This window comes from Cajanus cajan, chromosome 2 (genome assembly GCF_000230855.2).
Source record: "Cajanus cajan strain Asha chromosome 2, NIPB_CcT2T_4, whole genome shotgun sequence".
Lineage (NCBI taxonomy): Eukaryota > Viridiplantae > Streptophyta > Magnoliopsida > Fabales > Fabaceae > Cajanus > Cajanus cajan.
Window position 1 is genome coordinate 66,218,670 of NC_138518.1, and position 55,276 is coordinate 66,273,945.

Consider the following 55,276-nt stretch of genomic DNA (forward strand, 5'->3'; position numbering starts at 1 on the left):
TTATGAGTTGACTTCACTTGTCTTTGATTCAGTTATCCAAAAACCAACTTACTCTCAAGGTTCCTTGACTCAAAATTTTCAATGACAACTGACATCTAAACAATCAAAAATTATAATTAATAAAACACTCACAAAATTAATAATATTACATAATTTATCTACCAATTATTTTAAAATATAATAAATATAATTTATTCTGAATCATATGTCTATTCATGCAAATTTTATAGTTCATATTGTGTTAAATAAATATTTGTTTTAGTTTCAATTCAACTTGAAGTAAATCAAGTATTCACATTGATTTAATTAGATTAAATAAAATGATTAGACATTTATTAGATTGTATTGATTAAATAAGTACCCCTAATTTATTTACATGTTTTTTTACCAACCTATATTTATTTACGTGTTTTTAACTTGTGACAATAATTGTATAAAAAAAACTCTTGACAATATTACATGTAGAAACAAAAATATAAAATTATAACTCAATATTTTTTTATGTGTGCAATGAAAAAAAAAGAAACTTAAAATTATGACTTCATAATTCGTACAAAATAATCAGACCTTTTAGATTTAATATCGATCTATTAATTTCTTTTATTCAAAGTTTTTGAACCTATTGAAAAACACAGTAATTATAAAAAATGATAAAATAGACAAATTAAGAGAAACTCAAATAACTATAGAGAGATAGCCATAACCACTAAGAAATAATTTAGAAGAAAAAATGATTAATAAAAGTTTATTTTTAACCAAATAAAGTTCCAAGATCCAAATTCTAAGTAGAGAAAGACAAGTCTATCTTTAACATTTTCCTTTTTCCTGTGTGTGGAAAAGACTATCTGTATAAAAATGGTTATATTGTCTAAGTTGATAAGGAAATATTTATGTTTTGAAATAATATAAAGCGGGAAAGCTAAAAGTCCTTGGAACAAATATTTCCTTTTCCATAGATATAGAGATTGAAATTGAAGTGAAGGAAGTAAATAGTTGAAATGAGTTGGTTGCAGTGTGTCAAATTGAAGGAGAAGATTTTGTTAATTCTTGGTAATTAATAGAATCGGCGCATTAATGTATAGTTCTAGAAACGAATGGGAGATAGTGGTCCAATCAAATATCATATCATTTTCAAACATTGTGCAAGCTGTTGAAATGGACGGCCTAAGTTACAACCACTTTCACACACTCTCCCCTAACTTCCTTTTATTCTTCATCTCTTACCCTTATCTTCGCTACAAAACAAATTCAAAAAATAACTAGCTCAAATTTATTATTTTCATTGTGTTTAAGTATTCACATTCGATTATATTGTTAAACCAAAATAAATGACTGTTCCGATACCCCACAATTATAGTGAGTACCGTAGAATTTCTCTTGTGCAAGATACACAAATATAAAAAATTAAAGATAATTGCTATATCCTTTATATATCAATATTGAAAAAATTCAAATCTCACATTGACTAGAGATTAGACAATTAAATAATATATAAGTGAAAAATAACTCTCATTTTACAAGCTGGTTTTGTAGGGTTGAGTTAAGTTTAAATCTCCTACTCTAAAAAATATAGAGAATATAAATTAATACTAGTTTAATAATTATTTAATATCAAATGAATTTCTCTAATTTAATGACCGACTCAAATTTAAAAATATTTATTCATCATTTAGTACTTGCTTTCCTCTTGCGTCTATTTTTAGTCTACCAAAAACAACATGCTTTATTTTCTCATTTTTTCTTGTATTTTTTTTAACACATATATTCTATATAATAAAAAAAAACAAAGAATCAATTCTATTTTCAAATAGAATCACAAGTAATAAAGTTCTCAATCGATCCAAATATTTATAACTTGAATTTGATGATCATTATTTATTTAAGTTAAAATAAATCCAGGACACTCGATTTACGCTCTCAATATTTCTCCTTTTCATTTTTCTACTTTCAACAAGGTAAATAACAAGAGAAAAAAAAAATAAAAGAAAATCAGAAATCTAGAAACTAGAAAGAAAAAAAAATGGTATCTTTTTCTTGTGCCGCACGAAGAACGTGTCAAACAGGCAGTTCTTGTTTTTCTTATTTTGACTTTTTGGGCCTCAACTTGTGGTCCCACACCAGGGAGCCGTGTACCGCCGGCGCTCCGCCAGCATCCCCTGGCGGAACACCACCGAGCACTCCGGCAGCTCTCCTAGGTCGGCGAACAGCGACTCGTCCTCTTCCCTCATCGGCAACAGTGCCACGTCAGCATGAAAGCCCGTGGTCATTATAGGGCTTTCGAGAACCGTGGACGACGTCGTTTCCATCTCCCCAAACCACCCCATCTCATCCGCTGTGCTGATCATGGAATCGTCCCTTCCCAGATCCGCGAACTTCTCCTCCGGTTCGACCGGGTCCAGAACCGGTTCAGGCTCTGGTTCTGGTTCTGGTTCTGGTTCTGGTTCTGGTTCGGGCTTCTTTGTGGGCCTTGTATGGTTCCTAGAAAGCGGCCAGGGATGGTTGTGGTCGGAAGAGTAAGTGACGACTAACATTGTGGGGTCCACACAGCTCCTTTCCACTTGTTTCCGTGCCGGACACCCCTTCGAACTGCTACACCTGTAGTACCCTCTGTGTCATAACAACATCAACAACACCCATTTCACTATCCAATTCCAACATACACTTACACTACTTATCTTTCTTCTCCTCAATTATTATCTTCACAAAACAAGCTCCTACAATTGCAACAAACCTTAAAAAGCCCAAACATGAATAGCATGTTCTTGGAATGGAATTCAATTAACCTGGGATAAGGGGAACCTTTGATGGGTTTCTGCCCATACTTTCTCCATGCCCATGAATCCGAGGGTGGGGTGTTGCTTTCTCCTTTTAGCCTACACCCTTCTGTCTCCTTGATTGGGATTTGCACTACCCTTTTCTGTATTGCCCTCCTGCTCAATTCAACATAACCAATTCCCATTTTCACCCAATCACATAATTAATCAGTTGCTCTTTCAACAACCATACCTATACTAAGGATGTCTTTGCTTTTCCATTCAAATTCAAACTCTTTTGTCTAATTCTTAGCTGAGTCTCATCGTAAATTAAATTTATAAACTATAATTCAAATATGTACTAAGAGATAAAAAGTGATGTAAATTAAGGGTGATGTTACATACATAGAAATATCATTGTTAATTGATTCCTAGTAAAGTTTCAATTTTAAACGAAAGGTATATAGTTATTTTAGGTACGAACCTTCTCTTTGATGAAGAAGTGGGGGAGGTGACTAAGCCATCGATGTTGAGCACAGTGGAAGAGGGAGGGGAGTCTGCAATATTGTTTTCTTGAGATGCATCAGTGTCTTCTTGTTCGTTGATGGTATAGGATGGTTTGCGGTTGTTGCTGAACTTACTATCCATTTCTTGGGATTTGGAGGTAGCTAGTAACTGTGCTGTGTGTGATTTGATATTGACCCTTGATACCACCTAGAAGGTGGCGACGGTGGAAAATGGAAAAGGGTTAGCTAGATTACCAGAATTGAAGGGAATTAAGATAATTAAGAAAGAGGGAAGGAAGAGAGAGAAGGGGGAATGCCCTTTAAAAACGAGGCATCGTGTTTTGACAGATTGGCTTGGTCTTTGTTTATTAGAGGACGTGAGAGCAAATACTTCATCATATCCGAACAAACGTTAATATATATGAATATGAATATGTCATTTGAAAGCAACCCCTGGTTTCTTTACTCCTTATTTTATGTGAAATTTCCTTAAGGATAAGCCCATTGATTAATTTAATGAAACTAAGTCTCCCCTTTTTGTCATATCTGGGGCACCCTTTCAAAGATAACTTAGTCCATTTTTGCTTACATAATGCATCTATTAACTCCTAAATTTAATTAGCTGGGTTGTTATGGATCGAATGCTGCATACAATTTCCTCATTGATTACTGTATTATGGAGATGATAATTGAAGCGTTTTACGTCCACACTTGTTACAAAGTTTTTTTTTTTTTTTTTTGGGTTGGTGGCATTTGTTTAAAAATAAGGTGGAAAAAAACATTGTTCCGTACTCCAAGAGCGTAGGTTATATTAAGAATTTACTGTTTGAAATATAGGATTTCTTTGTTTGTAATATTAAATTAAACAAAATAATGTAATTTTGGTTTCTCGTGAGATTAAAATCATTTTTTTATATAATTTTTAGTGGTTTAAATATAATTAAAAATTGTAATTATGATCTGAATTATATATATATATATATAATGCCACATTTTGTATGGATTAAACTTATACATAAAATAAAATAAAAAAGGTTCTAAATTATAATAATAGTGTTAGAAAAGGTGCCAAACTTTCACCAAACATAAAACAGTTGGAGAGGTAGGGGGCAAAATCAGGAATAGAACTGGCTTTCCTTTCCAATGAAAATTAATAGCCTACTTTGAAATTGTTCTCACGTTAAGATTCCTTAAAGTCTGTTTAAAGAAAAGGAGGGAAAATATTTAATGGCCAATATGGGAGAAATTAAAAAAAAATTGATTAAGAAAAGAAGAAGGGAACAAATTTAGTTCTTTTTTTTTTGTTTAATTTATAAGATAAGGGGAATGATTTTAAAAATTTATTTATTTTGGTTTCCTTAGAATTTTAAATTTAAAAATATAAATAAGAATGTATTCAACACATTATACTAAAAATGCATTTAAAATCTCTCACCTCTCCTTCAAAATTTTCCAAATATCAAAGAGGAACTAAAATTAGATGAGGAGATTTTGCTCATCACCTCTCTTAAAAATTGAATCAAACAATAAATAACTTATAAAATCTTCTCCATTCCTCTCAATTTATCTCCAACCAAACATTATATAAGACAAACAAATAGGAATTTTTTTCTTAGCAAAAGTTATACTAATTAAATCAATTAAATACTCTCATCTATATCCATTTTTTTTATAAAGAATTTTGTTTCTATTTATTTATTGTTGTCCAAATTTTAAAACAAAATTAATTATTATTATTTATTAATTATATCCTTATTTTATATTTAAATTTTAATTAGTTGAAATATTATAGTTAACATATATTTATCGTAAAGTAAAATAATAAAGAAATGTAATAGAAAATTACACATCTATTTGATTAAAAATATTATTGTGTATAAAAATTTAAACTACAGCACTATTTAAAAACAAGGGAAGTAGTATTGTGTATTGCTTATTTTTGTTTTCTATAATGCATGACTAATAATAATATCTATATAAATTTTACCAATTATTACATTACTTAATAATTTTATGTTAAATGTAAATTTTATCAATCCAGTTATTGAATTATAACTTCATATTACCTTGTACCTTTTATATTAAATTTTGTTAAAATTGAACAACAATTTGAAAATAGTAAAAATGTTCATATTTTAGTATATTTTGAAATGTATATATTACTTCAATTTTATTTTATAAAAATGAGATATCAAATCATCTTTGATTAATATAAAACTTTGCATATATGATTAGAACTAAGGATCTTTCAATCTAACGATAAATTTTGAAAGATTTACATTTAGTTGAAAATTATTGAGCGGTGTAATAGTTGGTAAAAGTTATACCAATATCGTTTGAACTTTCCTTATATATGCATGTGTGTGTGTAAATTATCGCTAAGAGAGTTAATTTCATTATATAATATATGTTTAACTTAGAACTCTCAAAGTGAATCACCTAATATCCAATCTATCCCAACATGGTTTGATTCGTTTAAAATAAAATAAAAAAACTTAAAAAAACAATATCAACTTTACAATGAATATGTGTAAAATTCAGTTGGTGGTATAAATATTTAATCAAATAAACTAGCATATGAAATTTAGAAGAAGAAAAAAATTAACTAATTAGGGCAATCTAGCTCACTGTGAGTCAATCATGATGTGCCATGTTGAAAATGGGTTAGGACATTTTTTTCTTATAATCAAAGGAAAAGAAATTCAACTCAACATGATTCAAACTCATGATGGGCTAAGTTGATTTAGAGAGTTTTGATTATTTAAAATGCTTTCACTTAATTTAATAGAATAAGATTTTGTCCCATAAATATAGTTTCTCTTAAATTTAACTGGAATTTAAAGAAAAATTTGCTTAAAAAGACATTGATTTTAAAGAATATTTTTTTATTTATATTTCCTAAAAAAATTATTCGTATGAAAAGATTAGAAACCAATATTTCTAAATAAGAAGGAAAATTGAAATAATATGAAAATGTCACAATATCCGTATTAGCTTAATTACTAAATATAATACATAAAGTTTTAATTTTTTTTAATTAAATACAATAAATAATTTAAATTTATGAATAAAAAATACTAATAAATATTCTCATTTACTTATTATACGTTTTTTAAAAATATATGGATTTAATTTTTAATTCTTTGTAAATCATCAAATAACTAATTAAAATTTTGTTTAAGAATGTTATTTTTGCAACAACTAATAACAAAATAAGTTGAAACTTGTGAATTAGCTCACTGTAGGTTTGAGTTGGGCTAAGCAAATTTTTTTTGACCCATTTCAATTATAACAAAATTTTGGCTTGACCATCTTACATTCTAACACTCCACAGGTCAACTCATGGTAAGTCAGATTAGCTCACGAATTATCCACCTAATTTACTTTTATTTATTTATTAGTTCCTAAATATTAGTTTATGTGATTATCATATTTATATTATTAACTAAATTTTATACATATTAGTTATGAATTATAATTATTAATGTCAATTTGATATTATTTGTTAACATTTTATACAACTACTTTGATATTATAAGTTGATCGTGGTTGATGTCTACTTTTTTTTTGACATTTTTTTGCCTTATTATTAACATAGTTATATAATTCTAAAATATAAGATTCTATCTTTCTTATAAAATTCAATTAATTTTTTATTTTTTTTTTAATTTAAGTGAACCAACCTATCTAATCCACAAACTCATGATAGATCGAATCAAATTGATTTTTCTTAAGCTCACTAAAAGGCGAGTCAGGTTGATTGACTCGCCTATTGTCTAACCCATGGTAAACCAGGCTAGATTAAGCCAAATGACTCATATTGAAAGCTATAGTAACAAAATAGTTGAAAGTTGAAGAATTTTTGTTATTGAGAGTAAAAAGAAAAATGATAATGAGATAAAAAAGTAGAGCACACCTCGAATGCAATAATAACAAAATATTATTTGTGTCAACTTGGTCAACTCTAATTTGTGTTGATATATAATTGACTTAGCTATTTTTAATAAGACATGACTAACTAATCTAATTAATACAAACAAATTTGTGTAAATTTTTTTATGACAACTTCATAATTGTAGTTTAATAATGGTTAACGTTGATTTTTATTAGTTAATTGAAACTAATTTGTACAGTTTAATAATGGTTAACGTTAATTTTTATTAGTTAATTGAAACTAATTTATACTTTTCTTTTAGTGTATTTGTACTAAGTAAAATAAAATTAAATCACTAGTGAAAAACGAGGCTTTTACGTCATCTCTTTCTCATCAAACTTAAATAAAAATTGACCTAAAAAAGATGCAGTGACATTTTTGTAATTTTTGTAAACTTTCTTACGTCGGACCTGAATATACAACCGACGTAGATTTTATATTTTACGTTGGACTCTACCATGTCCGATGTAAAAAAAGTAGCGAAAGGGAATAAAAAGAGTGCATGAGAGACACACGCACGCACTCACTCGGATCTCATCACTTTTCTATATTCTTCTCTGTATAAACCCTCTCTCTCTCTTTTGTTGCTAAATCGTTTTTTCTATCTTTTGCAGAGTGTGGTGAACTCTTCGTTACTCGTTCTCACATTGTTGCAACTCAGGTATGAATCACTAATACTTTTTTTGCTTCGCATTGCTATTGTGGCTATTTGTTCTATCCGGTCTTTATGTTGTTCTATTTGTTTGGGTTGTTGGTTGGTCTCTTCTTCTGGGTTGTTCTATCAAGCAGAACGACCCATTTTCCAAGCAGAACGGGCCATTCTGCTTGTACTCGTTATGTTTTTTTTTGTTTACAACTTTTTTACGTCGGATCTTGGCAATATCTGACGTAAATTTACGTCAGATTTCACAACCGACGTAAATTTACGTCTCCCGCTTTAACGTCAGACTTTTTTCTGAAGTAAAAAACTTAAAATAACCAACGTAAATTACCTCTTTTGTACTAGTGAATGAGAATCGTATATGTTAGTATTTTTTTTTAATAAATGGTAATCTTTCTTTCCATCTTGATAAAAAAAAAAAAAAAAAAAAAGGCGCATAATGGGAATTATGAATGGGTTGTAGATAAATTACGGGGATCTTCCGAGTTAAAATCCACTTTTCATATCGTAAGTGTATATAACTAATTAATGATTTGTTAATTTAATAGGAAATGGGAGAAAAGAAGCAAAACAACAAAGTGAGCTAAACAACGGTCACCAGCCCAAAATTGTTTTATATAGCTTAAAATATTGATGACTATATGATGACATTAATTTAGGATCTGATGGGTAGCTATCGAAAAGTTTAAGTAACATTTTCATTTTTGTCATGACGTATCATTTAATATTCAGATCTCATTAGTTTTGACTGAGTCACTTATGGCTGGATCTGTCCCTCTCTAATGTGAAAGGGATTGGAAGTGCCTATTGGCCAATATGTTACATCAAAAATATCAAAGACCACAAAACAAATCAATTTTCTAAGGTGCCTAAAAGCGTGAAGCAATGCGACAACTATTTTTATATTATTGATCTTTTATTATTTCCAGCAACCCAAATTTTTTAATGTAAAACTCGTTCAATCCAATTTTTTTCTACATTTTGTCAGAAAAATAATATCTATATCAATCTACAAATGAACCGGGGAAAGAAAGAAAACAACGTATTTGATAGGTTTCTTGTTCCACAAATTTTGACTTCCTTCCCTTACGGCATTAGTGATGCACATTATTCTCCATCTTAAATTTCTTTTTTATCATAGTACCATATCTCTGAATATCTTATACATTTTCGCTTTTGTTTATTTTACGAAAGATTGTTAAAGAATCTAAATCTTCTCTTACCAAAATAATTGAATGCATGCATATGACTCATAATTAATATAATAGATGCTTAATATTTGATATTTATACAACAACTACCCTTAAATTCATGTAAATTTCTAACCTTTTTTTTAATGGTTTAGCATCACTCTATTATTTTGAGGTTTTTGCCCGTCAAAAGGGTTCTTGAGGTCACCGCCACCTTTCAATTCCTAATTGAGTTGAATAAATCCATTTGAAAAGATAAAAACCTCTTTGACATTTCTCCGTATATTTTAATTCCGAATCATTACTTCTTTTTGTATCTTAATTCTATATATTTGTACATTTGATGAGATTTATATGTATTTTTTTTATTAGAGATAAAAAAACAATGTTTCTTGAGTCAGAGACAACATGAATATAGGTCATATAGTTCTATTTTATTAGTATTTAATGTGGTTATATATTTAAAACTTTATTATAAGATTATTGGTCAAATTAAAATAATTGTACACATTTGATATACACGCTCAATGATAATTAATATTAATCCATAGAATACATAATTTGGAAAGCAAGACTCTACTTATCATAATTATACATTCTCATTTTTTTCCTTCGCTCTTATATGTCTATTTCACACATTACCCCCACAACTACAATTTTATTTTATTTTATTTTTTTAAGTTATCTCAAATCATTCTTCTCTTATCCTTAACTGTATATTTGATCTTTTTATAATCTTTCTTTTATTCGATATCTCTACAATTTTTATTTATATTTTTAAATTAATTATAAATATTCTTTAAAAATATCAATAATTAAAATAATTTTGTACTTATTACGCACTACAAAAAAATTATCATGTAGTGACATACCTTAAAACTATTTTTACCTATACTATAGATATAATATATATTAATATATTATTAAAAAATGTAGGTATAAATTATAGTGACATACAATATATGTAGTTGGATATCTCATTCAAAATTAATCCTAAAATTATGTGTAACTAAATGTCAAAATATATTTATACCTACATATATTGATCTATAATGTCAACTTTTGTATGTCACCATATATAATATTTTTTATAATAACAAAATAATTACTTACCATAAACTTAAAATATAATTTATTATAAGTTTAATTATGTTTTGGTATGGAACCTCCTTTAGAAAGACCTAACAATTGTTCTGATCTAGAACATTCCGTGAGTGTTAAAATAAATCTTCCTTTAGACTTAAGAGTCCTTATATATTCATTGGGGGGCAACATTAAGGATGTGAATCCCTTATTTCTCGTTATGATCTTGCAAATCATGTTGTATCATTATTGACATTAATAACTTTATAAATCTTGACATTTATGATCGTTACCATGCCTATTTTGTAAGTTATGACGCTTTGTCCCAACTACTCATGGGAGAAATGGTTCGAAAACCAATTAAGTCTTTTTATGAGACGTATTTGACAATTCAGTAAACTATCAATTGAAGGGTATACTTGATTCATGTAATCGATGAGAGACCAGTACGATACATAGCCTTGAGTGTCAAAGGCTTGAAGAGTCAAAATGATCAGACTAATTGGTCGTTAGGGGACTAATGTAGTACATAATCCTCTAGGCTTGAGCATGAAAGTGTGAAGAGCCTATGTGCTTGATTTACTCGATCAGCAGGAGACCATACGAAATACAACCCTTAAGGCTCAAGTGCTAAAGATGTGATGAAATGATCAATTGAATGACATGTTATCTTGTCTTTTAGCTTTTAATAGTTTTGACTTGTTATTTGCCCTTGCATTTTGTTAATTGTGCATTTTGGTTGTTTGAAGTGTTTTTGGTTGCTCAATTGTATACCAACTTAAATATTTTCGATTGGTTGTTATTTGATTGCGTGTAGGCTATTATACCTACTTAGTTACTATCCAATGTGTGTATTTACCAAGTGTGTGTATTTACCGAGTGTGTGTATATCAATACGATTATGCTTATTGAATAAATTACTAATAGGAAGTTAGTGTCGATAATCAATCTACTTCTAGGTTTATGTCAGTGTCGTTTGAGTTGAGCTTTCATCGTGTGCTTTATTTGACATTTATCATAACATGTTTTAGAAAATGTATTTAACTAAGAGTCGGTATTCGACCATGTTTCATTTTTGTGAATTGAGGTTTAGATGGTATAGTATCTTTTTGAATAAGTATCACTTAAGAGTTGAGAATTGTGTGATTTGACCATTTGTACTTCATATAAGGTTTAGTAAATGAATGACAATGTGTTAGTGTGCTTTATCAATTGCTTCATATTTTATCGAGTTATCTTTAATAGTTGCTCAATTGTATTCTTGAAATAGTGTATGTTGATTTCTTATTGTGATTGATTTCAACCGTGTCTTTTTGTATCATTTTATTTAGTACAGACCTCAAAACATTTTTTATGCCAATGTATCAATTTTTTCGTTGACCTTAAAACGCATATAGAGCACTAAGGGTGTATGCTAATAAAGAATTTAAAACACTCTTCACGCCAATGATTTTTTTAGCTTTTGTTGACCTTAAAATGTTTTTCACACCAAAGATTTTTTTTTCTTTTATGTCGACCTTAAAATGCTCTTCATGCCATGAGTTTTTCTTTTTCATCAACCTTAAAACACTCTTCATACTTAAGAAATTTAGCCTTAAAGCACTCTTCATGTCAAGGATTTTTGTTGTAGTCATCGACCTTAAGACGCTCTTTATGTTAAGAATTTTTCTTGTAGTCTTCCACCTTAAAACGCTCTTCGTGTCAAGAATTTTTCTTGTAGTCCTGAACCTTAAAATGCTTTTCATGTCATGGGTTTTTCTTTTCGTCAACTTGAAAATGCTTTTCATGTCAAGTTTTTTTTTTTTGTCACCAACCTTAATGCATTTTTCACGTCAATAATTTTTCTTCTTGTTGCTTACCTTAAGATATTTTTCACATTAAGAGTTTTTTTCTTGTCATCAACCTTAGAACGATTTTTATGTTAAAAATTTTTCTTCTTGTCATCAACCTTAAAATGCTCTTCACATTAAGGATTTTTCTTTTTATCATTGACTTTAAAATGTTATTCATATTAAGGATTTTTTTTCTTATCACCGACCTTAAAATGCTCTTAATGTTGAGTCAACCTTATAGGATGCTCTTAATGTCAATGATTTTTCTTTTTATCGTCAACCTTAAAATATTCTACACGTCAAAGGTTTTTCTTTTTGTTACAGAACTTAAAACACTCTTCACGTAAAACAAAAAATTGTCTTCTTATTAATATTCTTAAAATATTTTTCACGTCAATGATTTTTTTTTTATAGTTAACATTTTTCATACCAAAAGTTTTTATTATTATTATTATAATTTAAATAAATAATATAATAACTGATCATTATTATATTAAATATAATGATTTAAAAATGAAAAAAGTAATTGACTTGAAAATTTTAACAAAATCATATAATTTCACTTTGAAACAAGACAATAACACAGTACCAAAATTTTAAATTATGCATATCTGTTTTTTCTAATGATGACTTTTTTTTTTAACTGATTGAATCATTGTATTATATATAAAAATAATAATTAAAATTTTAGAGATCAAATATATATTCTTTCCATTTTTAATGACGCGCGCATATGGTTATGATCCATATTAATTTTAATGCAGCATAAAAACACAATAGTAACAAGGGATATCATATATTTATTTATTAATAATTAAGACAAAATAATTACTAATCAATCATGATTAATTAACAACATTCAAAACAATTCATAAACAGATAACCACAATTATGGTGCAAATAAAAAAGGTAATATTATGTCATCCATCATTACACATTTATTATTAATTAACAACTTATAAAACAATTCCTAAACTAATAATCATAATTACGAGTTACAAAAAATGTAATAGACCATTGATATTTAAATAAAAACTAAAATTAAAACCAAACATCAGTAACTAGTTCTCTTTCTCAAGATTAATTACTCGGAATAATACACGTGAAATAAAATAAAATAAAAATCTCTATTATTATTATTATTATTATTATTATTTTCTTATGTGAATGCATATTATTTAAAAGTACAAGAAAATATTTACTATAGAAAAAGAAAGTTAAACCACTCTTTTTTATAAATATATCTTTAGTATCTCGGTGAACTAACGTTTTATTATATATCATCGACGAATAAGAGTCACTTGTCTAAACACTTTTTTAGTTGTCAAAGAGCTTATCTCAAGTCATATATTTCAAGTTTTGTAATTAATGAATTTGTTATTGAATTCATTCATCAAAGCAAATCGTAAAAAAAAATACTTAAATCAAATACCGGTGTTGATAAAATGAATTATTTTATTTTATTTTTTAAAAGAGAAAAAAAAAAGGTTTTTAACATTTTTTTTAAGAACAGATCCTAGAGTGTAGTTACAGGGAAATGTGTAGTATAGTATTACTCGGTAATACGTGCAACAGGTATCACGAAAAGATAAAGAATGTACAGGCAATAAAAATTACAAGCAAATGAGTGATTACTACATCCAATAATTGTCAAAATTGATAATTAACAGGTTGATAAAATAAAATATGACATTAAGAAGATGAGAGACAAATTTGAATCACTTAGTTGTGTTTTTTGTTTGGGAACTTTCACCGACTCCAGCAGTGATCATTATAAATGAAGATCGTCAAAGTGGTTGTACAAATTTGTTGTTCCATTTCAAGTTCGTATTTTAATGCAAACTTGTCTTCAAACAAAAGAGAGGGATATTAATTAGAAACATTTCATTAAGTCGTAGACACCAAAATGGTTTGGTGATCTTGGAAGAAGCCCCTATGGAGATGGAAGAGCTTCTCAGGAAGGATACTACAGGGACATGTGTGCTTCGTAGATAGTTTGGCTAGACATAACTAACCCAGGAGAATTATGTTTTTGTTTTCTATTTTTTCTGGCTTTTGTTTCTTTTTGCTTTGACTCTTATGTAATAAAAAAAAAAAAGTCGTAGACACCAAAATGGTTTGGTATGGAACTTCCTTTAAAAAAATCTAGAAGTTATTATGATTTAAAATATTCGATGAGTGTCAAAATTGATTTTCTCCTAGGTTTAGGAGTCCCTATATAAACATTAGGACAATATTATGAATGTAAATTTCTTATTTCTTATCATAATCCCATAAATCATGTAGTATCATTATTATCATTAATAGCATATAAATCTTGTAATTTATGATTATTATCATACTTATTTTGTAAATTATGATATCTTATCTCAGTTACTCGTGGAAAATGGTTCGAAAACCAACCAAGTCCTTTTATGAGATGTATTTAACAAATTGGTCAACCATCAATTGAAAGGCCCGCTCAATTCACTCGATCGGTGAGAGACTACTATAGTATACAACCCTGTATGCTCAAGTGCCAAAGAAGCAAAAAATTAAAGTGATCAAACTACTTGATCGCAAGAACACCATTACAATACAAATTATAATATAATATGTATAGGTAAATATATTTATTTACTATAAACTTAAGTTATATAAAACTAAATATTTGATAAGTGTATTAGAAGTCTAAATACTAGACTTTGTTCATAAGAATTCAATCCATTATATTTAATTAAAATGAAATTTTTTTTATAACTTAATCCAGAAGGTATTACTATTTTTTAGTTTACTTTGAATTCATAGTACTCAACACAATTTAGCTTTCCTATGCAATAATCTCTTCTAAAATAATTAAAATAATTTTTTTCAATAAAAGCTTGTTTTTGGAATTTTTTCTTATCTTTTCATATTTTACAATATATAATTTTCATCTTTATTTTCAAAATAAATTCTAAATATATTTTTTTTTAAATTATCAATACTTGAATTACAATATAATTATTTATCATAAATTTAAAATATATTTTATACATTAAAAATATTTATTTACTATGAATTTTAATTATATAAATTATATCATGTATTACAAAAACTAAAATACTACTTATTTATATGCAACAAAGATGTTATGAACGATATGTTATGTGCTAAATTTAGAAAAATGGAATACACTTCAATTAATTTTTATTAATTTAATTACTTTCAATATAATTTATTATTTATTCTTTCATGTTTTATAATTTATGAGTCCAATACATTGTTTAGTTATACATTAAAAAAATAAAAAGGGTTTTGTATAATGTTTAAAAAATAAAAGGGAATTTATGCAATGAGACAAAATCTATAATAAAGATATCTGTATTAATTCAAAATAATTATATATATATATATATATATATATATATATATATATATATATATAAATCTAGAGAGATGCACGTGTCACTTTATATAGCTTTAATATACAAGGATATATGTTTCATTGATCATATATATTATATTTGCAGGAATTTTTTTTAAAAATATTTTAACTGAAATCTTGTTTTTAAGTATATTTAGGAAACGTGTTTCATTACTTTATAATATATATATATATATATATATATATATTAAAAAAATTATAATAGTTTAATAAAATAATTAGAAAAAGAAATTATTTAAATAATTTTTTTACACTTGAATATTAAACTTCTTTTGTACATACAAACAAAAAATAAATACGTTAATTCAACATTTGAACTGTAATTTTTTTTATTGAATTTATGTCCATATTTGTATGTATCGGATAATATTTTATAAATTCTAAAATTAGCTCGCATGGTATGATTTCCCTGTAATACCACATTTCTATGAATTAGTTAAACTATTTTGGTTCACCCCTTTATTTCTTCATTTATCAAATGAATTTTATTAATAATTTTAATATGGATGAAAAGTATTTGTTATCTTTAAATAAATTACTATTTGAATAAAATTAACAAATAGTAATGAATAAGATTAAGATGGGGGATGAAAACATCTCAGTTCCACACGGTGAGCATTTTTGTCCTTTTCCTTATAGTTATATAAACTTTGACAAAGTTTGTTTGATTGTTTTCTAATTTCCGTGGGAGAATTATTTCTTTTTTCTTTTTATTGAAGGACCAGTATTATTTAATAGTAATAAATGATATCCTCCAAATTTTTAAAGAATAATGGCAATTTGATGATCCCAATGCCCACTATGTGTTGACAAACCAATGGAATGTATTTCACATGCTCTGTTGAATCACACATACATGTAATCTGTAAGTCGCATTAAATTCGAAGATTTTTTCCTCTCTATTATTAATTAGTTTGATTTCAGTTTTTCAATAAACACGTTAACGTGGATATTAATCTAACCTCACAACCTGTAAACGAAAATTCAAATAAATTATTTTTAAATTGAAATGTTCTATCTTAAGTATTTTTTTTACTCAATTATAAACAAATTTTACTAACTTGTACATTAATTAAAAAAAAATTTATTGACTACACTGTCCTAAAGATACTGTTTAAACAATTAATATATATATATATATATATTATTAAATTACAATAAAGTCACACGAGAAAATGCGATACATTTTTGGATACAAACTTTATACTTTGAATTTCTTAATCAATACCCTAAGAATACCGATTGATATATATATTTATTAATAAATTAGTTAATATTCATTAATTTTGTTAAACTTAGTTAAAAGTGAATTTTTTCATACGACTCTTCATTAAAACTTAATATTAAAACGAAAAATAATCTCAATTAATTTAATTTTTGGAGATAGTAACATTAAATAGAATAAAATTAATTAAAATTTATCTATTTTTAGATCCAAAATTTATGATTTTTTCCTTATGTTTGAGTTACGAGGGAGTGTGTGCATATATATATATATATAATTTTTATTTTTTTTCTTGTTTACAAATATTATAAGAAACATATTTTCTACTTAATTTGGTGATAAATATAACGTACTAAGTTTTAATCCTAGGAAATCAGGTCTTAATCAAGTAACTTGTACTGTAAATCAGGTATATACAGATACTAGTTAATAATGTTTCAGCTTGTACTTTCACAAGCAACTTTCTAGGTATTTTTGCATGATTTTAAAATAAATTATACATGTATATATGTATAGGAGTTCACTTATATTTTAAAGAATTGAAAAGTATATTATTTTTTAAAATGCATGAAGGAATCTATAAGTATTTAAAAAGGATATAAAATATTTTTTTATGTAGGTCGGATTTTTTTTTAAATCAAACCTATTGCTTATAGCAATTATTTTATTTCACTAAGAGAGTATGATATGATTATATTTATGAAATTATCAATATTTTAACTATTTAATATTAATATTAATTATTTTTATTTATAATAAATAAAAATAAAATATAAGTTTGCAATCACTCATTTTTTTTTCGTTAATAAAATATCGCAAATCAAAGGCTAAATTAAGCATATTTTTATTTTGGTATTTTATTAAGATAGTAAATTATAATTTTGATAGATAAAAAAAGTTATTAATTGTTGTGGTGTAAAAAAAGTTATTAATTATTGTAATTAATTACATTAAATAATTTATCACTAATTCTTTTCACTAAGAGTTTTATAAAAAATAATTTAATTAAAATAAAATTCATGTAATTTTTTTTAGTTGATTAAACACTTTTAAATTAAGTTGTTATTCAAAGTTACAATATTTTGCAAGGATATACAAGGACTAAGATAGATTAGTGATGAACATATTTAGCGAATTAAATTAATAACTAACAGTAAACATAACTTAAAACACTTTACAACTCGTTCAGGACCAAAGTGGTCAAATTCAAATAGCAAAATTATATTCTTCTAATTATCTCAACTTGGAAAGTGCCTTTATGTTTGAAACTCTAATCTCTTGAATTACAAATACTAGTTAGTTGTTATATTGTTAAATTGTTTTTAGGTGTTTGCAATGCATGACAACCCGGGTTTAAAGAGATTATTATGGGGTCTAATTCTAACATTTCCATCCGTTGACAAAGGGTTGTGTTGTTACTCATCTGAGTAGTGCTTTGGTACATAATATTATATTTTTAAGAGAATTAATGGTAGTTAATTTTGTATGGATTCACACAAAAGAGTAATCAAGTTGCTGATGAATTAATTAAATTTGGACAATCCTTATATAGACAATTAAAGATTTTTTATTTTGTTCATTTCTTTTTGTATATTATGTTGCTTTGGCAGACAACAATTATACTGTGTTTCCTAATAAGTTTATATATATATATATATATATATATATATATATATATATATATATATATATTTTATAGTGTTTTTAGGTTTTTCCTCTTATGTTCACACACAAACAAAATTATTAACGTATAGCTATCTTAATTGTCCTTGTTGTTGTCTAAAATAATTATATTGAGGTCCCAATGTTTCGAATGCATTTTCTTGAATGATCTATGGATACCCATTATTTTTCTCATGTCCTAAACTTGTTAAAAATATACGTATAAAATTTTATTAAAATTTCGTAATATTTCTTAAAGTTCTTTGTAACTTCAAAACTTGCTCAAACTTTTTTCTTGAATCTTACAAGTACTAAATATTCCTAACCTTTTGATACTGAAAATTGTCTCCCTTTGCACATATTTTAACATACCCTCATTTAATTTCATTATTAACCTCACTTTGATTCTTTTCTTTTGTTCTCGGTGGCTTACACCACAAAACACTTCTACAATTCACTTCTCAATCTTGTTCCCTCTCATAATCTTCTCATCAACGCGGCCACCCACCATCATACTTACTCATCACGCACACACGCTCACCAGATACCACTAAACCAAATCAACAATCCATGCTTCTCAAATTGGCACCAAACCTCTCTCCTTTTTATTTTTTTCTCACTAATCAAAAAAAAAATTTGGCTCCAAAACTCTCGGCCAATATACAAACCCAAGCTTTATGTTATTCATTCTCATCACATACACGTTATGTGTGATCAAGACCAAGTCTCAAGTTACTTACTTTCAACTAGGTAAATTCAAATCCTTACATACCCTTGAGTTTCAATTTGTCGTTTAGTTTTGTCTTCTGGAAAAGAAAGTCAAATGGTTGTCGTTTTACACATTCAAGCATGCATTCTTACTTTTTGCGACCTCGTGATCATAATGGTCGGAGCAGTTTTCAAAACCAACGTCAATTCTATTTTCTGTCTCTAGCAAGATTTGTATAATGTCATGCATGTGGAGTTTTACACTCCGAAACCCACATGCAAAGTAGTTTCCTAGCAGTACTTATCGCCTTCTTCGATTTGATAGATGCTGATCATAATTCCAACCACCGATGAGGAAACAACGACTTCCTGAAGTTTGGGATCAAAAAGGAATGATGTTACAAAATGAGCTTGTAACAACTTTAGGCTTTAGCAAAGCCCTCGCCAATTTAAGGTAACTGGTGTGTGAGAAAACCTACATTAGCCAGGTGTTTAGAGTCAATTAGGAGTACCTCCCTCCTAACAACTTATAACTCTGTTAAATTGTTTATTGTTTGAAATTTTCTTTAATATTGATAATTAAATTATTTGGGATGAACTAACTTCTTATGATTGGTTGTGATTCATATGTTTGTGTATAGTGCAGGGGATTCAAAGTAAACTCCCAAAGGACAACAAGTAACGTTATGAGCTTTACCATTGATCATGTACTGAGTTTTCTTCTAGCACATGAGCCACCAATTAAGTAGTAAATCCTAAACTCTACACACATCACTTTGATCATCCAGTAGGGTTTAAGGTAAAGTAAACCCATAGACCACTTTGGATATAAAGTTTTTTTTTTAATCGTGATATTAATAAAACATTATTATTAAAAACAGTAATTAACTTCTATAGAAAATAATAAAAGTATATGAAGTGAATATTCTTATCTTATTATAACTAATTTTATATTTAAAGTCAAGAATTTAAAATTAGATAACTTAAGTAAAAAACACAAATTATTATTACTTGTTTGGTCTAGAAAAGAATATTATTTATTAGTTAAAAGATAAATAAATAACTTTATATTTTAAAACTGAAACTATTTTTTTTATAAATTAAAATAAATATTTATTATTATTCTTATTAGTGACTATTTATTTTCAATTTTAAAAGTTTTTTCAGTGGCATTTAAAAATTATTAGTGAGTCGAATTATTGTCACAAGTGGGGAGAATTTGAAATATCGTCACAACTCATATTATAGTGACGATTTTTAATACTTATTATGACATCTATTATCTTCCAAAGAAGCAGCAATTTCTTACAGTTAAAATAGGTTCATGATCAACTTGGCATGTGGATATACAGAAACCAATTTAATGTGTCACCTTTGAATTCAGAAGCAAATATTCTAAACAAGTGGATGTTACATATGAGTTCTGACTTATGACTCCTTTGCCAAGAGGCAATTAATTTTTGTAAGAGAAAATATATAGTGCATATATTTAAAAAGAGATTTGAAATTGATAATATAAAGCTTTAACACCAATAATGCATAATTTTTTCTTGAAATAGAATTAATGATTATATATATATATATATATATATATATATATTTTATTTTTTTTTTTTCCTCGAACTCCTTTACACACACTATCTCACATAAGGTATTAGGTAGCTTTTTTTCCTTCTTTTTCTTTCATTGTATGATATTTTTAAAATGGTTTTGGCAAGTCTTAGAGTTTGTAATAATAAAAACTACACAAATATTACTATTTTGTTTCAGAGTTCTGTGTCAAGAATGGATTACGACACGAACTCAAAGTCCACGACTAACATATTATAAGGGCAAATTTTCCGCTCACCTAAGTCGTATAAAAACTTTTAAATTTGTAATTTTTCATCTAGACATCTGCCCACCAACTCAAATATTCAAAGACTAAAACAAACAAAAACTATTAAATAATTTGCCCATAAATTGAAACGTACAAAATCACATTACTTCGTCAAAATGCATTTGTAGTATTAATAAAGGTAAAACATGTTTTTGTTGTTCTATAACTCTCAATTCTAGAGAGTAAACTAGAATAAAAATAAACATGTACGATTCTTTCTAACCTTACGCTTTTTTATTTATTTATTTTTATTTTAATATCTTATGAACTTTTATTGATTTGAGTTGTTGATATAAATCAATCCATATTAGCACACTGATTTATATATATATATATATATATATATATATATATATATATATATATTATTACTAGTAAAAAAAAAGAGATATTTTATACTTTTATATATTTTATTCGAATAAAAAGTAAAATAAAAAGAGAAAAGAGATGTTGTGTGAGTAATGAGTGAATGTAAAAATAACCGAGGATAAGAAATTGTGTAAAAGTGAGATAAAAAAGTAAAAAATAATTAATAAGGACATTGAAGATAAAATGATTTTGATATTAAAGTAGTGAACAAAAAATTGTTGAACCTATTGGCTATTGTTATAAATCATCATATTGAATTATTATTATTATTATTATTATTATTATTATTATTATTATTATTATTATTATTATTATTATTATTATTATCTTTGTAAATATCTAATTTTGTGTAATGAAAACGAAAAATCTTAAAAACTCATTGATTTGATGTTTTATTTATAGATACACATACACCTAATTCTATGCAAACTATCTTAGTTCTTGCCTACGTTCCAACAGTCGTGCAAGCTGAAGATCGATATCTATATAACTATAGAAATTTAAATAAAACATAAGAAAACGGATTGAACCACATAACATAAAAATTAAATCAAATGAAAAAAAAAATCAACAAAACTACATAGAGATGCAATTCAAGTTCATCAACCTTATCCTATGGGACTTTTGTTACACATGAAGAACAAATAAAATAAGAAGAAATTAAGTGGAGATGAAACTCATATGGTTGCCTGCTTCTCCTTCATTTAAATCTTTTTAAGAAAATGGATAATAACTTAATTCAATCATACAAAATTGACTTCTAAAGTGATGATTATTTCTTACTTATATGTACTATATTATAACTTTATTCCTAGTTAATATGAGATATCTAACATACTTTCCTCATGTTAAGGATTGAACATTTCAATCATGAAGTTTATATGGTCTTATTTCTAGATGATGTAAAATCTCTAACACACCTCTCACATCAAGGATTGAACATCTTAAACGTGAAATTTTTTTACAGTACTAGAGATCCGCAAATGGTTCGATAACGGTTTGATAGCAAATTATCAAATAAACCCACTAACAAATCGCTAGAATGTAGGTTTTAATGCCACCTTAAAAAGTAGATTAAGAGTTTAACTTAAGGAAGCACTAGTGGAAAATCAGCATATTACGTCACCCATTTTACGTCAGAAATACGAAAATCCGACGTAAAAAAAATGCGGTGACATTTTTGTAATTTTCGCAAACTTTTTTACGTCGGACCTGGTAGGGTCTGACGTAAAAAGTCCAATCTACGTCGGACACAACACATCTCCGACGTAGATTGGACTTTTTACGTCGGACCCTACCAGGTCCAACGTAAAAAAGGACGTAAATTTGAATAAGAGTGCGCGAGGCACACCGCGCGCATTCACTTTTCATCACTTTTCATTTTTTTCTCTCTAAACCTTCTCCCTCTCCTTTGTTACTGAATCGTTTTTTTGTCTTTTGCAGAGGGATGAACTCTTTGTTACTCATTTGCACATTGTTGCTGCTCCTCAGGTATGAATCAAGGTTTCGTTAGCACTTTTCTACTTTGCATTACTACTCTAGCTATCTGTTTTATTTGATTTTTTGGTTGTTCTATTTGTATAGGTAGTGAGCGTTTTCTTTTGGGTTGTTATACGAAGCGTTTTCTTTTGGGTAGCACTTTTTTTATATTTTTTTCCTACTTTTTTACGTCGGATGTCATAATGTCCAACGTAAATTTACGTCGATTTTGCATATCCGACATAAAATTTACGTCTCCCACATATGTTTTCTGACGTAAAAAACTCAAAATATTCGATGTAGTACACCTCTTTTGTACTAGTGAAGATAAATTCGAATATCATTGATGTTTGTAGATTAAAAATTTAAATTAATTTTACAAAACTAATATTGTAAAATGAAAATTTCTTCCTAATTATATTAATTTCAAAACACTTAAGAGAACTCTCTGTCAAAGTTACGGGAACAAAAATATGGCAAGAGCCTTGTAAAACTTCCTGAATCCGTTTCCATTGACATCTAAATAACTTCTAGCTCACCACCTAATGTCTGACGCGAAGCGGTAGAATTATCCAAATTTGTATTCAACACTTCAATTTGGCCATCACAGGAGCCCAAGTTTTGGTGTCTAGCATTGATTCCAAATTATTGAATACCAGTAAAAATTTAATAAAAAAATTAAAGGTATTTTTAAAATTTTTTAAATTTGATTACCATCCTTGCAAATATGATTATTTTCGTCTTTAGTCCTTATAGGTTTTAAACCCTTTTTTGTCTAACCCCATTACAAAAACCCTAACATGTGAAGTATTTTACTTTTTATTTATTTATCAATATATGTAATTTTTTACATTACATATTTAATAACAATTTTTTTTATTGATTTGCTTAAAACTAAAGCTTTATTAATGTTATTCTTGAGCACGTCGTATAGGCAGGAGGAAAGATAAAAAAAAAAAAAAAAAAAAAATTAAGCTAAAGAAAAAACTTTAAAGATCTTTCTGAAATGAGTACTTATTTCATGCATGGTTGTGAGAAAGTAAACTTAACCCGTGACTATCAATATAAAAACTCTTTCCCACTTTCTGCCGTACACAAGCCAAACCGAAAAAAAAAGAGAAAAGATATTAATGTTATTTTGGGTTTTCTACGCATATGGAGAAACACTCAAATGTACAAAGTCATTTTATATTTCATTTAAGTGGTGATGATTTATATTGAGGAGAATGAGATTCATTTTGGTGACAAAAAAGCAACCAAAAAGTGAGAAGAGAAGAAGAAAAGCTAAGGCATAGTCACCTAACAGTGGCAGTATTCTTTTACTGTAGCCTGTAGGATTGGGCTAAAATTTGAGCAACAGATTTTACAAGCATGATTATTGGTTTTCAATAGTGGGATTAGGGATTTGAGGTCTAAAGCGTGTTTGTATAGTAGCTCTGTTTTGGCGTTATTTTTTGTTAGTAATGGTTTGTATTTAGTTATTTAGGCCTGTTATAAACACAATTTGTGCACCAATTTTGAGACATATTTGTCAATTTTTTTTTTATTCAAATGACTTATGCTTTTACCCTTACTTTTAAGAGTTTTTCATCCTAAAAATCTTGTGTATCTCTTATGTATTTGTGTCGTTATTTATTTATTATTGCTCCTCACAAATTCTTGTGAATTGGGAGAAATTAATTTCTCTGCATATTGGGCTATTTTAGTTATGCCAAGGTGTTGTTATTCTGCCTATCAAATAATATTTCTGTTTAATTTTTAAACCCAAAATCAATCTAACTAAACACTATTAACCTTGTGTATATGAAGGAAAATTTTAGTCTAATATCTGTGTTCAAAAGGAATTTATAACGGCAAAATATCTCCTCTAAATGGGTCCCCTCAGTTTACCTCATCTAGACGAGATACAATACGAACCATTTTCTAGATATTTACTGTTTAAGATTAAGAGAGAGAGAGCAAAATTCACAACGGAAGTTAACAAATATCACATTATCCTACATGTTAGTATATTAAATGGGAATTACGAATACGAATTCATGATCCGATTGTTAAGAAATTTCTTGTGCTGATCAATGAGCCGATTCCTCATTTGGCTTTAAATCATCATTTTAAAGTAGGAAAATGATTATGTATTTTTTGATAGCAGAAAGAGAATACAGGAAATTGGTATAATTCATTATAAAAGATGAAAGTGAAATTAGTATTAACTAGTTTGAGATACACAGACGAAGACATGCATTGAACGCATTAGAGTACTCAAAAAAGTCACAAATCACAGCATTGGTCAAACTTGTGCGAGTCCTTTTCACCACTTCCAATAGCTTTTAGAAGCGCTTCAGTAATATCTCTTACATTCAGAGTTTGGTTCTCAGCCACAGCAATGGCTTCCATAGAAAAACCATTTTCGCATGAAACTCTGGCTTGCTGAACATCAAGACACATCTCATCAAATGCCTCTAAAACAGTCACCAGCTTATCACCCCCCTTCTCACAGGTGATCCTCACCATAAAAGTTCCTGTCCTCACCTTCTCTATTTTCACATCCTGTTACATTTTATAGGAACATTAAATATAAAAGTAACCATATTCAATACCATGTTAGCTAAAGCATAGAGATCCCATCCTATCTAGTAATGTAACTAAAATGGATGGATGAAAGTAGGGGACAACTCTCATCCTATAAGCTAACTTTTAAGATTGAAAGCTTTATAAATAAAATTTATAAGAGTTTTTCAGAATTTCCATGCCTAAAATAAAATGTTTTTTTAAGAGTTTTTTTAACTATAAATGTTAAATTGAATCAAATTATTTAGAAGAAACTCTACTCTTATAATCTTGTATCTAAACAAGTTCTGAATGAGGTTCAAACCCCAATTCTACAATAGTTCATGAGGTGAGGTTTATTCTTCTTCTTACATAGACTATTTTAATTATATCACATGTTAATATAGAATCTTTGCCATGTTATAGTTAATGTAGAATCATGTTATTTATGATAGGATATTTTCATTCTATCCTAGTTTTGAATGTATGGTCTTGAGAAAAAGGTTAAGAGAATAAGCATACCTTGTTCTCTTTGACATGGTTCAATAGACTAATACACTCTCTTCTGGTGGCTAGTAGGTTTTCATACTGTCTTTTGACAGTTTCCAGCGCGAGCTTTAGCTTGTATAAGCGTAGAACGGCACTCTTGGCAATAGAGGTTCTCTTGGCCTTCAAAATAAATCAGAAAGAAAACAACTTGAGTGCATGAAAAAACAGTTATCATAATTGTAAATTGTGAAATCAGGGGAAGAGAGGTGGTAACAGATACAGAATTATAGATGGTGTTGGGTTGCATTACAGAATTTGAGTTGGTAAGGACTCGCAGAATGTGAAGTTTTCTGCGCAGTGATATCCTTTTCTGCACCCTGCAAGCCATTTCCTCTGTTTAGTTTGCTTTATGTGTCCCTCTGGTGAATGTTAAATTGAGAGTACTTAACTCTGGCAGGGTATTTATAGCTGGTGAATGGAGTGGTGGGTCTTCGAATCTTGCTAGCTATTTCTAATTCGTAAAAATAAAACATTGCTACTTTATTTCTGTCTATATGGAATTAAAGGAAAAATTAAATTCCCAAATGGAAATTTGGATAGACTATCTGACACCTCCACACCTATTACACGTAGAGACATGGGAAAAAGAAAGCCACTGACCAGACTGTGAAATGATAAAAATGAAGAGAGACAAAGAGACATAATACTGGTGAGAAAATTAAAATTTGCTATTAATAGAATTTATTTCAATAAGTTATTAAATGTAACTTGAACGCGTGATTAAATATTTTTAATTATAAATTTATATTAGAATGTATGGTTTTTAAGATAAAAATTAGAATATAACTGTAGGGGTGGGAGTTAGAACGTGTAGAAGGTGCTGTGCTGGAGGGTGGCAGCTGCAATGTTGCTCCAGAGTTGAATTGCGAGAATTTAAACTCAAGCTCTACCGAAATTAGTTTTTGACTGAGTTAGTGGAAGATATATTTGGTTTAAATAAAAAATATATATATTTATTTATCTGATTTTATTTTATTATTATACTTCCGATTGATTACTCAATCATGAATTGGAAGTATATGGTGGATTTGATCTTGAAATCTGAAGCAAGAAATTTGATGATGATGCATGGTAAAATAAATTTTGATCGTGCATGTGACATCCTTTTTGGATATAGTGTTACATTGTAAATGAAAAAAGGTGTCTCAGCTGAGGCAAGTACAATAGTCAATAAGATTGCTCATTTCTCAATGCAGTACAAAATAAACCCATTGTATGTGGTGAAAGGGATTGGTAGGAATGAGAGAAACTGAACAAGGGTATAGTGTTAAAATTTGCATGGGAAGTGGGAAGTGAAACCAGTGGACAATAAGAGAGGATGGTCTTTCTCATTCTCAGTCAGAAATAATATCAGTGACTGCCAATGAGACATATGCATATCAGTCATTCACAGCACACACACACCCTTCACGGGCCTCTTCCTTTCCTTTGCCTTTGTCTCTCTCTAAAAAACCTTACATAGTTACATTGCCATCCCAAACCTTCACTAGCTAGAGGCCACAGTTGTATCACATGTGCTGACACAATTTCTGTTTTATTCTTTATATCGTTCCCTTTTTCCACTTCTGCACAGCCACATTCGCTGGCTTCTACCTACTTCAATTAATTTCAAAAGTATAAATTAACTACTGGAACCCACCACATAACAATAATAACATACACATGTTTATACACACTATACTTTCATTTTCATTTTTCAAATACCAGCTTCTGTGTTCACCTTACATTTTTCTCATATTATATAATTGCATTCTCATTATATTTACTATTTTCCACTTTCCCTTTCTTATTATTTCAGAGACTAGTGAATATTTACATTTTCTAAAAATCGAACATATTATCAAGATTTACAACGACACTCACTAATTATATTCAATCAACTTATTTCAATTCCATTAGTTATGGATATTCACTCATTACATACATTTAATTAACACCTATCAGTTCTCCTTATTTATCTTCTCATCACATAATATCACTAACCACATCTATATATACTTTATCTCTTCAATTTATGTCTTGATCTCTTTTGTTGTAGTTTATTTTACTCAACTCTCTTGTTGTAGATTGACACATATGTGTCCGTGAATCATTTTTGTATTTTAAGAAATGTGCAAAGAAATAAATTTGTTTAAAAATAGTTGAATTATAAGGTGAAGATGAAAAAGTCCTTTAATAGTTAAAAATACTCGTGTATTTAATTTAATAATATATTTAACAATTAAAAATAACCCTACATGGGTGAGGAGACTTTTCTATGGTTCTACTTACAATTTTATTGACTTTATTATTAATTGTTGAAAATATGAGGAGATTAAACATGTGAGAGATTTCTATTAACATGTCATGAAAAAATTACATAAATAAATTTGACATCATATTTTAATATAAAATCTTAAAATATTAAATTTGTGAGTCTTTCTCATTTATATATTACTAACATATTTAACTCTATCAAATATAAGATTTTCATTCACATTTGTAAACCAACATTGTTATTATCATATTTTTTACATTCACAACTATGTCCTCTGCTTTTTTGTTCAAACTTATCTAAGAATATCATTTTCCGAAATGAAACTTAGTAATTATGTATTGGATTTTTTTAATTTTAATTTTTATATTTTAAGTTGAATTTATTAAAACGTTAATTAGGGTAGTTACTTTTTTATATCATAACTAAACGTTATCGTTGATGATTGATTTACAACAACCAGATAGTAACACCAAAATAATTATTGAGGATATCGATTTAATAAGATTTATAAGTTGTGGGTCTCCTATATATTATATATAATCAAGGACTAACATTCCTATAATTATTTAATTTATAGTAACCATGTATCTAGCCAAACTATATAAACAAGAGATAGAATGTATGGATAAAGGAAGGAGTTTAAGGAAATAATAATTAATTAATATTTAATACATACGAAATGCAGGGTATGTGTATGTGTGGTATATATTAATCCAAGTTGAAGGAAACCATTTGGAAAAAACCATGGGATTGGGTGGTCATTCTCTAAAGCTAGAAATGACAAACATATAGCACGTAACCTGCATAAAAGGCAATCGATAGGACTTGTCTGCTACTGAATTATCTCATTCTTGCACAGGCAAGCACTAACGCTACATGGCAAAAAGAAAGTTCGGATTTTAGTAGTTGCATGCCTCCTTAAATTGCTCTTATTAGCTTTGTTTTGTTGTACGCACTAATAATTTATCTTTTTGAAGGCTCCTAGCTATGGACTACTTTACTGTCTCCTCATCCTCCTCTCATGTACCAATGATAAAAAGTTCATCCTTCCATTGGGCTTACTTGTCCATTTGTGCTTGACATGTCTCTCTCTCAATTGAGAAAAGGAAGTTACATTTGTATCTATTCATTGGCTTCTAGCAAAAAGCTCTATGCTTTTCATCTGTTTATCGTTCCTGGAATCTATATTCACATGCTCAAAATAAGGGAGCAATATTTTCTATATCACCAAACCTGTCCACGGGCTAACATGATCATGTACTGCCTTTGTGCTTCGAGGGAAGGAAGTCAAATTCTACATAAAAAAGAAAAACCCGGCAATAATATACAAGTACTGAAAATTTAGAATTTTGATATATGAAATGTCTGATCAGACTTCATGAGAGTTGCCAATTATATAGAGTGATTTGAAATTTGAATGTTAGAATTTATAGGATTTATATTAGGAATTGTTTATTTTGCAGTAAATTGTGTACTCCTTAAGATATGTATATATTAATTTATGAAAGCGAGCACATTTGTATATAATATATAGAAGGAGTACACATTTACATTAATTGAAAAATATTTATCTTATATATCTTCACGATTTATAATAGAAATTAATCATTACTTTTAATAGTAAATATTTTATATTAATATTATAGTTACTTTAAAAAAAAAAATACAAGGAATAGAATTTTTCCCCTTGTTACATATAAGTTTTTTGATGGGAAGATAACACAGTTAGAAAATTAAGAGTGGAGAAAAGATATGACATCCTCATCTTATAATAATAGTAACCTTAATTTTTACCATCACGAACTCTAGGTTAATTACTTGGTCCTACACAATTATCTAGTACACTTACCAATTAAGCTTGAACGAACTCACAGAACATACACAATATATATGGATATTTTTAAACCCATAATATGAATCATATATATAATTATAGATTTTGAAGGAAAGTATCAGGTTAATTTGGGCTGGGGAGGGTGGAAAGATTTTCTTGGCTTACTCTAGATCACAGAAGGATGTCAAAAAATATTTTTCCCCTTATCATTATACCAAAACTTATTATTATTAATAATAATTATTTAACACTAATAAATTAATTATTTCTATTTTATTATCTAATAAAAATATTAATAATTAATGATTAATAATTATTAAAAATATATTTATAAAAGTAGATATTGAAAATGGACAGTAAAAAAATAAAGATAACTTCTAATTTATTTTATTAAAAAAAATTAAGTCTCATATCAATTAGAAATAAAATAATTAAATAGTATATAAATAGAAGATAACTCTCAACTTACAAATCAATTTTATAGGTTAAATTAAATTCATAATTCATTATTCTAAGATGATATCAGAGTTATATCTTAGATCTCCTATAAAGAGAGTCACTCATCATTAGTACATGTATTGTGTCAAATAATATTAAAAGTGGAAGGGTGTATTGAAAAAAAAAATCAAATCTCACATATACTAAAAAGAAATCAACTAAAAAATATATAAGTGAAAAATATAAAAACTAAGAATCATTTCTTAAACTTTTAGTGACAATAATAAAAAGTCAATAAATAGATTAAATATTTAAAAATTAATATTAGTGATCATTATAAATATCATTAAAAGTATCACAAAAATTCATATTTTAATCATTATAAGAATTTTTATTAACATACAAAATAATTATCAATAAATATTTTACCACACTATATACAATGTCGGAAAAATATTTTGTAACTATTTTTATTAAAAAAATTAAATACTATGAAAGGGACTCACTATTCCTACTTATATATTCCCTCCATTTTTTTTTCATAGTCGTTTTGTCAGAATTTGTTATTTTTTTTTCATTGTCATATTACTAAAATCAATGAGTTATTAATTTTTTTCTTCCATTTTTACCCTTGATAATTAATACATGTTTCCTGAACAATCTGTGTATTTATTTTTAATGTCTACTTAATTTTTCTCTAACTACTCATATAAAGTTAATGTGCATTTATTAGAACAATATGTTCCCAACAAAATACTATAAAAAAACAAAAAAAGGGACAACTATTTAATGGAGTATGTTAACAGTCTAAAAAATGCAAAAATTAAAAAAGGTAAAATAGAAAAGTAAGTAATAAATATTTTTGAAAACTAAAATATCAATGATTTCCTTAATTTCCGTACAAAACCTTAAACGACTATGAAAAAAAAAACAGAAGGAGTAATATAATAGAATGAGAATCTTGGGTTCAAAAGCAAGAGGTTATGTTTTTCCTATTTCCAAGCTAACCAAGGAGAAAAGAAGGTTGCGGGTTTTTTAATAAATGTTTCCAAAGCTCGGCGGGTTATTAAATTGGTTTAGATACTTATTTAAAGATTAATAATTTAACTGTAATTAAATCATAATTAAATTAATATTATTAGCATAATAATAATAATTATTAATATAAAATAATATTAAATAAAATATATTATCGTAATTTTATAATATTAAAATTAAAATAAAATATTATTATAAATTTTTAACATTTAATGTACATGTGAAATTATAAACTAAATATAATATTTAAATTTTAATAAAATATAAAAATATCTATTAATAATAGTAAATTTACATCTAAAATAAGAAATATTAAATTAATATGATATAAATTTAAAAAATAAAGATATTAAAAATTATAAATTAACACTAATGATTAAATTATATTTGTAAGGTAAGTATTGAAAATAATTTATTCTAATTTATATTTTTTTATTAAATATATATTTTTATTAAAACATTTTTTTTAAAAAAAATTAATCGGATCAATTCAAATTGATTTTGATCAATTGTACAAAATTTTCACCAATTTGTTACAAAATGGTTTTCTAGACCAATCAAATCAATTACAGACTAGTTATTTATTGAATTGGTTTCATTAACATGTTTGGTTCAATTTTAAAAATCATACCTTAAACAATGAATACACATATAAAGTATGTTTAATTCGCTAAAATTCATGTTGTTAGACATAAAAAAATAATTATTTTACATTTAAAATTTTGATTTACAAAAGGTCATAAGATAAAAAAAGAGTAAACAAGACAAGAAAAAAAACTTACTTTTTATTACTTAAGAAATTATAGGACAATTTTTTGTCCCATGTACAAAACATGCACTTTCATATAATACCTTGATCTTTCACCATTATAGTGTCATTTATTATTTTTACTGTTATCACCTAACTATTATTATGGTCTCAGCTCAGGTATTACCACCTTATTTTTATCACTTTTATTGTTGTTATTATTATTTTCTGTTATCACCTAATTATTATTATTCTCACTACCATATTTTCATTAAAAATAATAATAATAATAATTTATTATGATAATTAATATGAAAATATATTATAATAAATTTAGCATTATTTTATTTATATTAATCATTATTCTTTAAAAAATATATAAAATAAAAAATTATTCAATTTATATTATATTATTCTCTTTATTTTATACCTTAACCTATATCAAATAAATATTTTGATTGGATATTCTCGATTATTAATTAGTGACGAAAATAAACTAAGTTGAGGCAACGAAAGATAGATAGATATCACGAATGTATTGTATAATTTGATTTTTTTTTAGTTATGTTTTGCTTCTCTTTGCGTAAAAAACATGTTGAAAGCAATGATTCGTGGCTCTCATCTAAAAGAAAAAAGAAAAAGAAAATCTCAAGAGAATGAAGCCATTGTGAAGGCATTCTGACCATTTTAAAAAAATCTAATTTAATATATTCAATTAAATAAAAAGATAATTAACAATTCCATATAGTTATAGGATTAATTAGTCTTTCTATGATGACAAGCAATTTTTTATAAAAAATAAAATAAAAATCTTAACCATTTAAGAATAGCTAATTTAAAAATTTTTAATTTTTTATTATTATCATATTATCTATTAATATGATTGATAATTATATTATTTATTAATGATGATGAGAATAGTAATGATTACATTTGTAATAATAATTATTATAAAGAAAACTATAATAAAGATAGTATGAAATAATTTTGTTTATATTCTTTTAATTTGAGTTATTTATTTTAATTAATCTAATAATTATTATTGATGGTTCTTATTATTATTTTTATAAATTTAAATATATTTTTAATCTTTATAAATTAAATGAGTTTTGATTTTGATTTTTATAAAAATTTATTTATTTTCATTCTTTTAAAATTTTATAGGAATCAAAATCTTGTTGATTTTACAGAAATGAAAAACATATTTAAATATTTTTTATATTATAAGAATTTTATTATTTGAAAAAAAAAAAAAAGAAACACACACATATATATTACTAAATTAATGATTTGACTTAAATGAAGAATCAGGAATGAACAGAAAATTCATAAAATAAAATCTTAAGATATTGTAATTATAATAATTAAAATGAAAAGCCAAAAAGATGGGAAAAATAAATAAAAATCACCCCGGAAACTGACACATACTTGTGTAAGTTATTTACAGGGAGCATTAAGTTTAGACTCATGATATATATCTTTTTATTTTTTTATTTTTTTTAAGTACACTTCCTTTATTTTTTTTTAAAAAAATTTATAAAATATTGTAATTATTTTTAAATTTTTTTAATTTTACACCTCCAATTTTGAATTTGCTATTTTTTTCTTTTTTTCACACACTTTATTTTTTTTCTTTTAATTTTTACATGTTATCAAGATAAGTGTGGTGAAGAAAAAGTAAGGGAATGCATGTAAAAATTGAAAAAAAAAAAAAAAAAAAAAGGGAAGATGTTTGAAAAAAATTACTAAATTAAATATTGTATATGTAAAATTAAAAATTAAAAACAAAAAAAAATTAAGAATATTTTAAAAATTTATTTATTTTTTCTAAGAAGGAGGTATACTTATAGAAAAAAGGAGGTGTATATATCATGAACTTTAAGTTTAAGTTCCCGCGCAGGATCTGGTAAGCACCGCAGTGCCCACTGTCCGTTGGGCTCAAACAGAGGCCCAATCTTATGACAAAATATCAGGTATTTTTTATTAGCAACGATGGGCTTATGTTGGCCCAATTTTACTCTTTGGTGTTTTTTACTAATAAAAGAATCAATAATTAAAGTAAAATAAGAATAAAAATAAAAATGAGATAATAAGTTATTTAATATTTTCCCCCTTGTCATATATGAGATTAAACAAAAAAAAATCACATATTCTAGTTCCATTGATTGAGTAAATGCAAAAATTGTTGTAAATCTTTGATACCAAATTCGATTTGAATCAATCAACATAAAGCAAAAAAAAAAGGCACCAATAATCAGATGGAGGCAAATAAATTAACCAACTCTAGTTGACAATTAAACATGAGGCAAACATCTTAAAAACGAAATTTATAATGAACCTGGTCTTCCATCAGTGTTTAATAATTCAATAATTCAGCTCTACCAAAATTGAATGTGCACGTGCTAGCAGAAATGTAGCAAATTAAAACAATATAAAAGTAAAAGAAAGACAGCAAAGAGATCCCAATAGGGTCCAATAAACACAATACCAAAAAGAATAAGCAAACTCAGTTGAAGACTAGCTTATACAGTTATATGATAGCTCAAAAACATGAATTTAATAATAATGAATCTGGCCTTCCACATTCTATCAGATTATGAAAGAGAAAGGCTGAACAAGGACGATGAGCCAGATCCATGAAAGTTGGCAGTGCATATGCTACAAGAATACTTACTACATCGTCCATACACAAAAGTCAAACGTGTGGTTCGCGTATTAAAATGATGAACTTTTCGGTTTGACTTTAACTATACTATGTATATGCATTTAATAATACACACTTGCAACTTGCAAAACGGGAATTGCCCTGTAAAACCCTAAATCAAATATCATAATAAGTAAAACCCTACTCAAAGCCGCGATTTCCTCGATTTTTCTGATTGTAATTTATTTATTTTTTCATAAAAAAAAAGGTCCTTTTGCATTTCTCTTTTGAAAAGATGCCTCCCGTGCCTTTTTCTCTTTCCAATCTTTCTATAAATTTATTAGAAAGGCAGAAGATTGCAATAATAGAATATTAATTTTTTAAACTCTGTTTAAGAGCTAAAAAAAGAAAGTTCTTTATAAGTGCTTTGTTTTTTGAAAATAAATTAATCAAATATTATGTTTCTAGTCCTATAAAATAAGAAGCAACCAAAGAAAGGTAATTATTTGGTTGTGTTGGACTTTTGCAGGTTTGAATGGGAAGTGTTCCTGTGTTAGGATACACACTTCACTTATCCTTATTATAGCGGGTCTGATCCTGGGTCTCGGTCTTCTCGTTCTTATCCGGGTAGTCCGATGTGAGGGGGGGTGTGCCTGCAAAGACACTCCAACGTCCAAGTAAGTGCTCGGCGTAATAAATGCGGTAGTTGAAAGTAAAGTTACATACCTCGAAGGTGGTCTATTTATAGTGTTTCTTATTGGGCCGTGATTAGGAGCTGGGCCCCAGAAAATTAGGGGGTTAATCTGGCTTATTCCTTAAATTAATCCTTTCGTAATCATACTGGTGGAGTCCCGGGAATCGGCCGAGCAAACCGACCCCTTCTGTTTGGTGAGTGTTCGGTGTGTTCGGGTATTCGGTCGGGTCGGTCGGGTCGGCCTCGATCCCATACGGTATACAACCCCGCAACGTTGAGGATAGCAAGGACGAAGACGGTCTAAAAGTATTAGGTATTTTGCTTCGATTCGGAAGGATGGATAATGACTGGTATAACGAGGCACCCACCTGATGAGGTCTTTGCCGAGACCTCGGTGGAGCAGGTCCGTCTGACTACTAGGCTTGTTTAAGCCGGGGCGTTAACTGGAGGGTCCATGCCGAGACCTTGAGCGTTGGGGACCAGCGCTGAGGACTCGGTGATTGTCGGGACTATACTGAAATTTTGAATGTTGAGCCATCGTCGAGGACTCGTGATTGTAGGGGTCTATGCCGAGACCCTGAAAGCTGAGAACCAGCGCCGAGGGCTCGGTGATTGTAGAGGTTTACGCCGAGACCTTGAAAGCTAAGAGCCATCGCCGAGGACTCGTGATTGTAGGGGTCTACGCCGAGACCTGGAAAGATGAGGAGCCATCGCCGAGGACTCGTGATTGTAGGGGTTTACGTCGAGACCTTGAAAGCTGAGGACCAGCGCTGAGGGCTCGGTGACTGTAGAGGTTTACGCCGAGACCTTGAAAGCTAAGAGCCATCACCGAGGACTCGTGATTGTAGGGTTTACGCCGAGACCTTGAAAGCTGAGGACCAGCGCTGAGGACTCGGTGGTTGTCCCTGCCACGTTGGCCCTAGCGGTTACGGGCTCAACGGTTACCAAATCTGGACCGTTGGATTGTCCAGATCGAACGGCTGTGTTTCCGGGGCGTCTTTTCACCTCCCCCGTTTACCTTGCCTATAAATAGGGGGGTGTTTTGAGATTTCACTTGCTGTAAATTCTCCGAGGTCTCTGAGTTCAAGATTTTAGCCGAGCTTACCGATCAAAGGTACAATTTTATATTTTTTATTTTGTGATAATAAATGGATAAGGGCTATTCCTCGGCCAGGAGCTGGACATCCTCAGAGGCGTCAGGTGCTGCGTCTGATAAAGAGGGGTCAGGTTCAAGTGAGATATCAAGGCTGCCTCCGTTACAATGCGAAGTAGTGTTCCCCTCCAACCATCCCGAGCTGAGTGATAGTGGGGACGAGGTGGTAGAGGTACCGCCACCGATGTCCTTGGCTTTAGCTTTGGCTCGGGCTACCGAGGTGGATGACAGAGGTCTCGGTCAAACCGACCAACGAGGCCCACTTGCTGAAATTGTTGGTGGCGAAGGCAGTGAAGACGAGGTAGAGGTAGTTGGCGATGATCGGGGCAAAGGCGTGGTCGGGCCTAGCAGTCGATTTCCTCGATTTTTCCGTGGCGAAGGCCCATGTGTTTAATAAACGGTGCAGCCAAGCCTCCTGCCAAAACGGGAATTGCCCTGTAAAACCCTAAATCAAATATCATAATAAGTAAAATCATGCTCAAAGCCGCGATTTCCTCGATTTTTCTGATTGCAATTTATTTATTTTTTCATAAAAAAAAGGTCCTTTTGCATTTCTCTTTTGAAAAGATGCCTCCTGTGCCTTTTTCTCTTTCCAATCTTTCTATAAATTTATTAGAAAGGCAGAAGATTGCAATAATATGGAATATTAATTTTTTAAACTCTGTTTAAGAGCTAAAAAAGGAAAGTTCTTTATAAGTGCTTTGTTTTTTTGAAAATAAATTAATCAAATATTCTGTTTCTAGTCCCATAAAATAAGAAGCAACCAAAGAAAGGTATTAATTGGTTGTGTTGGACTTTTGCATGTTTGAATGGGAAGGAACGCATAACACATAACATAACCTATACGTAGCACACAAAAGTGTAGAGAATGAAAGTTAAAGTTGGCCTTTTCTCCTATGTTGGCGGTTAATGTTAAAAAAGAATTGACCATAAAGGATGGTTGGCATAGAAAAGAATAAAACCATATGAAAGGACACATGCAACGCAAAATAAAGGCATCGTTCCATAGGATATGCCGATCCTAGGGAGCCATAAATAACGTTCTCCTAAACTCATTCCTCTGTGTGTGTAGTTGCATTTGCATTACAGGGCAACTTCTCTATTGGCAGGTAGCCACTGTGCATCTTTCTTAGTGTGCAATCTGCCAAAGGAGATTTGCCCAGCGATTCTCCTGCAACACAATACTGCTTCATCACTTTATTAATTTCTACTCAAACATTTCTTCTACTGGCTCTGCTTCAATGTCAATTCAAACATGATCATTTTCTCTCACAACTTCATTTGCACTGCTACAAGTTTATTCACATTGCATTATAACTTATAACACGCTCATACATACATTTTCATTCACTTACCACTATCTTCTTTTCATGAGTTCTTTAATTTTGGTTGCGATCAAAAGTTGACAACCAATTGTGGCTTAAATAAGGTCCGATTGCTTAATTACTTGTCATTGCCACGTCAACCATCTCTAACACTGCTGCAATTGGAAGTGTAACCGTTTCTTATCTATAGAAGTAACTCATAATTCTGGCATTAAAGTAGCTCTAACCATACATACTTAGTATTTTTTTTATTAACATATTAGTATTTAGGATTAGGCACTTGTATTTTTGAAACCACTGTGTTTTTCCTTTAAAAAATTAGCAAACAAGATTAAAATTAATTTTCTCTTTTATTAGGATTGAACAAATTAATATCAGGATGGAAAAGATATAGTTGCCCTACTTTATTTATTTAAATTTTTTGTGCGAGTCAAATCAGTCTTTTGTATTATTAGGCATTATTTAGTTTCTTAAGCAGGGCCTAAAAGTGGCTGATGCAATTTGTGAGCATGCATTTTTGGTTAAAGCTAGCCACTCTTTTTCCACCAAATTTAAAACAAGCAAGCACATAATCCAATTCCTTGCACTGCTTCTAGTTTCAACATAAACAACTTTTTGGCCAATTAATCGTGTTTGCTAGTACCACTAAGCTAAAGAGAATGTGCTGTAGTATCTTCTTTCTCATTGCATGTGCTAGCACCGGTCTATTTTTATTTATACCTATATACACAAGTGTTTCTCTTCCTAACAAAAATCAGATTCTTTATGAATGTATAATCACAATCTGAAAACATATATTCTTATAGATCACTCTCCGCTTCAAAGTTACTTTAATTCTGACCTAGCTAACAAGTTCTTATATAAAAGGACATACAATAATGTTATTTTTCTGCTGATACTTGGTTGGTTCTTTGATTATTCTATTCTAAGTGATGTTCGCCACATATAGTTAATGTTACACAGCCCAGAAATGTAAGCTTTTGGATTTGACTCGATCGGCTTATGTAAGAAATGGACTAAGTAGGGTCCATCATTACATTAAAAAAAGTAGGGTCCACTAAAAATGCTTCTGGGCCTTTCTCAGGACAGTGCCTCTAGATGCACAGGGTTTTCCTTATACCTAAGTTTGTTCTGGTAAAAAAAGAGAGAGAATGAAATTAAAAGTAGAGAGCTAAATTAAATAGAAATATACTTTTTTTTTATTTGTTTGAGAAGAGAATATTTAAATAAGATAGAAGAAATCAACAAATCAGTAATTAGTAAGTGGAATTGGACTAGTCTCCTTTTTTAAAGTATCCTATTCAACTCTTGTAAATAGAAAAAATAATAATTAGGAAAATAATTTTTTTTAAAGATCTTCTATAAAAAAACTTCTGTTAAAGATGATAAATCAGAATTTTCAGCATAAATTAGTCGTAAATAGATAAAGTCCTTGAATATATACATTCCAAACGAGTATTAAACAATTTTTTTCTCATTATTTTATATTTTAAAAGTTTAAATATGTTCCTATTCATTGAATTTAGATTACATATCTATTCGCAATATGACACTCGAACAATAATATAATATTAGAAATAGTAATATTTATCTGACAGTTTAAATATTATATGTATGTTTTTTATAATGATCAACTTCTTTGTTTGAGAATTAGTTAAATTCAACTTAAATAGGATTGAAAAAAAAATTACAATCACAAAATTATACTTTTTCTGCATTAGAATGTATATTTTTTCATTAAACATGATTTTCAACTGACATCTAAACGGTAATAATCATGCAACATGCACATATTATATTCCTAATAATAACTACACATTAATGTCATGTTAGCTAAGATTGTAAGTTTGGAGCGTTAATCATTAAAAAAAAAAAAAAAGATGAATACATAATTAATTATTTTTTTTACTTCGTAATATCTATTTTTTTTACATTAAAAACTTTTAAGTATGTAATTTATATAAAGAAGACAGAATACAAGTTATTGTTACTGATATTAACAATAAATAGAAATTTTAATTTATTGAAAAATATTTACTATATTAAATATATATAATTATTCAATATCTTATATTTTTAAACATGTAAATTAAAAGCGTTTAATAGAATATATTAAATACTTAGCTAACATATATGAGTCATTCATTGTATGACTTTCACACCTTTTTAAGTACAAGAATTGGTAAAATTAATCTTCAATTTTTTTTTATCACTATGTTATTAATTAATTAATGTAAAATATTTATCAATTTTACTTATAACTAATTTTTGTTAAATATGATTGATCACATTTAGTGAATTATCTTCTTTCAACTATGTGTTATCATCTATAAGACTGTTTAAGGAGTTCAAATTCAATGTCACCTAGATAAACAACACATTGATTTCTTTTATATTTTTTAGTTATCTAATTAAGATAATGACTCAAGTTTTTTTTTTGTGTATATGTACGTTTTTTTTTTCATATATGTACGTAATCTAGATTATATTTCAATTTCAATTTTCTTTGAGACTTTATTGTCTATTTTTATTAGACGATTTCTCTGAAATAAATCATGACACGAGCTGATAGACAAAACTTATAAGTCTAATAATTTTTTTATAATATGGAATGTCAGGATGGTCTTTATTTTTAAATGATTTGTTAGTCTATTTGTACCGTCCAGGTCAAAATCTGACTTTGCCTTCTACTCGGCATTAACCCGACTGGGTCCTCGGTATGGACCCAGTCGATCGAAATCCGACCAGATTCGTTTCCCTTTAACCCCGCATCATCATGATAAGAAACGGTTAGAGAAATCCCTTCATTCTGGGGGCCCAAGAGGCCCATGAACGATATCATAAAACCCAAAACCCTAGAGTCGAAGAGACAGATTACACTTTTGAATGCTCTGGCTTTGAGGTTCGCCATAGGACGAAACCCTAGCGCACCTCTTGGCCGGAACATTTTGGCGGCCACCGTGGGACTACGGTAAAACTCTTCCTACGCCCCAAGTCACAAGAAAAAACCTACACTCTACTATGGCGAGAGGCGGCACACCCAACCACGACCCACAACACCCTACCATGGAGGAGATGATGACGTCGATGGCTTGAGAGAGGAGCGTGACCCAGAGAGAGAGAAGGAAAGGAAGTTTCCCGCACAAAAACAGAGTGGGCTCTGTGTTTTCGTCGGTGTGAGGTCTTGCACCGTTGGATCGAGCTGATTTTTGGACTGTAGGTTCCAAAAGTGTGGTTCTTCATTCTGACCGTTCGGATTATTAACCGGAGGCCTGGTTTGGGAGAAAACGGCTTCATATCAGTAGTTGAAAGTTTTCCAGCGCAAAACAGGACTGGTACTGTGTTTTAATCGGTGTGAAGTCGTTCACCGTTGGATCGGGCTGATTTTTGGACTATAGGTTCCAAAAGTGTGTTTCTTCATTCTGACCGTTAGGATTATTAATCGGAGGCCTGGTTTGGGAGAAAACAACTTCATATCAGTAGGTGAAAGTATTCCAGCGCAAAACAGGACTGGTACTGTGTTTTAATCGGTGTGAAGTCGTTAACCGTTGGATCGGGCTGATTTTTGGTCTACAGGTTCAGGAAGTGAGGTTCTTCATTCTGACCGTTCGGATTATTAACCGGAGGCCTGGTTTGGGAGAAAACAGCTTCATATCAGTAGGTGAAAGTTTTCCAGCGCAAAACAGGACTGGTACTGTGTTTTAATCGGTGTGAAGTCGTTCACCGTTGGATCGGGCTGATTTTTGGACTATAGGTTCAGGAAGTGAGGTTCTTCATTCTGACCGTTCGGATCGTCAATCTGAGATCTGGTTTGTCAGAGCAGCTTCGTATCAGCAGGTGGAACCGTTTGACGGGAAACAGGATATTAGTCAGCATCTAATGGACTTTCGTGCCCAGATGTTAATTCGTGGAGGAAGCATGGGAGTCTGCTGCGAGGGTTTTATGCTAAAAAGGTTTTTAATGAGGTACCATCAAATAATAAAAATCATTATTTTCAAATTGATTCTGACTTGTAGGCAAACTCGTGATTAGTCGGTTAAATTCTGATTGGGCGAGTATAAATAACTCGAAGAACTCGTGATTGTCGGCAATAGTCTGGCTGGGTGAGTATAAATAACTCGATTGATGAAACTCGTGATTGTCGGCAAAAGTCCGGCTGGGCGAGTATAAATAACTCGAAGAACTCGTGATTGTCGGCAATAGTCCGGCTGGGCGAGTATAAATAACTCGATTGATGAAACTCGTGATTGTCGGCAAAAGTCTGGCTGGGCGAGTATAAATAACTCGAAGAACTCGTGATTATCGGCAATAGTCTGGCTGGGCGAGTATAAATAACTCGATTGATGAAGAACTCGTGATTGTCGGCAATAGTCCGGCTGGGCGAGTATAAATAACTCGATTGATGAAACTCGTGATTGTCGACAAAAGTCTGGCTGGGCGAGTATAAATAACTCGATTGATGAAACTCGTGATTGTCGGCAATAGTCCGGCTGGGAGAGTATAAATAACTCGATTGATGAAACTCGTGATTGTCGGCAAAAGTCCGGCTGGGCGAGTATAAATAACTCGAAGAACTCGTGATTGTCGGCAATAGTCCGGCTGGGCGAGTATAAATAACTCGATTGATGAAACTCGTGATTGTCGGCAAAAGTCCGGCTGGGCGAGTATAAATAACTCGATTGATAAAACTCGTGATTGTCGGCAATAGTCCGGTTGGACGAGTATAAATAACTCGATTGATGAAACTCGTGATTGTTGGCAAAAGTCCGGCTGGGCGAGTATAAATAACTCGAAGAACTCGTGATTGTCGGCAATAGTCCGGCTGGGCGAGTATAAATAACTCGAAGACCAAACTCGTGATTGTTGGCAAAAGTCCGGCTGGGCGAGTATAAATAACTCGAAGAACTCATGGTTGTCGGCAATAGTCCGGCTGGGCGAGTATAAATAACTCGAAGACCAAACTCGTGATTGTCGGCAAAAGTCCGGCTGGGCGAGTATAAATAACTCGAAGAACTCGTGATTGTCGGCAATAATCCGGCTGGACGAGTATAAATAACTCGAAGACCAAACTCGTGATTGTCGTCAAAAGTCCGGCTGGGCGAGTATAAATAACTCGAAGAACTAAACTCGTGATTGTCGGTAAAAGTCCGGCCGGGCGAGAATAAGACCAAAGTTTATGATTCAAGTTGATTCTTAACTTGATACACGTTACCCATCATTCATAATCAGAATTTTGACGATTTTAGACAAACAAATTGGAAATCAGGCCGATCCATTCATATAAATACGGCTCAATTTGACCTGACAAAATGTTATTCATCTTTCTCGCAAGAATTTTGGTGATCCAAGACCTACATGTCGGGTTAAGGATGACTCTTTTGTTAGAAGCCTAAGATCATTATTTAATTCAGGATTTGGACGATAGCTTAGAATAGGGTTCACTCTTCAAATCTACATTCGTGTCGGCATCTAGCCGACCATAGGGTTGAGTTTCTATTGAATCACATACTCCCCATATTATTGCAAGTCGGCACTTTGCCGATCTTATGGTTAAGTTTTTCCAAACAAATGATATTTGCCACGTTATTGCTAGTCGTCATTGGGGCGATCATATGAATAAATTTCATCCAAACATAGAAAGATTGTCCAATATCCGGACCGGCATTTGGGGAGAACCCTTTGTTGACTTTCATTAATAACGTAGAATTTTTTCCTCTCAATACTTATAATCGGCAATTGGCCGATTATAAGGATAAATCTTTCCAAACTCTAGAAAATTTCTTCAATATGTTGAGTCGGCAATTTGCCGATTACACGGTTAAAGATCATTATTTTATTGCTCAATATTCCACGTTGAAGTAATGATCGAAATCTTGACAATAACGTCATTCAAGGGTGGCGTCCGACTTAGATTTGTTTGTTCCTTCTCATTAAACTGGAATTGGACAGATTATTTGGCTCAAGTAAGCTTTTCAATTTAGAATTATCTATCCCCTTTTCCTTATTCGGATTTTAGCCGAGCATTTTGTTCCCAGAATAACATCCAACTTACAATTTCGTCCCACTGAAATTATTTATTTATTTTGGCGAACCGTGGTTATCTCTTAGGTATCTGGCCGACAACTTTTATATTATAAATAATTGCCAACGGAGTGATCTTTCGTTGTCATGCTAATTCGGAATTGTGTGGATACATGGGGAGTGAATCGGCGTTTGCCTGACTCCTTACTTACAATATCACGAGTTCGTGACTAAAAGAGTTTTTTCACTAATTTTTTAAGAACCGCGTATGAAACCTTCGGGTAGGCGACCGCCTCGTGCAAAAATCGATTTTACCTATTCTGTAGTCGTGTTTGGTCGTTGGTCTCGCGAAATCAATTTTAACTTAGAAAATGTAAACTTTTTCAGTAATCGGAATTTGGCCGACTCATTTGCAAAACCATTTTCAACATAGAGAAAATATTCACTTTTTATAGTAATCGGAATTTGGCCGATTCTTTTGCAACTCCAATTTTTAGCTTAGAGAAATTTTCACTTGACGTTTGCACCATCGTCATAATCTGTTTTTCAGCACACAATCATTCAACTCGCAGCAAAATAGCAACAACTAGAAGTCATATCAAATAGTTGACGAGGGATAGGTCGGTAATGGCTTAGCTGACTCCCTTTCTACCATAAGCCTTCTCGCCTTACACGCTCAAGGCTGGAGGGCAAGTGTACCGTCCAGGTAAAAATCCGACTTGACCTTCTGCTCGGCTAATACCTGACTAGGTTACCAGGCTACAAGCCTTTTTGCCTTATAGGCTCAAGGCTGGAAGGCAAGTGTACCGTCCAGGTCAAAATCCGACTTGGCCTTCTACTCGGCTAATACCTGACTAGGTTACCAGGCTACAAGCCTTTTCGCCTTATAGGCTCAAGGCTGGAAGGCAAGTGTACCGTCCAGGTCAAAATCCGACTTGGCCTTCTACTCGGCATTAACCCGACTGGGTCCTCGGTATGGACCCAGTCGGTCGGAATCCGACCAGATTCGTTTCCCTTTAACCCCGCGCCATCATGATAAGAAACAGTTAGAGAAATCCCTTCATTCTAGGGGCCCAAGAGGCCCATGAACGATATCATAAAACCCAAAACCCTAGAGTCGAAGAGACAGATTACACTTTTGAATGCTCTGGCTTTGAGGTTCGCCATAGGACGAAACCCTAGCGCACCCCTTGGCCGGAACACTATTGAACCTTATGTTTATTTGTTATTATTAAAACTATTGATTATATTCTCTTAGATCTAATAAGTACCAAAACCCTTATATATCATTGCCTCTATAACAACTTATTCCCTACATACTTGCCTCTATTTGTTTGTCTGAAATTTAGATTCTACACAATTTACAAACAGCGTTTGGGAAAATGTATGTTAAAACTTCACTAGAAATTATGCGTAATAAAAAAAAATTCTATACAAGTGACATCTATGTTAATTAGTAATCGGTTTATTTATTTATATATGTTAATCTATTTATCAGCATGTATTTGTAAACCTTTTCATAAAAGATTTTTCTAGTATTTTTTTCTTAAGAAAAAACTACGCTCAATTAATTATAGAAATATTAATTAATTAAAAAAATAAAGAAATGTTAATATAACTAAAAAGATTAACGTTCTTGTTGAAAAAGATACATTGAAGTAAATTAGGTAACGAACAGGCCGTCCTACCTCTATAGGATCACAATCTCCATTCTATTCATGCATATTATTTAAGTGCTTGTGTGAGCTTATTTGTAAGCAAGTTAAGAACCCCAATTTCCATCCTTCTATTCTATCCTTCCTCTCTCACTCTCTCTCCTCTCTTTTTTTTTTTTTTTTTTTTTTTTTTTTTTTTTTTTTAATTACTCACCATACATATACGGTCTCTACCACGCATTTCATGAATGTCCATTACAAAAAATTGTTATATAGTATTAGTGATACATATCTTATAATGACACAATATTATTATTAAAAATTATTTTTAATTATATTATTAATATAATATATGTTGATATATTATTAAAAAATATAAATATAAATGATAATGATACATAATATATGTTATTAATTTTTATTCAAAATTATTATTAAAATTATATATAAATATATGTCAAATAGATTTATACATATATATTATATTTTTAATGATATTTTTTGTATGTCACTGTATTTAATATTTTTAAAAAGTGATTACTACTTTTTTTTTGTTTTAAGAAAACTACTCTTTTTCCCAGATTTAAGTTTAATAACATGACAGATATATTGCAAGCACTATCCAAAATAAATATATATATATATATATATATATATATATATATATATATATATATATATATTTTGTAATCACAGTAATGAAATTTGTCCAAATAATAAAATATATGATATATAAGAAAAAAATTGCAATCTCAATCTGGGGTTTTCTTTTTCGAAAACAAAAGTCAAGATCTTATATTTAATTTTTCATAAATTTAATAATTAAATAATTTACGGCGCGACCTGAATTGGAAATAAAAATAAAAATATCGTGCAAGCTAAGTTTTGGACTTTTATAGCTGGAAAGAGGGGTACGTTTCACCTTTTAGAGTTTGGATGGTTACGAGCACACAATGCAATCAATATGTACTATAGAATCATAAAGGTTAAAATCCTTATTTAGTGATAATATATATTTTTTAATTTAGTCCTATTTTAAATTTTAGTTTAATTTAGTTTTTAATAATTTAAATTATTATAATTTGGTACTTCCGTGTAAATGATTTAAACGAAATTAATTATTGGTCACGTGGATGTCATGTAGATGGATGTCAAATTTCTCGAATACACCTGAAACTAGAATGGTCCGTTCTAAAACCAGAACGGGTCGTTCTGGTTACACTATTAGTGTGTAAATTTGACATCTGGAATGGGCCGTTCTGAATCCACAATGGTCCGTTCCAATTGTAAAATTAACACATATCGTGTGCATGCAGAACGGGGCGTTCTGGTTTCAGAACGGCCCGTTCTGATTCTAGGTGTATTCATGAAATTTGGCATCAACCTATGTATCCACGTAGCATCCACCTGACATCCACGTGGCCAACGGTTAACTCCGTTTAAATCATTTGGACGGAAGTCCCAAATTACAATAATTTAAATTATTGGGGACCAAATTAAAACAAAAAATTAAAGTGAAACTAAATTAAAACAAAAAAATATTATAAGGGACTGTAATATTCCAAATTTGAGATACAATATTCTTAATTTATATGTTACAGAATTTTATAATATTATAATTACATATATATTAAATAAATAATTAAATTAATTAGTATAAATAAATAATGTTTTATTTTATGTTCAATAAGATTAATAAATAAATATATATATATAGATAAACAATACGTATGGGTGTAAAAAAAAAAAAATGATAATTACTAGGATATTAAGTCTGTACGCACGATTGTTATGATAAAGTTTTAGGTGCAGGTGCAATGTGCAGCAAGGTGAATGTGCAATGTGGCAAAACATTTAAGAGGCTTAGACGTAAGCAATTACGTGAAAATAGCACAGCAGAGAATATACATTCGTGGCAAAAATTTACTGATCAGATGTGAAAAAAAATCATTACGGGGATAAAAAAAAAAAATTGTACCTCAAATCCGTGATAAAAATTTCATCTCAAATCCGTGAATTCAGTAAGTCTTCCTTCTCTATAAATAGGCCTCCGTTACAGTAAAAATTAGGCACGCAGCAACAGCAATAAAATCAAAAGAGAAGAGAGAACGAGAGAAAATAGAAAAAATCACAGCGTAAGAAGATAAAAGTCTGAGACGTGTGCATTTCGAGGTAAGGGGGAGGAGAACTTTATCTCTTTTAAATTTTATTTACTACTATGTTTATTTATTTATGTTATTATCTATATGTATTTATTTAGTGAGGTGTCCCTAACCTCATTTATTTGCTTATTCTATGATTATTTTTATTTATAATAATTATAAATATGTTTATATTTTATATTGTTTAATTATTTTATAATGATTGTCATTTTTATTTATGTTATTCGTACTATTAATATATTCTTTTTACGTAAATATATCTTTTGTAAATATATTTATAATCAACTATGATATAATTTTGTTAAAGTCTCTTTGACTCATATTATTATTATTTCTTCACGTATTTATGAAGATAAATATTGTTCTATGGCCATAGAAGATAAAGTTTGAATTATTTGTAGCTGGAGGTTTGACCTTGGGGATTTAAATGAGTAAGAAATTATGATTAAAAAACTCTTGTGCTGGTTGATATAATAATGCTCATTTATCCTGACTAGTCACTGCAAGTGTAATTCAAATTATATATATATTTTTTAATATTAACTATTGTTACGCATGCTTTATGATTATAAATATTTCTTTAAAAAATGTTCTTACTCCTTATGTTTATTGTTTTTGAAAATTTAATAATTAAATAAATATAGATGGATGTGCCAGCGATACCTGCCCCTTTCCCTGCAGTCATATCTGCTGTTTTCTCTGGAACCACCTGGAGCGTCGATGCTCTCGCTAACTCTGTAACTTTCAATGGGGTCGTAGTGTCGTCGTTCACTTTTTCTCCATACCAGGAAGTTCCCACGGTGATAGATGGATCCATCGTTGTGACTTTTTACTTACCTCCAGCTAATCACGTGAACCCTATTGTCAACTTGTTCCAGCCACCCATGTAGTTAGGATAGAAGTAGAAAAATAAAAATATGATGTATAAATAGGCTTGCAATAATCTGTACTATAAATATCTGTAAGAAAAACAACTACGTGCGTAGTGAAAAAAAATATGATATAATAATATTATCATACATGTGTTCTTTTAGCTACGTATATATACATATACATATATTACTAAAGTTAATACGATTAGGCGTTACAGTGACCAAATAAAGGTTTTAAACGATCATAAATTTACACAAATTAACCTACTTTTATTTCACTTTTTCCCTGTGTTGGTGAAATATAGTTCCAGCAAAAAAGGTTGGCGATTGATTAATAAAAGCATACGAAAGGGCACAGAAGTACACAATGAAAGCATAATTCCATAGGATATGCTGACTCTAGTCTCTAGCAAGCCATAAATAACATTCCCAGTTACAGATGCATTACGGGGCATGTTCTCGTTTGGCAGTTTAATTACCACTATCATATATTTTGTGTGAAACCTGCCAAAGAAGATTTGCCCGGTCATTCTCCTGTAACTCTATTCCCATCATCCTTTGCGTCTTTAATTTCTGATTATATTTTTCAGTCAACTTTATATTAATTCATACATTACTTAATTTTAATTTGCTTGGAGTTAAAAAAAGTGTGGACCATGAATGATACTCTTTTCAAGTACGTACCTACTAAAGAAAGATGAGATATGGTTAAAAAGCAACGTTTTAATAATGACATTTTCATAATGACATTTCCTCCTCCATATCAACACATATTTTATAATGAGTTTATCACCTATATACTGCCAATATAAATTTTTTTTTACACTGACAACCAATTATATCTTTTAATTGTGTCATGGCACTGTTAAAAGTAAATGTGTGTAGTGACATGACACAATTAAAAAAATAATTGGTTGTTAGTGTAAAAAAACTTTGTACTGACAGTATATAGGTGATTAACTCTTTTATAATCAGGTATATCTAATTTGTACATTTTCTTGTTACCCCTCCCACGTAATTTTTTAATCTTTCTTCTGAGGTTTGTGTCTGTGTGTGTGTTTTCATCTCGAAGCTTCACCAAATATTATTATTTTAGAAATTTTTAAAGATTTCTGGGTTATCACATTCTCTTTTGCCTCTGTACAAGTCATCACACACACAAATATAATGTACTGTGTGGACTGCGAGGAAAAAATTCCCTTTGAACGATTATTTATATCTGCATATTGTCTTCAGAAATTATGTAACTTTTTCTTCATGGTGAACATGTTATGCATATGATTAATTGGAAACTAAACTAAGATGAATAATATCATTAATTATCACGTGTTATGCCACTGGATCTTCAACACTCAAACTAATGAGCAATAATTCAATAATCAATGCATGAGATCTTGAAGAACATTAAATATCGCTACGTACGTCTATTAAAATGTCTATTTTATTAATAATAAATAAATCCTTAGCTTTCTAGTTTTACATTCCACACACTAGGATTAGAAAAGATCATGCTATGCTGGTATAAATGTTTTATTGTATATTTTGAAATATTTAAAAGGTTAAATTTATTTATAGGATTATTTTTTAATTTAAATTTAAAATGATTATTTTATTTTTATTACTATTTCAAAGACAAGTTAATTTCAATTTTAATGAAATTTGATTCTTTAACTGTAGTTTTAATTACATTTTATTTTCTATCATTTAAAATTTAATTATTTTTATTTTCATTAGTTCATATTCTCTCTCATAAATATATATTATGATTTCGAGAATGATAGATAAAAACACTACTTTCTTGTTTATGTTTCTTTTCTTTCCTTTTAACCTCCATTATCTTTTATATAAAATTTTGTTAATTCTGCATCCTCAATGAATGAAAAATTTGCATTATGCATCTCAAAATTTACTTCGATTTGTATTCTCATAATAAATGAACAACACATTTCAACATATATTACTTTACAATTTTAATAATATGATCATAATAAATGATTTCACTTTATTTTACATTGTACTCTAATTTTATCCTGTGGCTACCTAATGTAAGGAGACATGACCTTAAGAATTTTGCACCAAAATATTTTGTTTCAAAGTCTCTGTTAACGATTTTTTTATTATTAGTAAAAAAATTTTAAAATCAATAATGAGATTCGAAATTAAAACCTTATGTATACACTCTAATATCTTATTATTAAGTTGACCTTACGTATTTTCATTTAACAAATTTAATTTGTTGTACAAAAAGTTCATTGTTTGTGTGCTTAGTAAGCATTTATTGAACTGCTATATATGGAAGCGTATTAAGAGTCTCATATACTTTGGAGGGAAAAAAGGGAACTTTATTATATATATACGTGAAGATTTGGAGCACATAAATTTGAGGAATTATTCCAACTATTAATTGTTTTTGTTACTTCAATTCAATTGAAATAATGTTGGATGTAAAAAAAGATAAAGTAAATTGAAAGAAGAAAAAGAAGGATGCTTCAACAAAGGCAACAAGGAGAAGAATATGAAGGCATTGTTCCGTATGAATGGGATATGCCGATTCTTACCTGCAGTCGTAAAAAACGTTAGCAGTAGAAAACTAGAAATTCCATTATGTTATGTGTGCAGCTGCATTACTGCCCATGCTTCCATTCCATTGGCAGCTAGCCACAATGATATGCTTTTCAATACAGAAATCAGAAATATTCATCACGCTTGGTTCAACTCATCATTCAGAATAATTCACAATATATATTACTTCTGTTTAGGCGTCGTAATTTGGATGAGAAAAGATACACGTTGCACGTGTGTAAAATTATGCACAAATGCATGCACTTTACTGGGTTCAATCTTTTTTGTATATGGCAGTATTCACGACACAATGTGCATCTTTTATATATCTGCCAGTATTCTTAAACGTAATGAGTAATGACGTATCTCCTAATTGCTAAACCTACCTTTTTTATTTTTATTTTTACACTATCCAAAATACACTTCTAAATTGCTAAATGTACCCCTAAATACTCATGTTTGTGTGGCAATTTTTTAAGCGGCTTCTACCGTATATATTATTATGTGCGATCTTTCCTTGTGTAATGATATTTGAACATATAGCAAAAAACAACTCGAGGAAAACAAGAGACCTATATTGTTGGGGGGAAAATTTAAGGTGATATGTAAGATATGTTGATTAAAGGAGATAAAATTATTTTTTTGGGGAAAAAAATCTCACTGAATTAAGGAGGAAGAGCCAAACGATTAAAGAGAGAAAAAAGAAACGAAAAACGTTGTCAAATAATAGGAAAGGAGAAAGAAAAGATAAGTGAAAGGAAGATGAAAAAAAAATATTTGAACAGATAAAAAGAAAGAGAAAATGGAAAATAATATTTAAGTGAACTTGTTAAAATAAATAGGAAGGGACAAGGCATATTTAGAGTGGGAAAACAGTCCATTAAAAGGTAAGGCTAAACTCTAAAATTGTAATCCCCACTCCAAAAATAAGGGCTAAATGGATCCAACATGATGGGTTAGGGCGTTAGGCTAAGCCCAAAAAATGTTGGCCCTAATTTTTTTAAAAATTTCTTATAAATTTTATATAGAATCAAGAAAAAAATTAAAAAATGGACTAATTTGACCTCATTTAATATGCTAAATTGTGTCAACAAATTTACAACCCGTAAGAAATTTGGTTTAGTTTGATTTTCATACCTTAAATTGCTAAACCTGAGTTGGATCAGCTAGTTCAGTTGACAACCCTAAATATATTTAGTAATGAGAAAATACATATGGCAATTATCATCTGTGTATAGAAATCAGCTTGGTTTGTATTAATTTACAGTTTAAATGGGTTATTGGTTCGATCAACAATTAAATACAAACTCTATTTTCTTCATTTGTACACATCCATCCTATTTTACCCAACATAAATGATGAAATTTAAATTTTATTTGGTTTATTTTTAAAATTTTTAGAATTATCAAGGTCATAAATTGTGATAATATTTAAAATATCTTATAGTTTAGGGCATCTCCAATGGAAGCAACTCATTTGAGTTGTTTCATATATTAAAAAATAAAAAAGTGGACCCTAGTGTCCAATGTCAGTACTAAACAACTCAAACACAAATTTACTCTAATGGTAAGAAATTTTAAGAAATTCAACTTTTAGAATTTTTTTTCTAATCATTTATGAACCAAATTTAAATTTTTATTAAAAAAGATAATTGCACTACAATGAAAGAAAATAAATTACGAGAAAAAATACACAATAAGTATATATTAAAAATAAAATAAAGCAATATTAAATACATAAACATTATACGAAATTAATTTTCATCATTATTATTTCTAAAACATTCTCAAATATGTTCAATAAGATCTGCTTGAAATCTGGTAAGGAACGGTTGCTTGAAGAAACAACTCTCTCTTTTCTTCAAGCAACTCATGTTGCCATGTCAGAGTCCTCCAATAGTAAGAAACCGGGGTTTGAGTTGCTTCATGGGACAAGCAACTCTCATTAGAGTTGTTCTTAGATATATCCAATCTTATTAACTTTATGTTCAAGATATTCAATATTCTTTTATATAAAAGAATGTATTAAAGATCACAAATTACTAAAATAAAATATATAAATAAAAATAACTTTTATCTTAAAAATTTTATAGTATTGAGATAATATAAATTTCTATATATGTTGTTTAGAAGACTATCTCAATAGTGCAATCAATTCCCTTATTCTTAATATAAAAGTAATTGGTCCCTTGTTCTCAGGATAAACCCAAAGTGATTGGTTGCAAATGAAGAGTAATTTGGACAAACTTTACTTGGAATAAATTTGAATCATATATTTCATCTCATTATCACCTCTAACTTAATTGAGGCATAACTTCATCCATCAAAATACCTAGCCAAAGACAAAAAAGGAAAAGAAAAAAATTAGGATAAATGCTCTTCTAATAAATGTTTTCTGCGGTCTTTTATTTTATTTTTAAAAAATTCCACTCCCTTCTAAGTAATTATTATATACAAAGAGATAATTTCAAATTGGTCTAAATTAGGTGTTCAAAATTAACTATAAGTTATATGAATGGAAGTTAAAAGAAAACTTATATGAATGAAAGTTAAAAGAAAAAAGAAAATATACGTTCATATTTTCAAATAGTTTAAGAGGACATATTTAGTATTAAAAAATTCAAATTTTATATCAATTAAACATAAGGTCAAAATAAAATATATAAACGAGAATAATATTTATTCTACGAGTTTGTAAGATTGAGTTAAATGCATAAATTGTTTTATTTAAAATTACGAAATATTTTTAAAAAGCTAAGAGTAAAAATTTAGACACTTTGAGAGAGGAGAAATAAGTAATTGATATATATGATTGATAATGTAATATAATAAAAAGAGAGAGACAGAAAAAAAGAAGAAGAGAGATGTTACTTAATGTTTGTAATTAAATGTTGGGTGTATCTAAATAATAAAACCCTAAATGTATAAGCAAACAGCTAACACATGGATAGTTCTTCCACTTGAAGTTGAATAGATTCACAATAATGCAGGAGCAGTACCTAAAGCGCTTCATGCAATTTGAGGATAACATACATACATATGATTCTTGACAATTCATTAATTAAAATCTATTTCTTTCCGACTAGTGGGTGTAACTAAGAAGCACAGAATCTAAATCCATGCACTGCTTCTAGTTTCTTCATAAACAACTTTTAGGTTTCCATTATTTATTTGATAGCTAACCTGTGTATACAAGAATTGAGAATGAGAACTTGGTCTAGTATCTTCTTTTTCAATCGCAGCATTATTCATCGCTTATTCTCTTTCTATTTGCACTTCTCTTTTGCTTTCCAACAATATTCAGATTCCTTAATTCTCCAAAACCAAAATAAATAAATAAATTATATTCCTTATGTGCAACCAGAAAATCTAAAATCATATATTCTGGTCGATCTCTAAGCTTCATACATTACAGGTAGATTCATTACTCCAGCAGTTTCTACGTGGCCAAAGTGCTCATCGATGATGGCTTTCACGTGCTTTCTTTTTCAAAGAAAAAAAGAGTCAAGATTCTACTTTCATCTCTCAAGACATATTAGGTGCTGCTGCGACAAAAGTTACATATCATTTAATGCGTGTACCTTATTTAGACAACTTCTTTTCTTATAATATTTAATATGAATATTTAATAATATAAAATAAATTGTAAACATATGTTTGGTTGAATTTGTTTTTAAAATATATATATTTTTTAACATTTTTGTAAATAATAAAAAAATATTAACATTTTTGTTAACAAGTATGTATTTTTCTGTAAATTTAAGTTGAACTAAACTTTTCACGCTATAAAAATATATAAATTCAATCAACCACGTATGTCCTTAAAGATAGAAAAGGCAGAAAGACCTTTGGAGTTCGGAGAGGGCACCAAACATGTAAATTAGTACATATCATTCGACCAACAAGTAGATAGATAATTGATTTTCTTAAATATTATTTAGTCTTTTACGTATGATGTGATCTTGAATTTAATCTTGGTGCCAACTTTTTTACTTTTTTCATTTTCCTTTTCAACTGGTAAATACTTTAAATTATGTTCAGTGAAATCAGTTTTGCCGAAAGGGATGGTTCCTAGAAAAAGGAATAAAACA

The 55,276-nt window shown here is 29.2% G+C and overlaps 2 protein-coding genes across 4 annotated transcripts; both read right to left on the reverse strand.

The window, feature by feature from the left end:
* Positions 1-1,837: 1,837 nt before the first annotated feature.
* On the reverse strand, positions 1,838-3,654 carry LOC109789066 (putative WRKY transcription factor 65). Of its 2 annotated transcripts, XM_020347931.3 has the most exons (3): positions 3,238-3,652; positions 2,784-2,930; positions 1,838-2,607 (listed from the first exon to the last, which is right to left on the reverse strand). In XM_020347931.3, exons 1-3 carry the CDS (start codon positions 3,399-3,401, stop codon positions 2,100-2,102), a joined length of 819 nt encoding a protein of 272 aa, XP_020203520.1. In that variant the 5' UTR covers positions 3,402-3,652; the 3' UTR covers positions 1,838-2,099. The 2 variants fall into 2 exon arrangements, with proteins under 2 accessions (XP_020203520.1, XP_020203522.1); XM_020347933.3 differs by lacking the exon at positions 2,784-2,930 and having other exon boundaries at positions 3,238-3,654.
* Positions 3,655-24,844: 21,190 nt separating this feature from the next.
* On the reverse strand, positions 24,845-26,342 carry LOC109789060 (transcription factor bHLH35-like protein). Of its 2 annotated transcripts, none has more exons than XM_020347925.3 (3): positions 26,004-26,342; positions 25,757-25,903; positions 24,845-25,234 (listed from the first exon to the last, which is right to left on the reverse strand). In XM_020347925.3, exons 1-3 carry the CDS (start codon positions 26,109-26,111, stop codon positions 24,956-24,958), a joined length of 534 nt encoding a protein of 177 aa, XP_020203514.1. In that variant the 5' UTR covers positions 26,112-26,342; the 3' UTR covers positions 24,845-24,955. The 2 variants fall into 2 exon arrangements, with proteins under 2 accessions (XP_020203514.1, XP_020203515.1); XM_020347926.3 differs by having other exon boundaries at positions 26,034-26,269.
* Between the last annotated feature and the right edge of the window lie 28,934 nt (positions 26,343-55,276).

Coding starts and splice junctions, on each gene's coding strand:
- LOC109789066 (XM_020347931.3), bottom strand. CDS start 3,401: ATGGATAGTAAGTTCAGCAACAACCGCAAACCATCCTATACCATCAAC. Junction 2,931..3,237: donor ACTTCTTCATCAAAGAGAAG/GTTCGTACCTAA, acceptor TGAATTGAGCAG/GAGGGCAATACAGAAAAGGG. Junction 2,608..2,783: donor AAAGGTTCCCCTTATCCCAG/GTTAATTGAATT, acceptor GTTATGACACAG/AGGGTACTACAGGTGTAGCA.
- LOC109789060 (XM_020347925.3), bottom strand. CDS start 26,111: ATGGCTTGCAGGGTGCAGAAAAGGATATCACTGCGCAGAAAACTTCAC. Junction 25,904..26,003: donor CCAACACCATCTATAATTCT/GTATCTGTTACC, acceptor TTTATTTTGAAG/GCCAAGAGAACCTCTATTGC. Junction 25,235..25,756: donor ACCATGTCAAAGAGAACAAG/GTATGCTTATTC, acceptor AAAATGTAACAG/GATGTGAAAATAGAGAAGGT.